Source organism: Eublepharis macularius, chromosome 3 (assembly GCF_028583425.1).
Source record: "Eublepharis macularius isolate TG4126 chromosome 3, MPM_Emac_v1.0, whole genome shotgun sequence".
Lineage (NCBI taxonomy): Eukaryota > Metazoa > Chordata > Lepidosauria > Squamata > Eublepharidae > Eublepharis > Eublepharis macularius.
The window spans coordinates 58,538,542-58,610,630 of record NC_072792.1 but is presented as its reverse complement, the minus strand read 5'-3'; the positions used below and the strand labels follow the sequence as shown (position 1 = coordinate 58,610,630).

At 41.3% G+C, this 72,089-nt stretch overlaps 2 protein-coding genes across 2 annotated transcripts; both read right to left on the bottom strand.

Moving 5' to 3' along the window:
• Nucleotides 1-18,195: 18,195 nt before the first annotated feature.
• Nucleotides 18,196-33,139, bottom strand: ASMT (acetylserotonin O-methyltransferase). The gene is made up of 8 exons (XM_054974766.1): nucleotides 33,026-33,139; nucleotides 31,814-31,988; nucleotides 30,098-30,227; nucleotides 26,921-26,989; nucleotides 24,825-24,943; nucleotides 23,578-23,718; nucleotides 21,974-22,096; nucleotides 18,196-18,407 (listed from the first exon to the last, which is right to left on the bottom strand). Exons 1-8 carry the CDS (start codon nucleotides 33,137-33,139, stop codon nucleotides 18,196-18,198), a joined length of 1,083 nt encoding a protein of 360 aa, XP_054830741.1.
• A 6,556-nt stretch (nucleotides 33,140-39,695) lies between these two features.
• Nucleotides 39,696-58,025, bottom strand: AKAP17A (A-kinase anchoring protein 17A). The gene is made up of 5 exons (XM_054975130.1): nucleotides 57,842-58,025; nucleotides 54,327-55,518; nucleotides 51,322-51,470; nucleotides 43,016-43,256; nucleotides 39,696-41,879 (listed from the first exon to the last, which is right to left on the bottom strand). The coding sequence occupies exons 2-5, from the start codon at nucleotides 55,086-55,088 to the stop codon at nucleotides 41,004-41,006; spliced, it is 2,028 nt and encodes a 675-aa protein (XP_054831105.1). The 5' UTR covers nucleotides 55,089-55,518; nucleotides 57,842-58,025; the 3' UTR covers nucleotides 39,696-41,003.
• Nucleotides 58,026-72,089: the final 14,064 nt, after the last annotated feature.

The following is a 72,089-nucleotide window of genomic DNA, read 5'->3' as shown; positions in this document are numbered from 1 at the left end:
AAGGCGTATGTTATTCCAAGAGTTAATGGGAAAAGAAAGGGGGGGGGGGAGAAGCAAATTAGCCAGCAGGGAAGTCATTGGGAGCATAGCTTTACAAACAGCACGTTAGGTCCAGTGAATTATTAAGTCCAAATGGAGATAGTGTGTTAAGCTTATGAATCCACCGTGATTCTAATTGTAGTAGTCTCTGGTGTGCGTTACTAGAGTTATCACCATCTAACGCCTCCAGAACTGTGACCTGAAATTCTCTTTGACCCCCATGCTTCTGCCAGAAATGTTCAACTAGTGGAGCCTCTATGGTTTTGTGTTTAATTCTTGATAGATGTTCCTGAATCCGCACCTTTAAGGGGCGGATGGTGCTGCCCACATACAGCAAACGGCAGCTACACCTAATCAGATAAACTACCATTGAAGTATTACAGTTGGAAAACTTATGTGATAGCAGAGGTGTTCCTGTTCTAGGATAGGTGATCTCTATCAATTCCATCATTAGAGGACAAGTGTTACAATTCCCGCAAGGAAAATGTCCTTTTGGGAACGGCCTCTCTTCCTTCTCTGTATTAAAGGAGGAATGCACCAAGATGTCTCGCAAGTTTCTTGTCCTTCTGTAACCAATAGATGGCGCTTGGTCACAACCCATGATGTTGGCTACCAAATGCCAATGCTTTTTAACCACTCTACTAATTTCAGGTGCTAGGTGTGTAAAGTCCAAGGCCCACTTTATACGTTGAATGGGACTCCTACATTTTTGTACTAGTAATTCCGCTCTGGGGGTATGTTTTGCTCTCAAATTTGCCTCCTGCACGACCTTTATGGGGTATCCCCTATTTATAAATGCTCTATTTAGTACCTTACTCCCAAAGTTGTAATCTGACCCCCTGGACGAGTTACGTTTGATCCTGAGAAACTGCGAAATGGGAATATTTCTCTTAAGATGTTGCGGATGGAAGGATGAGTAATGTAGATATGAAGATCTATCAGTGATTTTTCTATAAGGACGGACTCCCAGAGAGGAAGATGTAATTTTAAAGATAGTCACGTCTAAATAGTTAACAGCAGTGGTACTCCCCTGCCAAGTGAATTTTATATTAGGATCGATGTTATTCATCCATATGGCCAGGGGTTCTGAATGCATGGCTTCATCCACTAGGGCTATGATGTCATCAACGAATCTTTTGTACCAAATGATGTGTTTAAAGAATGGATTAATACTATCATTTAGTATAAATTTAGCCTCGAGGTCAGCCATGTAGAGGTTGGCAATACTGGGGGCGGCAGCGCACCCCATTGCCACCCCTTTTATCTGATAGTAGAACTGTGTCCTAAATTTGAAATAATTGTATTCTAGCAATATACCCAGAATATTCAGGAGAAAGGGCATGCTAGGATGTTGGTCCCTCCTTGAGTATAAAGCACTTTCCACCACCTCTCGTGCCCCCTCATGCGGGATCGATGTGTATAAGGACGTGACATCTAATGTCATAAGAAAAGTGCTTTGAGTGATGGTAAGAGATTCCATTATATTTATTAGAGATAAGGTGTCTTTAAGAAAAGCTGGCGTTTTTACCACCAGGGGTTGCAGAAAGCTGTCCAAAAATTTGGCCAGCGGTTCCAGCACAGAGTTTGACCCAGACACGATCGGGCGTCCCGGTGGGGGATGCCCCTCCTTGTGAACCTTGGGAAGTGTATAGAACACGGGAGTACGAGGCTGGGGGTTAATCAGCGCCCTGTGCAACTGATCATTAATCTCACAGTTCACTAATCCCTCATCGATAACTATTTTGATGACCCGTTGAATCCGTGAAAGAGGATTGCTGTTAATAGGTTTATAATCTGTCCTGTTTGAAAGTTGTCTATTGACTTCAAACAGGTAATCTCGGGTGTTCTGCACAACGATACTCCCCCCTTTGTCAGCTGGTTTTATAATGATGTTCTTATCATTGTTTAACTTTTCTAATGACTCCCGTTCTAGTTTTGACAAATTATCCCATGGACATCTTGCTCTGGCTTCCAATGTTTGTATGTCTCTGAGCAAAACGCTCTCAAAAGCATCTATTAAAGGGTCCCTTACGTCAGGGGTGAAGGTGGACCTAGGTTTTAAGGGAGTCATTATTGACTCAGTGGACTGTTTCCCAAAGTACTTTTTTAATTTTATAAGTCTTATCAGTTTAAAGATGTCAATTCTGGTTTTAAAGGAGTCATATATGGGGGTGGGAACAAAGCCCAACCCCTTATTAAGCACCTCTCTCTCCAAGTGTTGCTGCCTGTAGGTTATATAATTCTTAGGAGGTGCCTGCGTGCGCCCCCTCTTTCACTGTTTGTATATTTGTAATTGAGTATTGCTGCCTTTAGGTTGTATAATTCTTAGGAGGTGCCTGCGTGCACCACCCCTTTACTGTTTTGTGTCAGTGAGCACTTTTGTGATGTATTTACTGGGATGGTTGTTGTAATACTCACATCTTGATTACTTCAGTATTTGGATTATTTTGTAAGTACACATTATAACTATATTTTTGATAATTTGAGTGTTCTTAATTTGTATTCATTGAGTTTTCACTTCACAGCCCTGGTTTTGTCTGTAATTCTGTTGGCCAAATTAAATTAAATTGTTGCTTCTCAGTCACCAATAAATATATGCCAACAAAAAGTAATATCACCTTGAAAAGTCGATACATAGGAAACCTAAAAATTAAAAAGGACAGTAATAACTAGTGTGCAGCTTCACAACTCTACAAACTACTTCTGTTTGCCTTACCCCCTTTCTATCTTGAGACCTTGTCATAGAGACAAATTGCAGGCTCGTCTAAGATCTTGTTAATTAAACTATCGTCAAGACACACACAGATACTCCAGCTGAAGACATGATTTATGAGTTAGATGTTAAAATATTTCCAGTGCATTGACAGGAGTAAATAAACTGTGTCTCATTGGAAGAGTGATTTACTTGAGGTTTTTAGCTGCTCCCTGCGTCTACCTGCCATGAGCCATTAAGAAACCTCAAAACAGTTCACAACTGACATTTCAGGAAGCATATAGTATACTTGTGGCAAATGAGAAAATCCCAGAGGATAAGATAAATCCATATTTTCTTCCCATACCAAATGCTCAGAGATCTCTTCTAATAAATCTTCAGTTACCTTACATGGACTCCATAATCACTGTATGATAACACTAAGCAGTAAGAAACTAAACACCTAAACATTTAATGGTAACTTATCAAGTCTTTATCTTGACATAAACAGTATAATTGTCCTCTAATCATTTGCCACTGTCTCAGATGTTTACTGTTGGATTTCATCTAATTCTTTCACTTCCTTACTGTAGTCCTGCTCACAAGTTACAGAGAATGCACATAAAACACATGAAGAGTGTACACTTGATTTTTGTTTATACAAGCATTAAGTAATTTTCACATTACATTCATGTGCAGAATGTGTAATTTAAACTGCACATTCATCCAGGTACTGGTCCCTGATTTCATTTGTAAAATGACAACATGTTGGTTCTTTCTTTCAAACAGATGTATGCACATGTTCATAGAAAGTGCAAATTAATAAGACCAATATGTGAGAAGTTCTCCTCATATCTGCAGGACCGCCAGTCTCCCTATGTTCTGCCAAGGCAGCTTCGCTCATCTGAACAGGGCCTTCTGCAGAATGCAGATACCGCCCTGCTTATTAGCAAAATCATCCGAAAATGGACATATATGTGCATTCTCTGTGGTGGCCCCCACCTTATGGAATGGCCTTCCTGAAGAGGTCAAGAAAGCTCCCAATCTCCGGGCTTTCCATAAACTGTGCAAAACTGAAGTATTCAGGAGGGCTTTTTACTGCAGGACACCTAAACATTTAATGGTAAATGTAATAGACCTGTACTCAGGTAATAGAGCTGTACTCAGGTAATAGAGCTGTACTCAGAGAGCTGCTTTGATAAAGAGAGACAGGGTCTGTAGACTATACTACTGGGTACTGTCTGTATGCTCCTACTGGGAGTTTTTGTGTCATTTAATATATTATGGCAAATTATATACTCTATTATATTGTTCATTGTATGTTCTGGCTGTTGATCATTTTGGCTTACACTGTGTAATCTGCCTTGAGTATCAGTAAGAAAGGTAGACAGACAGACAGATTCATTCTAACAGGGTCACAGTATTCATAGAAGTGAAAAAGTCCAATTTTCAAATATCAAATCCCAAATTTTGCAAATTAGTGATTAAAAGCTGCATTAGAAATCATCCTCCCTGCACTGCTAAACATGTTTGTTTTCTTGAGCACTTCAAATAACTCGCAGGATTTCTAGCATCCCTGGAAGGGACTGTGAAGTGCTCTTTAAAGTGTTTAACAAATAACCATTTTGACATTGGCCCTTTTCACACTGCTTACCTTCACTTGCAACGACACGGAACATTGCGCGAAAAACACGGAAAATCATGTTTTCTCACACGAGATTTGCATGACATCGTGCAAATCTCGCGCGAGAAAATGCGATCTTCCGTGGGTTTTGCACGATGTTCCGTGTCATTGCGAGTGAAGGTAAGCTGTGTGAAAAGGGCCATTGCCCCCCCAGTCGGAATAAGAGGCAGACACAAGGCTTGGGTAATAAAGGGCCACTTTTATTTAGGCAACAACATGAACTGCAACAACTAAAAAACCCTGGCAAGGGCCTAACCAGTGGTACAGGGCAAGCCTTGGGGTCACTCCCCTGGACCCCGCCTTGACCTGTCTGGGCAAGACCTGCTGCCCCGGTTGCGAGCCATTCACATGCATGGTTGGGATCCGGCCGGCCTGGCAGATGGTTTCCCCCTTAAAGCTCCAAGCACCTCCGCCGCGGAGCATGAGGGAAGGACTTGTCCAGGAAATCCCACCAGGCAGCCTGCCCTCTCAACTGGCCGCCGCCAAGCACGCCAGCCGATCCTGGCAGGCCCCTAATATCCCCACCAATGGGGCTGTGCCAAGGGTACTCACCGTCCCGCTAACAAGGCAGCAAGTGCTGATGCAGAGGCAGGGCTGTCTTGTTAAGGCACTTAGCCCCACCCCCTTCCCATGTGACCCCGAGAGGCCAGGGAAACGCTGCTGCTTATCCTCCGCAGTGGCAAATGCACCCCCCGGCCTCAAGCCCTTGGCTGCCAGCCGGGTGGGGGCCGAATTGTCATACAAAGTTTATAAAAGCAAGAGCTTCACCCAATTGTCAAATGTGATAATTGCTTTCTCAGTACAAAACCCAACAACATTGTCCTGCTAACATCACAATAATCAATGTCAAATCATACATTTTCCAAGGTCTTTTGTTACAACTGCTTTTTTTCCCCTTCCAAAAATTACTTTTTTCTTTTTCGCAAGACATCCTCTTTTGGTACAATCCATTATGAAAGCTGGGAGGGCAACAGCATTTTCCTTTAAATATGTTTCAAGAGTTGAAACTCTCTGGATGACTAAAATAATATGATAATGCTCTGCTATCTGCTTATAAAAGCCTGAAACACACTGATTGATTCTGGACATGGAAACCCATCATTGGCTTATATTAATAATTACTAGAATTTAAATATTTTAGCTAGGATCTAAGCAGGCCCATGGGTACATACAAAACATTGCATGCATGTACGAATGGGGTAGAAAGCCAATTTTTGCAAGTGGCTAAATTCACCTCATATATTCTTTAAGGGCTTGCAGTAGAAGGGGAGGGGCAGTGGCTAAAGGACCTTGGTGCATACGTGGCCCTTTGGACCTCATCCCTTGCCTCTTGCTTTATTCTCAGTTGTAGTGTTAATGGCATATATCCAGCTTTTAGCATGGAGGAAGTTCCAGCCTGAGGAACCTTCCTCCAATTTAAATTGCCCTTCCGTGAGAGGAAAAGCTATTTACATAGGAAGAAGGCCTCAGACTTTGCTCAGTGGAGTGGTAGGATACATCCCAAAAATTCTTATCGCAGAATTGCCAACAGATTGGAAAATTGGTTGTTGTGGGTTTTCTGGGCTGTATTGCCGTGGTCTTGGCATTGTAGTTCCTGACGTTTCGCCAGCAGCTGTGGCTGGAATCTTCAGAGGTGTAGCACCAAAAGACAGAGAGCTGTCTTTTCTCTGTCTTTTGGTGCTACACCTCTGAAGATGCCAGCCACAGCTGCTGGCGAAACGTCAGGAACTACAATGCCAAGACCACGGCAATACAGCCCGGAAAACCCACAACAACCATCGTTCTCCGGCCGTGAAAGCCTTCGACAATAGATTGGAAAATTCCTGCAGATTTGGCGGTGGAGCCTGGGGAAGGCAAGGTTGGAGTGAGGAAGGACCTCAGCATGGTATAGTACTATAGATTTCACCCTCCAAAGTAGCCATTTTCTCCAGGGGAACTGATTTCTGTCATCTGGAGATCAACTGTAATTCCAGGAAGAGGCTTGAGATTGTCTCATGAGTTACTATGTTAGGGAATAGTGAGGAATATGAATTTGAAGAAAGGGATTTTATATACCACTTCTGTGCCTTTCAGTATTCTGTGCCTTTTAGTATTCAGTGCCTTTCAGTATTACATGCCTTGCACTTTTTCTATGTTCAGGAGCCAATGTAGTATTTGTAACGCAACCTGTAAGAATATGAGACTTGATCAAATGGAATAGACTGAATTTGTCATGGTTGGGCAGGATTGCAGCAGTTAAGATGAATGTGTTACCAAGAGTAATGTTTTTGCTACAGACAATACCAATCATCAGAGACTCTAAACAATTTGAAAAATGGCAGAGGAAAATATCAGATTTTGTTTGGGCAGGCAAGAAGCCTCGAGTGAAAGTAAAAGTTCTACAAGATGCAAAGGAAAGAGGCGGAATGCAACTGCCCAACCTGAGACTTTACCATGATGCAATCTGCCTAGTTTGGTTAAAAGAGTGGATGACATTAAAGAATAAGAAACTATTAGCCCTAGAGGGATATAAAAAAATTTTTGGATGGCACGCATACCTATGGCATGACAAAGTAAAGGTCAACTCAATGTTCCTGCATCATTTTGTAAGGAGAAGTTTATATACAATCTGGAAGAAGTACAGAATTTACCTACAAGAAGGAACCCCTTTGTGGGTGGTTCCATACGAGGTGATAGATCCGAGAGCTGTTGATAATGAACAACAATGTTTAACGTACAAAGAAATAACTAAAACTGAAGTGTCTAAACTTAGAATAAAGACGCAAGAGGAACTATCACCGAACTACGATTGGTTCCAGTATAGACAGATCAGAGATTTGTATAACTCGGACTCTGTAAAGGGAGGTATACGAACAGAGAATTCGGAACTAGAGCAGACCCTTTTTAAAGAGGACAAGAAAAGAATATCCAAGGTATACCAAGTACTGTTGAAATGGTATACCGAGGATGAGACAGTTAAAACACAAATGGTGAAATGGGCTATAAATTTTAATAAAGAAATAACAATGGAGGCATGGGAATACTTGTGGAAAACTACAATGAAGACAACGACGTATTAATATTAAAGAGAACATTTTCAAAATGATCTATCGTTGGTACATGACACCAAAGAAGATTGCGCTAGGAAACTTGAACACTTCTAATAAATGCTGGAAATGTAGAAAGCATGAGGGCTCCCTCTATCATATGTGGTGGTCGTGTGAGGTAGCTAGGCAGTTCTGGGGGGAAATAATAAGAGAAATGAGTGAAATTTTACAGTTTCAAATAAATAAGAACCCAGAACTCCTGCTGCTAAACTTGGGAATGGAGGGAATCCCAGCCCACCATAGGACGTTGATATTTTATATGACTGCAGCAGCTAGACTTTTGTATGCGCAGAAATGGAAAGTACAAGAAGTGCCAACTATTGAAGATTGGATCTACAAATTGCTGTATATGGCTGAAATGGACAAGATGACAAGAAAACTGAGAGATCTGGACTCAGGGCAGTTTAACACAGACTGGGAGAAGCTGAAACAATATCTGGAGAAGAAGTGGGAGGTGGGAGGAAAACTGTGGCAGTTTGAGAACTACTGAAGTACAATAAAAGTATAAAAGAGAGGGGTGACTTTACCGGGGGAGGAAGAGAAATGTGAATTTATAAGCAGTTAGATTAATTAATTGATTGAGATATATATAGATATGTAAAGGTTAATTGATAGAATATTGATAGAGAATAATTAACGGTTTAAACATGAGGATTGAGTAATTAACAATATTTTTTTTTTTACTTGATAAGACTTATATGCACCAAACTGAATGTATAGAAGAGTTAAAATGACTGACTATGTGATGAGTTATATAGAAATACTATAAAAAGAAGAAATGATTAATATAGAGAGAACAAATCAAATTGTTTGATTTAAATGTGGGAAATTTTTATGGTTTATGACATACAGAAATATTCAAAACTGGAAAATGGGATAAATTGTTTATCTAAAGAAGTATAGTTTGGATGTTTAGTAAGTAAAAGAGTTAAAGATGTACTGCTTAATATAATGGAGAATATATATTTGTTTTAGATAGAGGAAATTAATAGAAGTAAGGGAAAAGGGACAGAGGGTGGGAAAGCTGTTGGAAGTCAACAAAAGGGGGGGAAAGGGAGGGGGTTAGAAACGAAAAATTAGGGGATAATTGAATGCAATGTAATGTAAAAATATTAATGTTCTAACCCAATAAAAATTTTACAAAAAAAAAAAAAAAAGAATATGAAACTTGAAACAAGAAGACCAAAGAAGAATGTACGCTGAAACTCTGTAAGAACTGAGGACTAAACAATATACTGCTTGTAGAGATGCACCTATAGAAATATTACACAAATGTTATATTATCCTATATTCCAATAGGATTCCAATAGGAATCAATACAAGAGACCCTTTTGTAGAAACAGGTCAGCCACCTGGGGCATTATCTCTCTCAAGGCTGCAGAAGGGAGAGAGTGCAGAAGTGGGGGAACATTCCTTCCTGCCCACAGAGCTCAGTTATCTGAAGGCCCCAAGGCTGCCAAGATGAGACTTCATGGCGCCGGCGAAGGTAACATTGGCACAAAAGGGGAGGTGGGCAAAGTGGAGGCAGAAGCTGTCCTTCCTAGGAGAACAGACGCAAGGACAAGATAGGGAACTGCAAATTTTGGAATTCCCTCAAGGAGGTAGCTGACCTAGATTTGCATCTTCCAATCAAACTAACCCTAGACACCTGTGTTAAAGACTGCGAGCCAATAAGATAACAAATATTAGAATATTGTAATATTATTATAATTAACCTGAGGGTATTAATTGCTTTGCACTTCTATTGTAGCTTTGATGAGCTTTGGACACAAGGAGACCACCTACTCCGGTGTAAATTGCTCCTCCATTGTTTAAATTAAACAATCTAATTTGCTTCAATTCAACAGGACTCCGGGAGTATTTAATTTTATTGTGATTGGCTAAGAGAGAGAAAGATACCACAAAGGCACAAAGTTTGTGCATAACAATAGTGTGCCTCCCCCTCTCTCCAATAGGTTCATTTCAGAAATTAGGATATACTTCTCCCTTTTTTGCAGGTTTTCACCAGTGAGGGTCTTTGGTGAAAGCTGTTGTCTCCCCCACCCCACCCATGCTTTATTTATTTTGCTTTCTAAATAGTCTCCCTCTGAACTCCCCTCTCTCTTTTAAACTCTTCAGAGTTGCAAGATGAGAACAATAAAAAGTCCAGTAGCACCTTTAAGACTAACCAACTTCATTGTAGCATAAGCTTTTGAGAACCAGTTTTCTTCGTCACATGCATCTGATGAAGAGAACTGTGGTTCTCAAAAGCTTATGCTACAATAAAATTGGTTAGTCTTAAAGGTGCTACTGGGCTCTACTATTTTGCGACTACAGACTAACATGGCTAATTCCTCTGGATCTAAGATGAGAACAGGAAGATTCTAAATGAAACTTCTTTTTTCTCCCTTGAGTTTTGAGTTTTGATCGAAAATACTGAGAACTTCAAACATAGGGCCAAGCTACACATGACGAATGACACTTGAACGGCAAGTGGATTGAGTGGAGGGCAAGTGAACAGGGAGAAATACACTTGCTGTTCAAGTGTCATTCGTCATGTGTAGCTTGGCCCATAGTCATCAGTCAGTAAGGACAGAGAGTGATGACCAGATAAGATCCCAAAGATTTGTAAGCCTCACCAGGTTGTCCATCAGGGCCTCTGAAAATAAAAAGTCCTGATGCTGCTGAGGTATTCTTGCCATCTCTTCAGACAGATGCAGCCACAGATCTTCTAGCCTCTCCTTAGGCTGTCCGTGCTCTTTCTCTTGCCTTCTCTTTGATGGCAAACCAGCCTTGCCTTCAGCATCTCACTCTTGGAAGGCCTTGGCTGGTAGCTTTCTTTATTTCTTCTCTTTGAAGATCCTTACTTCCAGCTACCTTCCTGTCACTTCTCTCTCTGTGTTGCCTCTCCCAGCTATGTACTGTTTAAGACAGGTTCCATGCAATCAACTGCATTCTCTTGGCCAGACCTTGTTCTCATTCGTTCTGGAAGCCAGATTTTAGGAGCCACCTCAAAGCATTCTCCTTACTGAAAACCTATCCTGGGCTTGAAAGATCTAATTGACCTTTTAACCTCACTTTAGAAACAATTAATTGCTCCATCAACTAAAAATACATTTCAGCACTTTGAAACTGTCCTGCTACCCCTTTAAAAAAACCTCTATACATACATAAAACAAAGATAACAATAACACATATTCTGAAATTGTTGCAAACAGTGTTTGCCACCGAGGGTGTCAGATGGGGGCAGGGCGGGGAACCATACTCTGTAAGCAGAAGTGCTTGCACCTGCAGAGTTGCTAGTTATGACATAAGTCAAATGTATGATAATTAAATTACCCTCATTTACATAGGAGTCAGGCCACCATTGGATCATATCAAAGTATTTGCTGTACATTTGATTCAGATGTCATGCTGACCAGCTTTGCACCTGCACTGTTGGCTGCTTTTGTTCCAAGATCATTTCTGGGTTGTGTCTTGGTAAATAAACTACTTGGTTGTGTCTTGGTAAATAAACTACATTGGTAACATGTGCTGCCACTGAAAGGGTGGGTGATTAAGGATCTCTGGTTTTAATTATCTTAAATACTTACATTTTATTTTTTCATCAAATAGGATATGACTTATGAATCACTGAGGATCCTACCAGTGAGAAAATGTGGGATTTGGAAGTTCCATGTTTAAATTTCTGTTGTGCTATGAAGCTCAGAGACGAACCACACAAGATTTAATGAGCTGGGACCAGAGAAGTCCAAGTTATGCAAGTAACTCTCCACTGGGGCCTTGGACTTCAGAAAATGGCATGGGGGAGAAAGCAGAAGCCCTTCCTCCTCTCACGCCATGGTCCCAAGCTAAACTGGGCCCTCACAGATTTTAAATAAGACGTTCCCCACAGATGCTATGTTGCTGTGGAGAAAATAAATTGTGTCTAGAGAACCTGGACCCAACTTATTAAAAAAAAATCTTGTGTAATTTGGCCCTCAGTGGTTGGTATGCAGTAAATAATAAGTCTTGGTGTTTTAAAGAGTATATTTTATTATCCTTAGATTCAACCCACTGCTAAACAAGATGAAGACATATCCATAAATGAATGTCTGCCATATATCTCAAATGTTAATAGGAGACCCATTGTGGTGTGTGTGTGGGGGGGGAGGTTTAACTCTGTCCTCCCTCACTGTTTTCCTGACCTCAAATACCCCACCCCATACTATTTGTTCTGTTGGGGTACACATAAAAGTTGCCTGTATGTTTCATCCAAACATACAGGGGTAAATAGTGGTCATGTGAAGTCAGGAAAGTACTGAGTAGGAGAAGTATTAAGCCCTCTGATTGACTCAGCTTCAGATGCTGAGATTTCCAGACAGTAAGTATATGATGATTGACATGTTTCTTCCTCCCCCTCCCTGCCCCATGTGGCTAGCCTGAAATGGCAGCTGGGGATAGAATGTTGAGGGGGCTGTCAGTTGGAGTGAGAGAGTAAACAAGAGAGTGAAAGAGAGTTGGAGCCTGTTTTGACCAGAGAGGGTCAGCCAGAGAATCTTCTGTGAGAGGAAATAATGTTTATAAAGCACTTTTAGTCTTTGGAATAAAGTGGGAAAAACCAGCACTAACTCCTGCTTAGACTTGAGAGATTTGGGAATTATAGTGGGCCCAGGAAGTGGGTAGAAAGGAGTCTCCCCTTCAGCACCAGGAAAAGGGTTACAGCTCATAACTATAATGCCTGCCCAGAATCTAGTAATAATCTAGTAAGGGTTTGACTCAATGGAGCACCCTAAGGTCTGGAGAGGAGGGAAAGTCATGCTGTGATTGTGTGTAAAAAGTGAAACATTTGTGAAGCAGTGCCAACCTCTAAAAGAAACCAAGTGTTTTGTGCCTCACACCAGTGAAGTTGCTGTACAAAAACCTTTCTGTTACTTCAGTTCAAACACCTGCCTACCTGCCTTCTGACTACTACTGTAAATAAACCTTCTGTTACATTTTGAACCTCCCCAAGCCTTGTGTGCCAGTTTCTGCTAAAAGGAAGAGCAAACCCCTGATCTGTCCCCTACTAAGACTTGGCTGGGTAACCATTTTTAATATTCCATAAGGGTGGGACAAGAAAGAAAGTTGAAGCTACACATCAACCATGCTACCAGAGGCTTCCCAGCCCAATATACAGCTTCATAGGCTTAGAGAGAAGTTTTACCTCAGGGTAGGGGAAGATCATCCCAAGCCTGAGTTGAACGTGGGTTTAAATGTTTAAAAGATCCACATAAATCTTTCCACATCTCATATGGTTTGGCCTATGTGTGTGTAGGTGTGTATAAGAACCAAGTATGACTCAATTCATCAAATGTGTTTTTTAGTTCTGCTACATCTCAAACACACCCATATTTTCTCCCTGAGTATAAATGGTCTTTCGACATGTGATAAATGACTTCTGTCAGGTGCCTTTGAGGAAAAGCACTTGGTCAGCTCCACTTTTGTCTGCCACACTGTTCCATCTGTTCTATTTCTTTTGTACTGGTACTTATATTTCCCCATTATTGCTAGAAGAGACTGCTCTACTGTTTATGGCTATTACAGCATGCAACCTTAGAATAAAAAACTCACACACACTCAAAAGCAGTGGCTGATAAAGTTGCCTTTATGGATTATAATTAGAGATGGGCACAATCAGCATTACAATAGAAAAATACCCACGATAATGGCATTCACGCGATCGGGACCCAGCGGATCGGTGCCGTCCACAGTGACCGATCCAGCGTTCGGGGGGGGGGCTTCATCGGGGCTTGATTCGGGCCATCGGGATCTGATCAGGGATACAGACAATCAGGTGCCAGTAATCTATTCCCGGGGCAACGGAGCCAGGGGAATGCCTGAGCTGTGTTTGCCCTCCTTCTGTCACCCTGGAAACCCGAATGGAAGCCCAGCTTTCCTTGATCAGCAGGGCTTCCTTCCAACCATGGAGCAGCAACACACTCACCACCAGTTGGGAGAAGAGACCCAGGGGAGGGAGGGGGAAGGGGGTGTTCTGTAGCCATGGGCACTCCAAACGTTTTTTGCTTTTTTAAAAAACGGGGCTTTGTAGGAGGAATGGCTGTTTTTTTGTCTGTCACTCTCTGTTTTTAACCTGCTTTTAAAAGACTGTGGGAAAATCTCATTCACGGCTCTGTGTGTGTGTTTAAAATATGCTTTTGGAAGACTGGCTGCTTGCTTTTAAAATTGGGTGGGGAGGAATGGAAGATTCTGTCCCTGCTTTTTTAAAAAAGCTGGCTGAAATATGTTAACGGGGTGTCTCTCTCTCTCTATTTGGAGAAGCAGGGACGGGTTAAAAACTCCCCCCTATGCTCTAAGTGTGTGTGTGTGTGTGTGTGTGTGTGTGTGTGAACGTCCCCTCCCTGAGGGGAGGCGGCTCGTCACCGGGTTAAAAACTTCCCCCCCCCCTCTGCTCTAAGTGTGTGTGAACGTCCCCTCCCTGTGCCCGCCGGGCCTGGCGGTCGCCACCACCACCCACCTTCCCACATAGCTGGGAACAGCGGGGCACCCCTCTGCTTTGGCCTCCCCGATCCAATCCACAGATCGAAAATGGGAGATGATCGGTGTGGATTGGTGATTTGGGGTCGTCGCCGGTGCGGATCCATGATCAGCTTGATCGGTAATTTTTTTTGGATCATACCCACCTCTATTTATAATGTTCAGCTACAGTAGCTGACTTTCAGAAACAAAAGTGGCATGTAAGGGCAGAAATTCTATTCTTCCCACTTCTATTGTTTAGTATAGATTTGTAGAGATTTATAAGATAATATTATATAGAGTTATTGTAAGCAAGCACATTATGTGGTCTTCATAGGTCACTACACTCGTGCACTCTTGCAAAAGTAATTTTTTTCCACCTCACAAAGAGAACACAACTAGAAGAATATACAGAAGGGGGATCTTTTAGAACTTGTGATGGGGTGGGGAACGTGCAGGTCTCAGACTTCATTTCCCAGATTAAGCAAATATAGCTACTGCAGCTGGAAACTGAAGAATGCCTTATATCGGCCTGCCTTCCTTATTTTATCCTGACAACAATCTTGCGAGGTAGATTGGCCTGACAGCATATGTCTGGCCCAAAGTCACCCAGTGAACATTCATGAACCCAAGTCTCGAAAAACCTACTCTGATACAATAACCACAACACATACACCATACCAGCTTGCCCTAAAGGTGAGGGAATATAAACATCTACATGGTTGTTTGCCATTGCTTAAATGTTAATGCTGCTGTATTTGAATAAACATTTTTCACTTGAGAATCATGTTGTGCCAGGCTTGGCTCTAACTAATTGCGATTTCTAAAGAACCTAGTGATATTGTAGTTTACTCTTAGAAGTGGTTATGCATCCATAATTTAAATTATAAGCACTCATAACACAACATGTATAGTAACACCATGATAACTGTAGCTAAAATGTTAGAATGGTAAAGTAAATGCCAGAAGAGAGCTGATAGATGAAATCCATGAAGAAGATGTGGAGTTGATAAAGTATGGCCTGCAAGCAGGGCCGGCGCGCCCATTGAGGCCAGGTAGGCGGTGGCCTCAGGCGCGGGGTGCTGGAGGGAGCGCCGGAAGAGGCGCGGGGGGCGGGAGTGTGCGCCACAAAGCAGCAGCCTCCTATCCCTCCCGCCCCGCGCTGCCGCCAGCACAAGCCCCTGGCCGGGTGCAGCTGCCACCGGCAGGCATCTGCGGCAGCACAGGCAACCGAGCGGGACAGCTCGGAGGCCGCCTGCTGCAATGATTGGGCTGGTGGCAGTGCACGCATGCACGTGCGCTCCCCTGCTGATGTCACGCGTGACATCATCACGCAGGCCAGTGTGCGCACGCTTGCGCACGCGTGGGGGGGTGCCTGGCCAGCTGGCCGCAAGCGCTGCAAACCCTTGCGCCACCCCTGCCTGCAAGTTGCATTTAGACCACCAAAGGTTCAGTAAGTGTCCTTTCTTTCAAAAAGAGCTGCAAGGCCATGGAAGAAGCTAGAGTTGCCAGCCTCCAGTTGATAGCTGGAGATCTCCTGGAATTACAGCTGATCCCCAGGCAACAGAACCCAGTTCCCCTGGAGAAAATGGCTGCTCTGAAGAATGAACTCTATGGAATTATACCCCACTGAAGCCGCTCCCCTCCCCAAACCACATCCTCTCCAGGGTCCACTCCCAAAATCTCCAGGAATTTCCCAACCTGTGACATGGTAACAATGTGGGGCTACACAGGCTAACAGAAAATAGTGTGCAAGATCCATCCTGCCAGTCATATGCTATCCATTCCCAATCAGGATACTATTCCTGTAAATAAAGAAAGCTATAAGAAAATATTTGTCAAGTATTAGTTAATTCTGATTTGATCAAGGCTCTTGATTTCTCTTTAGCTAGTTTCTTCTGAGTTTAGCATTCTATCAGTAAACAACATTATAAATGAAATTCCACAAGCATACAGTCGTTGCATAAATAACTAAATGTATAACATGGAGAAATCACATGCCATTTACATTTACCCTTCCCCCATTCATCTCAAATGAGATGAAATTCAATGCATAATATGAGTGAGTATAGAATTAAAGGGGCCGTGATTTACCCTCAATATGAATGCTGAAATTGCCTTAGGTTTTAATAGCTTGACCTTAGTTTGCTGAATTCCTAGAACACTAATGGAAGAAAACTAGTATGTCAGAATTGGTTATCTACCAACAGAACACTGGCACCACCTAATGGTAAACATGATAATTGTTCCGTAAAAGAACCCTAGCTGTATTTACAGTCTCATTACAAATCACTAATTCTTGACTTATACACATTAGTTTTCTGAAAATGTTTTTGGTTTATATTAATCATATTCACTGTGTGTTTCTATAAATGTATCCAAAGGAGGTATGTTTATCAACGTCTTACTTTTATTACCAAACAGGCATTTGAAAAGGATTTCACAAAATTTCACTACAGGAAAGAGTGTCCCTAATGTAAGAGATCATCCCAAAAGTTTTTTTTCTTGTGTCCCACCTCCTTTTAGAATGCACTCCTTCTATTTCAAAACACTGGGATGCTTTTTAAGAGTGAATCATACTTCAGAAGTAGATGAAATCCCATCTTTAAACATGAACAAGATTCAGAACCATCGTGGAGAAGATAATACAGTGCATACCTAAAAGGAGTAACTGCTTAGGATTTCATTGATAGTAACTTTTGTTTGAGGCACTTCAACTACTTTCACCAAACATTACAGACAACTACTTTAACTTGTCTTCTTGATCCAACCTATCTATAGAAGGACATATTAAACATGTACAACAATATATTCTATCATAATAAGACATCATATAATTTTATTCACAACAAATGGGTGATATTTGCCCCACAAAAACACTAATTCCTGCCTAACCCTGGTCGAATCCACATTCATCCATTACCCGCATGTTTATCGGATACCTTCCGTTTGCCTCCAATCTGCGATTTTTTCCTCTTCGTTCACATTCCTGCTTCCAATCCGTCTTTCTCGCACGTCCCTCCGGTCACACGGCCGCTCGAAAATCACTTTTTGGGGCGGGACTTTTTTTCCCCCGCTCATTTTTTAAAAAAATTTTGAGCGCACTTTTCCGTTATTTCGATCTTGCATTATAAAGAAACATCATTGAAGATAATGATGCCTCTCTTTCCCCCACTGACAGCACTGATGGCTCTCTCCCGTTTCTTTTTTGGAAATTTGGAAGCATGTGGGAAGCTTTCGTGGGCATTTCCTATGCAGGACAGTTCAGTGCCTGAATTTTACTGAAGTTTCACTTCCTTGGAGTGTCATTATTTCAATATTTCGTAATTTCGATATTACAGTAATATAAAATAAAAAAAATAAAAAACAGTTAAAAAGGAAGTTTCACGAGTCCGTTCTGAGGATGGATTCACCCCAAAATGATTTTTCAAACTACCAGATTTGATTCAGAAACAGCATAATCAATAAATCCAATGCTATGAAGTCAAAAACAGTCTTTTGCAGGCTACGGAGCACTTGCAAGTTGAATCAGCCAATAGGAACTCTCGGAACAGCCAGAGAGACAGGAAGGGGGGTGGTTTTTAAAAAAATCGCGTAAATTGCGCATTGGCCCGTTCACGGCCACCATGAAACTCCCGTTGAAAACCTGTGACCACATATTCGGGAGAAATGCGAATGAAATGTGTCTGTTTAATGAGGTAATGTGACCGGCACTCGGGATTGCGTGGGGAATGCGGGGAACATGTGACTTAGAATGAGTAATGTGGATTCGACCCCTGTCTTGCCTCGTCAGCTGTCTGGCCCAGTCTCCCCACCCCCTGATCCTGCCATTTCAGGCTTGTGTGAGGGATTTTTTCCTGCCAAGTAGAAATTGGTCTTTCATTTCTTTCATTTCAACTGAACTGTTTTCCATCATTCTGTGACTGATCTTTTACCCTTGGCATTTACAATGTTTAATAATTGTCTAACACAATACAACTAACTATCCAAGCCTACAAGAAATATCGTTTCCTATAAGCACATGGATTTGTAAGACATGCTTAGGGGGATAATTTAAATAGAAAAGGCCAAATAGGTTTTACTGTAGACTATAACTAAATCATCATCATCTAACATTATATTGCTCTCCTGAATGGTGAGTAGGTAGATTACCTCAGCTAAATCAACTGCTATTATTCTTACTTCATTCGCACATATTCATACTACATCAACAAAGACTATCATTTTCTTCCTAAAATGGCATCATAGAGTTTTCCAGTTTTCTTAATTTCAATCTTCTTGAAACCAGCTGCTGCAAGGAGCATGCTGTATTCTGTTGAGGTCCGTTCTTTTCCTTCAGTCTGAACAAGCATATTGATGGAATAGAGCTGACTTTCAAGGGGCCCACTTTTATCTTCATTCAGAAGTGTTTCAACCAGTAACACTCCACCACCTAGTTGGGACACACAATTCATAAAGCCAGAATTTTAAAATCCAGACCAGTGTTGCAGTTGTTGAAGTGCTAGACAAATTATGGAGAGCCAGGTTCAAATCCCCATATATCTATGAAGTGCAACCCCCAGTCGCAGCTTAGCCTTTTTCACAGAGTTGTTGTGAGGATAAAATAGAGGTGGAAATCACTATGTATGCTACCTTGGGCTCCATGAAAGAAAAGTGTGACAAAAATGTGGTAGAAAAATAGGGATGAGTTATTTATTTAAGAGGCCTAACATTAGATAATTGAACAGCTTAATAAATACAGAACACTATTTACTAACAAATCCATGGGGATATATAGTGAATCAGAACTTTAAAAGGATCTGGATCAGTGATGGGTGGGTGGGGGTTCCCTACCGTTCCGGGTGGGGGTTCCCTACCGTTCCTATAAAAATAATTGCTTGCTCAATTGTTAGCACAATAGAAAAGTCAAGGCTGAATCAGTTGTAGACTTTTAAATATTTTATGTATAATAAATGGGCTACCTGGGTAAGCTCAAGGATTTATGCATGTCCAGAAGAATTTTAAAATATCTGTTCCCTTGAAAACAGACCAACTTCCATGACATGCATTTTCTGTGGCTCTGTGGCACAGCACATATTTCACATGCAAAAGGCCTGAGGTTCAGGATCTCAGGTAGGTGTTGGAAAGAGCCTTTCTATGCTTGAGACAGCGGAAAGCCTCTTTCAGTCAGAACAAACAGTACTGTGCTGGATGGCTATAATGGTCTGCCTGGCTATAATGCAGCTTCATATCCTCCCAGTCTTCAGGTTTTTAAAAATTGGCATGGGAACCATGTGTGTGGCAAACAGGAGCCAAAGTCCCCTTGGGCACTCAGAACTAGTTTCAAGGCACTTTGGATGCTGACCATTTTTAGTTAGTTCCTACGATTCCAGGAAAGCCAGGTAATACTTGAACATTCCAATTACAGGACAGAAGTTTACATGTTAAAACAGTGTCAGAGAGTATACGCTCGACCCGGCCTCCATCATTTTAATAGTAATTTTTAATATGGCTGCTTGTGATATTAAAATATCACCAGGCCTCTGGATTTAAAATGGCTGCTGTATTGCCACCAGAGAGCCTCCAACAGTTGCTGAGTCCCACCTGGGAGAACACAGAATGCATGGAATGCCGCACAAGAATGCAGAGTGATTAAGAGGTGATTGGATTTGCAGTCCCACCAGCCCCATAGGAGTCCAGTGCAACAAAGGTCTCGCAGAGTCATCCCCACTTAACATATTCCTTTCCCTTCTTCTGTGATGAGATCTCCTGTCCTTGATTGAGGAGCTAATCAAATGACATTCATAAATTTATACAGTTGTTCCTGGGAAAGTACAGTCCCCACCTAAAATCCATCAATTTAGCTCTGGTGGAATTCACTAACAAACTATCCCTTTTGTGCAGTGCTAGAACATGTTTTGCATTTGCTTTCACCCCGACAGCCACCAATCAAGGTAATTAAACCTTTTGTCAAACTGAGGAACTGACCATTGGAGCCTTTGTTCGAATGGCTACATGGGCTCTCCCACCACAGGGCACATTTTACCTATAAAGGTACAGCCCTGGCCTCATTCAAATCATGCATGCTTCCTGGCTGCTCCCTTAGGGTCACTTCCCTAAGCCTCTCTCTTTTCGTACATAGTTCCGGATCCACAGGCACTTTTCCCTTGAGGTTTACCCTAAGCTTCTCACTCTCTTGGCTGAGGATGCTGGACCTTTGAAGCAACTCTCTTCTCCCGCTGACTGGACCCCCCTCTTCAGGATAGGTAGATATATTTGCTCCATCTCTTTCTATTCCCAATTTCTGACTAAACTTCCTAGGACTCTGTGTGTATGTGTAATTATTTTTACCCCGTAATTGCGAGTGTATGTGCATGCCATTTTGTTCTTAATAAAAGTTATTGTTGGACTTTAAGAACCAGCCTCGTTTGCTATTTTGGGAAGGGACGTGGTAGAAATTGGTGATAGATCCCTACGGTTACCGGCCCCTTGCATAGCCATTCTCCTTGCTTGCTAATTCCCCCACAAATCATTTTATTGCAAGGAGACCAATTCCGGTAACAAGAAGAATGGTGAAAAAACAAGAAATCTGATTCATAGCGGAAGTCTTCAGCAAAAGATCTGAGCTTGGAGGGCTGTATGGTGGGAAGGGGGTCTCAGATGCTTCACTAATGAGAGACCTTAGATTTCACCACTATGTTGCCTTCACATTATTTGTTGCTCCTATGTACTACCTGTGCTTCATGTTGTCTAATGTCAGTCCTAGAATTGATTATGTTCTGTTTCAGCATTTCTTCAACTCTGTGTTGGATCCTTGCTTTGTAAAATCCTATGGCATTGTTTATGGAAATGTCCTTGATACTGATTATACTAATCTCACACTATGTAATCCTCCCTGAGTCTCAGTGAGAAAGCTGGACAATAAATAACATATATACACACATACATAACACATATCCATACATAAAAATCCTCAACAAAAGGCAAATCAAAACAAACCAGTTTAGGGAGAGTGGGGTTAGTTGATTCTCCCTCCACTCCCTCACACACACCATTCTAAAAGACCAGGGGTTGAATACAATCAGCTTTTCTTCTAGCAAAAAGGGAGGGAAGATTTACTCTGACCACCAAAGATGCTATGCTGGGGTTCATGGGACTGCTGCAATAAGGAGGGGAATTAGATAAGATTATGTGAAAATGCTAGCTGGAGCCAACCCAATGACCCTATAGTCTCTTGCATGATCTCAGCTGCACATAGGACAAGACGCAAAGCCTCCAGTGCTGATAGTTTACAAGAACCCTAGGAAAGTAGCACCACCACATGCATGGTACAGGTGCTCATCACTGCTGTCTTAGTATTTCAGTACTCTGCACAATAAAGGAAAAGTCCATAGGGGCATTCTGTGTGGGCAGAAGGCCAGGATTTGCTTTAGTTGCCAGTGCCACTGAACTGCTAGAAATAAGCTGTATAGTGATAAAAAAGTGATTTTATCAGTGCTTGAGTTGTTTTCTTTAACAAGTATAGTTTTCAATCTTTTAAAACATATATCCTTGCATACTACAAACATACAGATTAGAAATCACTTATATAAATAACTCTCTACATTAACTCTCATCACTACCAAACAGGTTTGGGGTATAGATGAGAAATCTTTACTTTTCCTATCTAGTTATACATTACCTTCAAGGGCAAGGCAGGACCTGACTTTGAGAATTCTGATGCCCTCCTGGAAACCAGTGAATGCTTGAAAGGATCATGGGAAAACAGGAACATATTGGAATTCAGAAAAATAGCAGCCACTTTATCTACCTGTTGCTTGTCTCCTCTAATTATCTTGCTTCTTCTTCAGTGGTTTATCCCTGCTGTAATTCATCTCAAGCCCTTGAAATGATTGATCAGTGAAGCAGAGATAAGGAAGGAGAACCCCTCCCCACCAAGCTCCTACCTCCTTATGTCTTTCCCTACTTTTCAATAAGATGAATTAGTCAAATTTTTACCCATCACATAGAAACACCTACCTGTTTTGCAAGCCTTCTGCACTTTTGTGAGAAGCTGAACACATTTCTCATCTGCCCAGTCATGGAGGATCCTTGCTAAAATATACAGGTCAGCCTCAGGAATTGGGTCTTTAAAGAAATCCCCTGTTCCAAAAAAAGGAAGAGGACTTTTGATTAAGGAAGGGGAACAAGAAATTACAAACTAGCAAAGAACAAAAGAGATTCACTGGTTTCTGCTTTCATGCTTATACAACCATTGACACGGTTGGTTTTTTTCCCTGACTGCTGGAGGTTGAAGAGAAGCATGACCTAAGCCTCAATTATTTCATTTGGGGTCTTCCACATGGGTCATCTGCCTCAAGTTCAATGCTTTGTGGAAATGAACTTTTTTCCTATTTCCTTTCACCATGGTGTTGTATTCATGCACCTCCAGGGGTTTCCTTGGCTTTTCTCCAATCTTTTTCAAACCTGCTCAGCTCTGAAAGCTGGAAAAGATTGCTATATGCCTGGATGGCTGCTGTGAAGGTGGGTAAACTGAGACTTCCCAACCTAAATGGCAGCCATCCCCCCCCTCCCACATGCATCATTGGGGGAGGGCTTTCATTAAAAAAATCATCACTAGAATATCATTATATCAATATACCATTGTAACAGTAGGTGTAGCATGTTCTCTGAGTTCCCAGCTTTTATGATTTTCTAGCCCCTTTCTTGTGGAGAAATAAAGATAAAGACTTCTTCACAATGGGAAAGGCTAGAGACTTACATTTTTAAGACCTCAGAATTCAGAGAAACCTCCTACACCTATCATTACAATGGTGTATTGATATAACAATATTCTTGTGCTGATTTTTAAATAGAAAAAACACACAAAAGCCCTCATGGCCCAGGGGAAATGGGTGGCCATTTCTGGGGGATTTGGGACAATTACAGGGGAACATGCCATGTGGAGGCCCCATTGCTGCTGTGCCTGTGTTTTATCTGCAGTTGCACCAGCCATGGGGAAACCGCAAGATCCTGTCCTTATGTGGAAGACACCTTTGTCAGGCACTAGAATGTGTGAAAGAAACAACTGCTTTTCACAAAAAGACACTGTATCCTTTCAGTTTTGGGGTCTACATGGGCAAACTTCCTTCTGATTAATTTTTAGCAGAAAGATTCAAACGTCATGCATTTCTTCGTGTCCCCCCCCCCACCTCCTTTTGATGCAGGCCACAGTCTATATTCAGGCGATAATGATGAACATGACATAGCATCTGCAGTTGCTGTCAGAAGTGAATGTATCTTTTCTACTGTCCTGACTTTAACAAATATTTAAGTCTTCAAAGATGTGTATTAAATATTTCCAATTGACTGAGGAAAAAATTCTGAGTGAGAAATTACAGGGCATAATATGAAACTACTTTCTACAAAAGAGGAAAGAAAAGCACAGGGGGAGCAAAGCTCTCTTATATCCCTCTTCTATCCCAACTACAGGCCTGTCCCTGAAACAAAGTGTCTGTGAGTATGACTAGAGGAAACCAAGAAAGCAATGCATTCCTAAGCATGTCTACTGAAATGTAACACCCATTTTATTCACAGGCGCTTACTCCCAGGAAAATGTTTTTAAGATTGTTCCCCAAGTTTACCTTCATGAAAATTGATCCGGCTGTCCTCTGAAGACACAAAATGCTTCTTTGCTGTTTGTACTACTTTGGGTAGGTCAAAAATAGTGACTGTACAATTTGGATACAATGAAACACACTCCTGAGCCAAGGCACCAGCCCCACCTTTTCAGACAAAAGTAAAAATTAAATCCAGACATTCAAAAACCATGCAGCAGGGCATTATGTTCATTGTAAAGCTCCTTCGGGATCTGGATAAACCAACTAATATCAGCAGAGAATGCATGAAGAATTTGTACTTTTCTTTTTATGTTACTGATATAATTTCTAGAGGGGAATGAACGAACAAATGAACACACACACACACCCCATTACATTTCTTTGAATAGTTCACCAGAAAATTAGGAAAACGTACTCTTGCATGGATCCATGGACACTCTGAATGTCCCAGTCTTCCAAGGTGGTGCCAAATGCGCCCTTTACTCATTACAGCAGGAATACCCAATCTTGTTGAAACTTTGGGTACTTTTTAGGTTTTAAGAATGTGTATGAAGTGTGTACAGCAAACCACAACATGAATGCCATGACAGTTGGGGACGGTCACAAAACACTGGGAGGTTCCAACCCCAGAATCCTCCTGTGATAGAAATAGCACTCCTTCAAATCTCCATTTGAAGAAAAGATCTTCAAATGAAGATATAAGATGATTACCTCTGAGGTCTTCTGAGGCTCCAATGAGGAAGGGAAAAGCCATAATAAGCTTTTTGCTTTGGGGAAGAGTTCATTTGGGAAGAGAGAAATAGGCACCAGAAACTAATCAGGTGCTCATGATTAAATGGGGATCACAGCTATAGAGTGAGTGGTCAGGGATCATTAAAATATGTTTCTACTTCATGAGAGTATCACATCCCGAAGTTTTCGTAGGTGAGATACTAAATGACTTGCCTAAAGGTTACAATCAATAGGTACACTTCTAGAACACAACCCAGCCCCAAACTCTGCTCTTTTTATTGTGTTTATAATTTAACTACCTTTATTCAGTATGTTACATTAATCATAAAATTGATAAAATTTTGTCTAAAGATATAGCACATTTTTGCAGTTTCATTCTATGATTCATGATGAAGGCTGGGAAAATCCTTAAAGAGCATTCTTAACAGGGGCATGGGGGGAAGCTTGCATCTTAGAACCCAGTTGTGTAAAGTTGAATACATGGCAAATCTCTTCGTATCTAAGGAATAAAGATAACTGAAAATTCTGAAGGAACTTACCTCCAAGATCATAAATCATAGTGAATGGTGCAAGGTCAAATGCAGCTATCACATCTTTGCCACAAATACTCCAAATTGCATTCAAGCCAGACATGAATTTTATCATTTCTTCCTCTGATCTATACATTTCAAGTTATATTTGCAGTAAGTTTATAGCATACACTTACAAGTTCTAACATTAGGTAAAGACTCACACAGTTAATCCTAGTCCTAAATGCTGGGTGACTAGATATTTTTATGGTTTGTTTATACGCATTTGCTGTAGGTCTACCAGCTACCGAGTAGTGCATGCTGTTCTCCTAGAATTACAACTGATCTCTCAAGTAGAGAGACCAGCTCTGGAGGAAATGGCAGCTTCCAAGGATAGACTTTATAGCATCCCCTCTCCACTGAACTCTCTCCAAATGACACTCTCGCCAGGCACCACCCCCTAATCTTTCAAGAATTTTCCAAGCTGGAGTTGGCAACCCTAATTTGACATGTACTATTTATTTGTTGAATGGAGGTATCTGCAGTGTTAGATCTCATTTTCTCCTTGTGACAGATTTGAATCTGGCTTGTATAGGTCCTTCCATTGCCTGAGGGGACTGTAGTCACTTCCACCTTCATCTCCAGTTTCTTGAATCTTTTCTGAGTTGGCCTTGGTCTCTCCCTCCCCTCATTGCTGGTTGCAATGATGTTATAATGTTATATCATTATGCTTGTTTTTTAAAGAAAAATCCCAACTACACGACAGCCATGCTCTCAACAGAAATTTTTGTTCAGGATTTATGACCCCTCCCTCCCCTCGTGGTCCAAATAGGATACCCAGAGGTGAGGGGCAGAGGCTGACACCAGGGGGGGCGGGAAACCAATACAATGCAATAACAATGACATTATGACATCATTGTTTTTTTCACAAAAAAGGGTGTGTCATAACAATATAGAAGCTAAAATGACAAGATTAAGGCTATCATACTTGGTCACATCATGAGAAGACAAGATTCTCTGGAAAAGTCAATAATGCTAGGAAAAGTGGAAGGCAGCAGGAAAAGAGGAAGACTTAAAACAAGATGGCTTGACTCAATAAAAGAAGCTACGTCCTCCAGTTTGCAGGATCTGAGCCAGTCTGTTAATGATAGGACATTTTGGAGGTCTTTCCTTCATAGGGTCACCATAGGTCGGAGGCGACTTGATGAAACATAATGTAATGACAGGCTTAATTTATGTTGTGATACATGGATCTCTTTTAGGTTTTCGAAGGTTCTCTATGCTTTGTGAGTAAAAATTTCTGTGTTTGGGATTACTCTGCACCAACAGTGCACAAAAGCCACATTGGGTTTCCTTTCACTTTTGTTTCTCTCTCCCCCCCCCCACTGCTAACTCCTTAGTGCTGGGTGCCTTTGGTCATCATAATGTCGTAAAGTAATAACAAGATTGGGCATACACGAAATTTTTTTAAAAGGAGGGGTGGTGAATGTGACAGCGCTGATGGTGCTGACAGTGATGCCAAGGATGATGGCTGCACCTCACCACATAACTCTCTTTATTTCATGGTGGAGCGGACGCAGAGAAGACAGCACCACACCAGGATTAAAAGTGGCATGCGGAAAGACAAAACCAATCTCATCCTTGAGGAGAGAACACACAAGAAGAGAGGACCACCCATGCGGAAAAGGCCTATCACCCTATCACAACCTCACTAAGTGTCAGCTCTGTCATAGGTAAGAGAATGCCCTCTAAACTGTTAGAGGAATGCCAATCTCAAAGCAGAAAAGTATCATGTTGAAAAAAACTAAATCCAGTTTTTCAGAAAGAAGGGAGGAAAGAAGGAAGGTGGCAAGGCCCAAAACAAATATAAGCTTCAGCTTATGCTATTTGTGCAATGTTGTTTTCCTATGTCATGTTTTGCTATTGGTTTCTTAATTTTAAAATTCTTTTAAAGGTTAACACTTGTATAGGAGACAGAACACAGACTTAAGCCCTGCAAAGCATTTTTGAGGGCTTCAGAGAGGTTCTATGGAAAGTTGAATGTGGGAAAGATCCACCAACATAAACACTTTCCTATTGCACAACTATAGAATCCAACCTACCATCTTGTTACACAGCAGCCTTACCTGTAAAGTGCTTCAAAGATATCATGTGATGAAACACCAAATGCTCTCTCAGATTGGTTTTTTCCTTCCCTTAAATTAAACACAAAGGTATTTTGACAAGTTATCTGGCAGCCTAACCTCTCTTTTTTTTAAAGTTAATTTTATTACATTTTTACATTAATAATATTACATTACTACATTTTCCTAAAATTAATCCCACCATTACATTCTTAAATAATGATATAAATAGTCTTGTCGAAGGCTTTCACGGCCGGAGAACAATGGTTGTTGTGGGTTTTCCGGGCTGTATTGCCGTGGTCTTGGCATTGTGCCAAGACCACGGCAATACAGCCCGGAAAACCCACAACAACCAATGATATAAATAACTAAAGAAAAATGTGTATAACAAAATTTCATTTAAATAGCACAAACTGTATTAATCTTTTTAGACCTTTTGCTTCCTTTTACGTTCTCTAATAGTACAGTTATAAATATCATAATTTAACTTCAATTCAGTAAATATGAATTATAAAAAGGTTTCCAACATTCATCAAAACATGAGTTTCTGCATTCTCTCATCTCTCAGCATCTCTCTGCTAACTTAGACAATTTGCCATGACTTATTAATTGCTTTAAAATTTAAATACTTTTTTATTTTCCATGTTCTTGTTAGAATAATTTTCACTGCAGTGAATATCAGAATTGGTCTCTGTGTTAGCGAAACACCATTTGGGAAGAGCCCTAACAACAGAACTTCTGGATATTTTGAAAGCTCAGTTTTTGTTAGTGATACGTTTTATCACTATGCCTTTCCCAAATTCTCCTAAATTACATTATAATATCAGCCTAACTTTTCAAACGCTGATATTTATATTTCCAACTTTGGATCCTTTGAAAGCTCAGTTTTAGTTATGTTTTATCTTTCTTACTGCATCTCCCCAAAATTCTCCTATTATATTATGATACCAGGACTGACAGTGCTCCCGAAGAGGCACCACAGGTGTAATGCAGGTAAAGCCTTTTCTGGATCTGCTGCAAGATTTTTGTGGTAACTTCTGTATATATGTGAAATGAAGTGATTTTCATTATTGAACTGATAGTACTTTTAAATGCTCTGACCCGGAGAGCCGAGGCAAGCCCGATCTCATCAGATCTTGGAAGCTAGGCAGGATCAGCTTAGTAATTGGATGGAAGACCTCCAATGAAGACCAGGGTTGCAGAGGCAGGCAATGGCAAACCACCTCTGTTAGTTTCATGCCACTAAAAACCCACTAGGGGTCACCATAAGTCAGCTATGACTTGACAGCTCTCTCCACTTCCACGAGTGCTTTTAAATATAAAGGAAGTGGCTTTCAAATATAAATACATATAAATACATATGTATTCTTTATAATTTTAGCAGTAAATATGTCAATCCAATCAATTTAAAAGGGAACAGTGGGATTGCTCTTGCTGTTTAAGTCTCTCTTCTATCCATAGTTCCATACCCATCAAACAGCTATTATACAGATTGCCTTCTAAATCTCTGATTTGCTGTATTAATGACCAATAGCAAGATTCACACACACACACACATCCTCCACTCTTACTGTAGGAAAAATATGTGCCCTCTGATGAAAATGCCTCTGATATATACCTAGGTTACTGATCGACATTTATATGATGCGATAGCATTGTTTGTGCATAGCCAAAGGTCATTTCAAACAGAGAATATGAAATCTAAATCATAAATAACATCACTAAATAAAATAATTGAATTTAAAATAATCATGCTAAAAACATTTCACCCTTCAGATACATGGTCATATTTTCTTGGCTGCCCTTCAGATACATGGTCATATTTTCTTGGCTGCCAAAGCAGACAGTCACACTTTGTAAATCAGGATCCAAGAGAAGGAAAATCAACTTCTTTACATCTAAGAAGAGTTTAGGCCCTCATGGATGCTGCAAGAAATTTAGGCTGTATATAATGAGAACAGGATAAAATGGGGTAAATCCTCTGGAACCGGAGCTCCACATACAGAGAAGCACAATGCAAATGGTTTCTTGGGAGTAGCAACTGTCAAGCAAAGATGTTGGCATAGTCTGAAACTAGATAGATATAAAGGCTATCCTGAGATTATGAAGGTTGATGCTGTACAAAAAGGAGGTTCTGATGTGGTTCTTTTTAATCGATTTAAACCAGGGGGAAATTTGGAGCTGGAGATAGATTGTTGAATAATTACCACGCTTGTGCTATTCCTAGCATGAAGGTTGTTCTAGACTTTGAGGGGATACCAACCAATCTATTTTCTTTGTTTTAAAGAAGATCCTCAAAATCAAACAGGGGGAAATGTTACATGTGTATACATCTCTATAGGTATATAGACTTGGGAAGTGTTCTTGCACAACAACAATGGTATTATACTTAAGGTGCCTGAAAAGGATCTGGGAGACCCACATTTCAATCCATTTTCTGTCATGGAAGGTCATTGGATACCCTTGAGCCAGTCACTCACACTCAACATAACTGACCTCACAGGGTGGTTTTTGAGAATAAAATAGTGGGAGGGGAGAGAATGATGTTGCAAGCCACTTTGGGTCCCCGAGTGTGGTATAACTAACTAATAAAATACATACATTCTAATTAGGCTTCTTCTAAAGAACTTCCAAGAAGCATTATGCCTGGTTGTCTTTTCACCCTTGTTGATACTTATCTACGCAGTAAATAAAGCAATCACACTGCAAAAGGGAACAGAACAGTATTGTTTTTCACATTAGCTGAACACTTTAGCCTGATTTTCTTTCTTCCATCCCAAGAAACAGAACCAATGGATGTCATCCAGCATCCCTCCTGAGATCCTGCTCTGCAAATAGCGTTGTTATGACTACACGGCTCCTTCGGGACCACCAAACAGGCATAACATAATAAAGTGGTTCTCTTATGCCTCCAATTAGTTTGTCCTTTGAAATACTGGAAAATGACAACTCAGGATGTGTAACATTAAACAGGCAGAAGCATTAGGATACCAATACCATTGTGATCATACACAACGCATAAGCATATCATAATTAACAGTCAACATCTTCATTTTTCCTAATTTCCTTCACACAACGCAGCTCATTAGAAATGGAGTGAAGCATTTTATTACAAGAAGCACTGAAGCTTCATGATTTTTCTGTGGGTGACACTAACACCCTTCTTTCCCTCCTCCTTACCTCACAGCATCTGTTAAATAGTGCCAGCACAGATAGATGGTTTTGGAGTAGTACATCAAATTATGATACTGAGACTTTGGACTTGATTTTGTGAGATAGAGACTGGATATTTTTGTGTTTCCATAAAATGCTAAAAAAAGAAACAAGTAGGATCAATATACTATAGTAATAAGGTCTGTTAGTTACTGTTATCTTAACAGCACGAAGAATGAATGTCTGTGACTCCTTTGTCCATTTTTTATGCTTTCTGGTTGTGAGGGAAAGGAAATCCATATTGAAACTATTTGAAAATGGGGGTTATACTTCAACCCATGAAGAACCCACTCTGCCTGATGAAACCATGACTAAAGAACAAGGAGTGTGAAGAAAGCACACCCTTCACAAAGAGTATTGCATGATGAAAGGAAGATGTATTGTACTCACTTGAATATACGTCTATACATCATTTTTATATATTGTAAATTCTAAGATAGATTATTGTAGAATATTTAAGAAGCCTTCTGAAAAGATAAAATCTTCCATTGTACATGTTACACAGAGTATGATGGAAAATTTGTTACCTAAAACCATGACTAAGATCATAGCTTATTTTTTGAAGTTGCAAATGCTCAAAATAAATTTAATATAATATCTGTTATAAATTGGTCTTGCTCACTTTTCAGACAAGGAATGACTTAAAAACACGTGTGTAAATGTACAATATATGGAATTTCCAACCAAAGCCACTGTGAATTGCTCAAGTTCCTTGAGAGAAATTCCCTCCCACCTCGCTTCACACAGTCATGTTCTTAAAGGCTCTCATGGTCATTTTCTCCTAAGGGTTTTTTCATTATCCTTGCCTACCCCAGCATCCTTTGGGCATCCATATGGTTGTCATTGTGTGCATGTATGTGCATGCACACACTCACCACACAGTGACCTTACCTTGGGGAGATTGGCTGGAACCAACTTTCTGAAAATTCTGAATCTTAAAAGTCCTTTGTACAAACTTTGGAGTGGCAATGTTCCAGAATTAGAATCAGCTAATTCCCTGAATAACTCATTTGAGCAGAACATTTTGCCCATTTATCCAGACATGGGATTTGCTTACAGGTGTCAGTCTGTACTTGAAAATCTAATCAGGCCTAGATCTTCATGACAGGCTGAAATATTCTCATCTTTAAAAACGGTCAGAACAACATAGTCAAATAGTACTAAAAAGCCTAAAAGAGTGTCTTCCTTGGTGATCCCAGAGGGACATATATCATGTTCCATACAGACAGTGAGGCATCTACCCCACTCCACAATTTAGCTCCCTTTGCATTCAAACTATTTTTTAAAGTTAGCATAAAGAAATTCTGCTTGGAAAAAAAATAGAACACTAAATGCATGCACACACAAACACCTTGAATGCACTGAAAGGGCCTTTTTGTACCCAGGATGGAAATGGATGCACTTTTTTTGAGAACTAGAAGTGGGTTGGAAGAGGCATCATTTCCCACTGTATACATACACATTTAAACTTGTAAACATGTTGTACAGGTATGAGAAACAATATAGACACCTGTAAAACTTGTTTAACAAATGACAGCAGGATGAGTGCATGCACCAAGGGCAGCAAACCACCTTCAATGTTCTGGAAGAAAAAAAACTAGCAGACATCTCCAACTGCAGTCTATGTGCAGCAACCAAGACAGAATGTGGTTGGTCGTGTTGATTTCATCCAGATATTGTTACCTCCTTCCTTTTTGACCTCTACTGCCAGGATCTTCAAACCCACACATGCATCAAGCAGTCTCTCCATCCCTTGGAGACTTGTACCCAGCTCTTCAGCAATAGTCCTTAAGGACAAAGTCTCTTCTGACTTGCTCAACAGGTCAAAAACTCCCAACTCACAGGCTGCAAATATAACCTAAAAACCAAGAAATAAATAAAAGGTACACTTGGGGGAACAGGCAGCATTTAAGTAAGAAAGGGCAGGAAGGGAAAGATTACTAAGGTTAACTTTGTCTCTGGCTAAATCCACACTTACTGGCATAGCGTGAAATAGTCAGAATGATAGCGCCTTCCTGGCGTGATTTCTGTGACGCGATGACATCAGAAAGCCAGTTTGGTGTAGTGGTTAAGAGCGCGGGACTCTAATCTGGAGAGCCGGGTTTGATTCCCCACTTCTCCACTTGAAGCCAGCTGGGTGACTTTGAGCTAGTCACAGTTCTCTGGAGCTCTTTCAGCCCCATCCACCTCACAGGGTGTTTGTTGTGGGGATAATAATAACATACTTTGTAAACCGCTCTGATGGGCATTAAGTTGTCCTGAAGGGCAGTATATAAATCAAATGTTGTTGTTGTTATAAATCACGCCAGGAAGCCGTATCATTCCGATTGTTTTGCGCTATGCCGGTAAGTGTGGATTCAGCCTCACTGAGACATTTTGAACAATTTCTCTAGCAGGTTTTATGATTTTCCTGTCACTTTATGGCTTACAAACTCTATTCCAAGCATTGTGAAGATGAGAGCTACTGATTTTTAAAAAAAGTTCTTATACACCCACATGCTCCTTATTTTGTACCACTGAACAGTTCTTTAGAATGTAAAAATTGAAACAAAAATATATATTGCCACCTGCTTTCTTTCCACACTGTATGCCAGTGTAAGGAAACACATTAATGAAGACCAGATTTCTTTCCTGGAGAGCAGAAGCTGGTAAATGCCAACCAGCTGTATGTTCTCTGTAAAAAAAAGAAATATAGACAGTGGGAAAACTACTGCTTTTAATAGTTTCTTTGGTTGACGCTGATTTAAAAAAAATCAGGAAATTTAAAGCATGTTTTCTTTCCAATTTAAGCATTAAAGGACTTCAGATAAATGATGTTATCAAGAAAGATGAACACAATTGCAAACACAACAAATTATAACATTTGCCAACATTTTAATCATCTGTAAGACTTACCTTTGATATTAAAAATCCATTTTGGTATTGAATTAAGGTATGAGGATATTCGAGGTCTTCTGCCAAGCTCATGTTTCTACTCTGCTCTGATAGAAAGCCTCTTTCTTTCTTCATTTAAATAAGCCTCTTCCCTGTTGACACAGATCATTTGGCAGCCTAGTTAACCATATTAATGCCACTCAGATGGGATGCTCTGACCTCTATGGGTGTCATTTTCATTTGCTCCAGTTAAATCGAGCCCTTGGAACAGCTGTAGGCCTCACGTTAGAAGAACAGTTTTTAAATTATATTGCTTTGGGGATTACTGAAAGCTTACAGTTTGCAAGATCAGTCAACTACGTAACAGGAGCTCTTCATATTCCGACATCTTTTATTTCTAACATTTTATCAAGCTCTTGGGATGGATTACAGCAATTCTCCCACATACATACAGGAACTGCTTTCTTATAGCACCAATGTGCAAGGCAGTTGCAGCATTTATCAAGGTTTTTTTACAAAGCACAGGATACCCCATGAGACTTATCACAGATAACCAAGTCACTTGGTTCATCATGTTATCATGGCTATCGTTAAAATATGAAGTGAGCTGTGTTGCATTGAGCTAAAGGGATAAGGCAGTGGGTGAATGGAGAGACCTATTTCCCCCTTTTTCTCCATGCATGGAGATTTCTGGTTGGCTCAGATTGATCCTGCCAAATAGACTCTTGCGCCAACCACATGGTAGCAGAGATTATTAGTATGGCAATAAGAAGTATTTATCATTTCAAAAAAGTTAGTAATTCCCACTTCTCAAATAAGAAGAAAATAAAGATGACAGTGATTTTTAAATATTAATCTATACTGCTATCTTGTTGATTAAAACCAAATGCAATACATCTCTTTCTACCACAATCAATGAACAGCTGTCTCTCTTGAGGATATTCAAGATAATCAGCTAAAAAGATTTACTAAAGTAGAGAGCCTTGTGTAGAGAAAAGGATTGTTGGTCCTAGTAACTAAAATGATGGAATATATTGTGCACTGTTTGCAGTTTCCATGGACAGTGATTGATGATTACTGTCTAAGCTTTTATTAGAATATAAAGAGGGTAAATTAGGATTGCTTTGTTTTCACTCCCCAAGAATACTTTAAGGTACTTGAACCTAATATCCCAAAGTGCTTGTTGTGAAAGCTGTTACTCTACAAGCTTCTTTAAACATGAGAAGAGCATAATCCTGTCATGCAAAATATTTGAAGTCATCAGTTAACATCAGGCTTGGTAATAAGAAAGCCTGAAAATGACATTTTAGCTACAGTTTCTGCAAGCTCCCTTCTAATTCAGCTAGGTAAAATGGCCCACTGTCCTGTGCACTAGGGTGCGCTAGGGCTTCTTGATGGCCATCTGCCATCCTGCTCATCTGACACTGCCCCCCCCCGGGCTTCTCCCAGGCATCATGTGTGGAAGACCTGGGTTATGTCACCCACTGCCCAGGTAACACTTTCCTGGAGGGCTGTATCTTGACAAACAGGGACCAGCTCTTCCCCAGCCTGTGCTTTTGGAGATCTTTTTATCCTCCTCCTGCCCAACTCCACCCCTCTGTGCCCGCCCCCATTGTGTTTGCCCACACCTGGGCCAGGGGCTGAAGCACCACCTGGGGGAACTTCTGCCTCCATCTCTTTCAGCCTCTCATTCTATCCGTGGGAACCAAGAATATTGCTAGTGGCTGTTGCAGCCATTGATGGAAGTCTTTGGGGGCATGCAAGGGAATCTCTGGTGGTGAGTGACAAGTCTGGATTGGGTGTCAGTGGCAGTCCTGGACACCCACTCATGGAAACTTTCACAGTAAAAATACAAACCTGTAGCATGATTTAAGAGGATTTGTTTTGTTTTCTTTAAAACCTCACACATTACAAAAAGGACATTTGGATTCAAAGACAATGCATAGCTATAACCAGGGCTTTTCCTCAGCCGGAATGCAGTGGAATGGAGTTCCGGCACCTCTTGAAAATGGTCACATGGCCGGTGGCCCCGCCCCCTGATCTCCAGACAGAGGGGAGTTTAGATTGCCCTCCCTGCTGCTTGGTGCAGAGGGCGATCTAAACTCCCCTCTGTCTGGAGATCAGGGGGCGGAACCACCGGCCATGTAACTATTTTTGCTGAGGGCAATTTAAACTTTAAAAAACTCTTCCTCTTGTTCCAGCTGACCCAAAGTGACGTGATTGCATGGTCCCAGGAACATGCACGCACTTTGCGTGTGCGCATGTGGTACCAGGGGCACCACTGCCCGCCAGGAGTTGCCCCCTGTGCAGGCAACCCACTGAGTTCCACTACCTCTTTTCCCAGAAAAAAAGCCCTGGCTATAACTAAAAAAAAACAATTCAAGCCAAGTTGGGGGAACTGGAATGCTTGGTGCTAATAAAGAACATACCAGTTATAGTGGGCAGCATATTAGAAACAGTGAGCAACACTGGGGTCCCTTGAAGCACCAGGATTCTGGAGCAGGGAGGGAACACCAGGGAGAACATGGCTGCTGACTTAAGATCTGAGCAGTGTTTTTGTTTTCCCTTCCTATTTCCAAATATGAAACTTGGTCACAACTGGAGGTGCAAACTGATGATAAAAGGCTCTTGCCTCTTAGCTGTGGTCTGTGACCCTGACAAGCTGACCTATTGGACACAGTTCCCTAAAGGGTAGCCCAAGACATAACTGATTTTCATTTTTTTCTGTTGATGTAGGTAACACAAGTTGCCTCTCGGGAAGAAAAATAAATATTTAAATAATAAGTAAGGCATAGAACAGCTAGAATAAACAGGGAAATACTTATGGAGAATGTTCTCTAATCTTTTTAAATACATGATGGTTCACATGGATGGCTCTGGTCTCCAACTCCAAGCAGCTATAATTATCAAACAATATTAGTGCAACAGCCTCCTGTCTTTGTTATGCAAATTATCCACTCTCAGCCATGTTCCTTTGTTCTAAAACAACACTCAGTGCAGAAAATCAGGGTTGCTATTACCTGTAACTGTCGTTCATTGAGTCTCTTCTGTGCAGGCACACATAGGACTGTGCATGCGCAGACCAGCTGTGGTGAAGAGATTTCTAGCTTTAAGACCCTGTAAAAAGGATGCCTTCCCTCCTGGTACCTTCATGTTCCTCTTCTGCCAAAATGCTACGCGAGCAAAGGGAAGGTGCCTGCTCATCCCCTCAATTTCCATACGCCACTGGCGTCCATCAAGAAATTGGTGTCATCACTTTTTGAGCATTCCCACATTACTAGATTGCCAACGCCCTTTTGGGGGGCCTCAGTAGCAAACAAAAAGTCCATTAGGCTTTCAAAAGCTCTTAGTCTTGTTTAAGTAGAACAGTAAAGCTCTGTGGACATCCAACGTTTGTAGGGTTCTTTCAGAATCCAGAGATGGGGTTGGGGAAAAACACTGACAAAGTAATTGCCTCTGGCAAATGGAAGCTAAATACCACTTTAGGGAGAAATTTTATACTAGTACGTAGCACTACTTTTTCTGGAAACAATTGGGGAAATGGGGGAGGTCTTCCTGTAAGGCTGTCAGCTCCTCAACCCTCCTGGTGGAAGTAATTACCACAAGGAAACTCACTTTCCATTCTAGTAATACTAGGGGGCAGGATGTGATGTGTTTGAAAGGAAGAAATGTAAGTCTTGCTAGCACAAAGGATAGGCTCCATTGTGGAATGAGTAAGATGTGTAGCAATGCTTTACTTTCAACGTATAGTGGGAGAAAACTGTTGTGTTTTCTACAGGTTTGTGGAATGCCAAGATGGCTTCCCTTGAGACTGATTCAGAAGTTACAGCTAGTCCAGAATACAGCAGCATGTCTCCTTACTGGGACTCTGGTTAGGATGCATATTCGATCTGTTTTGTGTCAGCTGCACTGGCTCCCAGTTGAGTTCCGTTACAAGTTTAAGGCACTGACTAGAACGTTTAAAGTCCTTAATGAACTGGGACCAATGTACCTGTGGGACTGCCTCTCGCTATATGTTCCCCAGAGGGCACTTACTTCTGCCGACAACCACCTTCTGGTGATCCCTGGCCCCAAGGACATTCGCCTAGCCTTGATCAGGTCGAGGGCCCTTTTGGCCCTGGCTCCAGCCTGGTGAAACTCTCTCTCTGTTGAGACTAGGGCCCTGCGGGACTCGCCACACTTCCACCAGGCCTGTAAGACGGAGATGTTCTGCCAGGCTTATGGTGGTGATTGAGGCATGGGCCAGCTGCCCAGTTGGCCTCTCTGCTGTGGCCTTTGATCTGCTTGTTTTACATTCTGATGACCTGCGTGCCTTACCTCCATGATACTGTTGTGTGGTGTGTATTATGGTGAACCATCACATGCTGCATTAAAACCATCCGATTGTGGTTTTAACTTTTGTATTGGAATTATGAAACTGTGTATACAATGTTGTAACCTGCCCTGAGCCCAGTTGCGGGGAGGGTGGACAAGAAATCTAATAAATTAAATTAAAATAATTAAGTGGACTTTAACAGAAGAAACAGAGACTCTTTTTGGCAAGAGAAAAAAGGTTATCTAGGACCACCGCCAGTAGACAGGAAGAGGGCAATTCTCCTTTTCTTCTTACCCAAGATTAAGTTTTTCCCCATTTATGGCCATAGGAGATACGCATGGAGACTGTGCACACATTGTATATTACTTGCTGCACCTCAGTGTAGAAATATGGACTGTGGGGATTGACCTAGCCATGAGTCTTACTTTGCCATGTTGTAGTGAAGAATCTTGTCCCTGTGAAGGAGGTCTGGCTCTCTACAGATCCCCTGCAATCTCTAAGAGGGTCAGGAACCATTCCTGGTGGGGCCAGAAGGGTATGACTATTATGCAGTGTGTTCCACAGTGCCAAATCCTGCCTAACACCCTGGGAATGAGTGGAATGGGGGGAAGACATTGCCAAGGGAAATGAGGTTGCTCCCTATCAGGGAGCAAAAGGCTTTGGCATTTGCTGAAGTGGCAAAAAGGTTCACATTGGAGAATCCCCCAATTCTGAAAAACAGTACCATGTACTTTTCTGACCCAAGTCCACTCATGGTGCGGTAAGAGGGTTCTGCTGAGTGTATCTGCTCTTGGGTTCTCTATGCCTGTTATGTGGACCGCATGGAGGCCCATGGCCACCTGGAGGGCTTTGCCTGCTATGTAGAGTGCCTGGAAGGCCATGGCTTTGGAACAGTGTGTGTGAGGCTGTTCCTATTTGTTTAGATAGTGGACAGTTGTGTTGTTTGTATCTGAACCTTCTTATTGCTCATGAGACCTGTAAAAGTAAGGGAGTGATGAATTGCTATCGATTCCAGCACATTTATATACAGCTGGGACTCACATGGAGCCCATACACCCTGCACTGAAAGGCCTTCACAATGGGTCCCTCCACACTTGCAGGGAAGCATCGGTCATAACCAAGATGTTAGGTAACTGTATTCCAAAAGGACTACTTCTGGCTAAGTTATCAGTGTTGATCCACCAGGTTAGAGATCTGATAATTGTTCTGGGTATAAAGAACTTAAGAGTGCTGTGAGTGAACTGTGGGGCTATATTTTCGGACTGACCACTTCTGCAATCGTCTCATATGGAGACGTGCAAAGGGGACTACTGTGGTTGTGAAGGCCATTAGTGCTAAGAACTTTTGTATCATGAATACAGATTGATAGCACCCTGGAGAAGCGGTGCACCATGGAATGTAGGGAATTCATCTTCTTTGGGAGAAAACTCCTACCTGCTACAGAATCCAATCTGGCCTCAATAAAGGGATTCAATGAGTACAAGGTTAGTCTTTTTCCAGTTAACAGAGCCCTAATTTGAAAATCATATCCATGATGAGGTCCAAGTGTGCAAGCAGTTGGGCCTGGTCTTGAGCTACTAAAAACCAATAATCCAAATAATGATACGTGGCCTATCATTGGGTCTTCAAGTGAGCAATTACCACAGCAATGCATTTGGTGAAAGTCCTTGGGGCTGATGGGTAGAGCTGTGTACTGGTAATGGGCTTCTCTAAATTTAAAGTGTAAATATTTTCTTTGATCAGGGTGGACTGAGATGTGAAAGTAATCATCCTTACACTCTTAGACAACAAACCAAACATTTAATTCTAACAGTTGCAAAACTTTGAATAATGTTAACATCTTAAACTTCTCAGCTTTTAAACATCTATTCAAGTGTCTGAGGTCCAGAATCAGTTGGACCTCACCATCCTCTTTTGGGACTAGGAAATATCTGGAGTAAAACCTCTTTAGGGAGCCATTCTCAGGTACTCTCTTGATGACACCCTTGTAAGAAGATCATCATTAGCTTGCTGTAGTTCTGTAGGGCATGCTGTAGCTGTGGATCTGAGCCAGGCCTGGCATCATAGCACCATGGCAGATGCCATTGACCTGGCTGAACAATCTGCCGTGTTTCCCCGCAGACATCTGTTGTTTCACCAGGCAGAAGGCTTCACCTTGAAGAACCTTAGCCAAGGTTCAATAGTCTTCTGGGAGGTGGAGATAGACAGAAAAACGCTCCCAGAGAAAAAAGGTTGTATGAACCCAGGGTTGCCTGGTAGTCGGCAATCCGAAAATTAAGGATTGCTGATGAGCAGACTTTCCTCTCTATGATGTTAAGCCTTCTTCATCTGCTGTTGAAGGAAATGCTATATTGCACGTAAGGGATGTACCAAGAAGGTAGGCTTAGCTGAATTCTCCTCCTCACTCTTGTAAAAAAAAATGGATTTTCAGGGGGGCACAAGGGATTCTAGAGGAAGAAGCAGCCAGTAAACAAACAGCTCGCACAAATTCACTCCCATCTGCAGACGGCTTTAGATCTACCCATTCATTATCTATCACACTTGCTGGCACTTTGGAGTCTCTCCTCAAAGAACTTTGCAAATGCAATCTATAACTGAGGACAAAGAACCAAGAGACGGCTTCCTCAAAACATTTTCAAGCTTCCTTGATCTTCTTATGAAGATTATTTTAATATGAAGTGGAAGTTATCAGTACAACCCAGCAATGATCAAAAACACACACAAATGAAAACTGATTTAATGCAGTAAATGTACAGATCTTTAATGTACCAAAATATGAAACAGCAGTAAGGGTTCACTGGCAATGGCTTTTGCATTTTACCACAAGATGGTAAAAAAAGCTGGTTTTTGCACTGCAATGTTAACTTTTTTTTTTTTAAGTCCTGAACTTCATTTCCAGAAGCAAAGATATTATAAACATACTCAGGAGAAATAGCAACTTTGAACCTGAACATTACAAGTAAAAATAATTTAGCAGGAAGGCCCCTCTTTCAAAAGATTGATGTCTATGCAATTGCATGAAGACAGGTATTTCAACCAAGAATATGAACAAAATAGTCAACATTAAATACTACAACCCCTATGTGTACTTTCACCAAAGCTCTAAAATCCTAGTGTGTTTTTAAATGGAACAGAACTCTGAAACATGGTATAATAGCATCAAACACCATGACGGTTTGGGCCCTAGATCACATTATCAAATACACATTCCTTAAGAGCCAGGAAGGCATCGCAGCACTTTAGAAAAATTTGTTTGCCTTTATGGTTGCATCTAACACCAACTCAGGTAGCAAAACATCCTGCACTGAACTGTTGCGTTCTTATGAGTCAAGCATGTAGTTCCTTAACAAGTTCACGTTTCCTTCTCAAAGCATACCCATGCCAGTTTCTGAAAAGGTTGCTGTGATTATATCTCAAAAAGAGACTCAGTGGAAGAAATAAGTGAAGACCATGAAAGCCAGTGAAAGTGTGAACAAGAATATTCAGAATGTATGGTACTGTAGTGAGCCAGCAGAGAGTTGAAAATGAGAAGTCACACACAAAAATTTCAAAATGCGTGGTTATATGCATCTTGGCTCCATAGACTATATTCAAGTAAAATAACTGTTCAGTTTTTTCCCTCTCCCAAAAAGATCCATTCCAGTTCTGCCTGAGATAGCCCTTACAAAAAGGCCGTCGTTTTAATTACCTACTCCAAGAGTTTCTTTGATTGCTCAAAGATCTCTTCCGGTGTTTTTGTTTCTTGCTTGTGCTCTTGTGACCATGACTGCATCCTCTTTTATCTGGCTCCCTATCACTGCTAAAGGATCGCCTCTCTCGTGCATGTTCTCGACTTAAGCTCCTCTGACAAGGACTGTTACTTTTTGCAGCATATTTTTTATGGAGGTGCCTATCTTTTCTGGATTTTTCATCCTCGCTGCTCAAGTCTCTTCTGTGTTTGTTCTTTTCATTTTTTTCCTTGCTATGATGGTTATGCACATCTCTGTATGAATGACTTTTCCCCTTACTTGGTTCTCTGTTACACTTGCCTTGTTCAGTCAACAGGTCCTTCTTGTATCTGTCCTGTTCAGGTTCTGATGCAGCCTTGTATTGCTGATTTACGGGGATGCACGAAAGGACACCTGAGCTACTTTCATCAGAAACAGTCTCTCTGTTGTTATTAACTTTCTGTTCATTGGTGTGAACTGGCTCATGAAAGCTTCCATTTAGGTAATTCAGCTGAGGACGGATGCTTTCATTAGCTGGTACGCTGCTTTGACATAGCTGAATGGGTCTGGCCAAGAGGGAATGGGCTGAGGTAGATGTGATGCAGTGGGAAATCACTTTCAGAGGAGGAGAATTAAGTTCTATCTTTTTCAAATGGGTTGTTTCTGTTTTCTTGCTCATGAGGTTGCTCAACAATTTTTCTCTCAGTTCCCTCTCTTTCCTCTGCAGTCCAAGAGCTCTTTCCTTTTCCTCCTCTACACGACGGAGTTCAGCTTCTTGCAGCTTCCTCTTCTCTTCCAGCTGCCGAAGACGGACTTGTTCCTCATTGTGTTCTTGTTCCAGAAGCTTTATTGCCTAAGAACATTGAGAAAAGAGGAGAGTGACACTATCACCTGTAGGAAAACAGGCTCGCAAGAGGATAAAGCCAACCCTCCACAGATTCAGGGAAGGGAAACCATGTCAAGAAAGGACCTGCACAGACAAATACTCAACTTCAGACAATGGGCTGGACCGAACCACCTTTTCTGCAGGTGAAAACAGAAGGGAGATCTTCTCTGGCCAAACACAAAAGCTATGTTGGGAACCATGAGATCAAGCCACATGGACAAAAGTTATGTAAGGTCTGGGGCTGTAGTAAAGAGAAGTATCCAGTGAGCTTGAGCAAATATTAGGCAGGTTCCATCTCATTATTTCCTTAAAAGGAGAGAAATACTGGATTATAAGAATTTTTGACTTTCAATCCTAATGACTAAGAATCCCACAAACAAAGGCTTTTGCAAAAAAGGCTCAGCTTAAACAGTTCCTACAAGGCAAACAGAAATACCACAACGAACAGCCTCAGAAAGATCAATCAGAATGGATTATTTCAACTAAATTCTATTCTACATTGATCAACTGATGCAACAAAGACTTGGGTATGCAGACAATTGTCAAAACAAACAGCTTAGATGCTAGCTTCATGAAGCCTCAAATACTTCTTGATAATAAAGACATTGAGGGTCTAGTATTTATTCTCCTCAATTTAACTTCTAGATTTTGTTTGGATTACAGCTGCTTGATAAATATTGTTCAAGTTTTAGCAATCCAACAGGCTTTGGGATGCTGCAGGCAGGCCCCCAGACTGCTCCCCGCCCGTATCAATAGCAAGCCACTATCCCTCATTGGAGAAACTGATACAGTAGACACTAATGAGAGTGGAATGATCTTAGATGCCCATCTGCAGACTTACTGTGAGTCCTCCCAGCCACACATCTGTACAAACAGCAGCACACATGAGAGTATTTAGTTCAGCTTTATAAACGCTGGAAGATAAAGGGCTCTTTGCTCTCCATACACGAAAAGGTGTGAAGACAGGATAGGTTTGCTTCCTAACTAACAGCAAACTTGATGCCAGGAGCAAAGGACCACTGGCACTAACAATCGATACACATGGCTTTTAAAGATGGCGTGTACATGGAAACTTGCTCAAACTAGTTTTGAAAGAAAGTTACCTTGGCTCTACTGAGCAGTTCAGCAATTAGTCGAATGGAATGAAGATTTCTTTGAGCTAAAAGAAGCTTCCTCTCTTCTAGTTTTATTTTTTCTTGCAGTTTTTTCTGCTCTTCAGCTTGCAGTTTTTCAAGCCTTTTCTTGCTTCTACGAATTTCACGATCCTTCTGTTTCTGTTCTCTCTTGCGCAACTTCTCCTCTCTTTTTCTTTCTCTCTCCAGTTCCTCAAGTTCCTTCTGCTTCCTAAAGATGCATGTTATGTAAGTCACAACAGGTATGCAATTTCAGGCTTCAATTGATGCTTCGACCAAAAGAAACTACTTACATATTAATATTTAAACATTCTGCACACTCCCACCAATCTCAACGCAACTTTGCTTCATATAAAAGTGCCTAAGACTGCAATCTCTATAAATTACCAGAGTGAAGAATGGAAGTAAATAATCAACTAAGATGACAAAGCAGAATTTCTAAACATTTCTTCTGCCTTAAAAACATTTAAAAGACAAATCTAAACCTCCCCAATTCTTAACTTAAAGGCAATACCATGAAATATGGGCAGCATGCATTGTGTATGTTTTGATAGGCTTTGGACAGAAGACCACATGCCTTCAATGTGGCACAAGACATTTAAAAGAAGTTACCCTATATTTTGTGAAAACCAAAGAATGCCATCAGTCTGCATAGCAGATCGCGTGCAAACGGTGAAAAGTTAAGGTTTCAGTACTGGAAAGGATAAAGAAGAAGATATTGAAAACAATGGTCTACAATAGGGGTGTGCAATTCCAGTTTCCAATTCGGGTAAAATACCCGAATCAGACCCAATTTGCAAAGATTCGGGATTTCCGGAAACCCTGAATCTAAGCTTCCCAAAGCGATTTGTATCACTTCAAGAAGTTTCAGGTCAAGAGGTTTAAATGCCCCCTTCCATGCAGCTGCAAAACATCATGGAAAGGGACATTTAAATCCCTGGATCAGCTGCTTGGCAGGGAAATCCCCACGAAACAGCTGATCCAAGCTGGCGGGGGGGGGGTGTGTTAAATGTCCCTTTCCGTGTTGCATCACAGCATTTAAACCCCTGGATCAGCTGCTGGGTGGGGAAATCCCCGACGAGCAGCTGATCCAAGCCAGCGGAGGCCACACTTCCAGGCCCTCCCCGCCACCCAGTTGGCCCCAGAGGCAGCGGCGTGGCGGCAGCTCCTGGCCCTCTCATTGTCCTGCCCGCTGGCACCAGGCCTTCTTGCCTCCCAGCTGGCCGGCGCGGTGGCAGTGCGCCCTCTCCTGACCCAGCTGGGCTTCCCTCCCATTGGAGAGGTAAGTGGGGTTGGGGGTGGGCTAAGTGAGGTGGGGGGCTCGGACAATGCTTTCCCCCTCACTTCGGTATGTTCCGAATCTTTACGGAGCATACCAAAGCGATTTTGGAACAGTTTTCTGCTTTGAGTAAACCTGAAGCGGGAAACCCAAAATTTTCCCCAGTGCACACCCTTAATTTAGAACCTTGTAGTCACTCCGCTGATGGTGTATTACGTTTAATCCTTTTACACCATTTCCCCAGAATTATTTAAAACTTCTAACTCATAACACAATAGCAAGCATCCTGAGCAATTAAAAAATTAGAGAATGGACAAAACTACAATCTTCATCTCACTTACAAAAGCACAATACCTGTGGTACCACTCTGAAGTAAATTTGCAGAAAACTGAGGCCTTTTCTCACCTCAGTAGTCTGAGATGTATTTACTAGACCACCAAGAGCTTTCCAATATTTTCGTCAACAATACTACAATTTTATTTCATTTTTTTTTTTTTGAAAAATTTTTATTGGGTTAGAACATTTTTATTTTATTTTTACATTACAATCAATTTTCCCCTAATTTTTCGTTTCTAACCCCCTCCCTTTCCCCCCCTTTTGTTGACTTCCAACAGCTTTCCCACCCTCTGTCCCTTTTCCCTTACTTCTATTAAATTCCTCTGTCTAAAACAGATATACATTCTCCATTATATTAAGCAGTACATCATTAACTCCTTTAATTATTATACACCCAAACTATACGTCTTTAGATAAACAATTTATCCCATTTTCCAGTTTTGAATAATTCTATATAAACCTATATATCATAAACCATAAAAATTTCCCACATTTAAATCAAACAATTTGATTTGTTCTCTATATATTACTCATTTCAACTTTTTATGGTAATTCTATATAACTCCTCAGATACTCAATCAATTTAACTCTTCTATACATTCAGTTTGGTGCATATAAATCTTGTCAAAGAAAGAAAATATTGTTAGTTAGTCAATCCTCATGTTTAAACCTTATCATTAATTATTCTCTATCAGTTGACCTATACATATCTATATATATCTCAATCAATTAATCTAACTGCTTATAAATTCACATTTCTCTTCCTCCCCCGGTAAAGTCACCCCTCTCTTTTATACTTTTATTATATTTCAGTAGTTCTCAAACTGCCACAGTTTTCCTCCCACCTCCCATTTCTTCTCCAGGTATTGTTTCAGCTTCTCCCAGTCTGTGTTGAACTGCCCTGAGTCCAGATCTCTCAGTTTTCTTGTCATCTTGTCCATTTCAGCCATATACAGCAATTTGTAGATCCAATCTTCAATAGTTGGTACTTCTTGTACTTTCCATTTCTGCGCATACAAAAGTCTAGCTGCTGCAGTCATATAAAAAATCAACGTCCTATGATGGGCTGGAATTCCCTCCATTCCCAAGTTTAGCAGCAGGAGTTCTGGGTTCTTATTTATTTGAAACTGTAAAATTTCACTCATTTCTCTTATTATTTCCCCCCAGAACTGCCTAGCTACCTCACACGACCACCACATATGATAGAGGGAGCCCTCATGTTTCTTACATTTCCAGCATTTATTAGAAGTATTCAAATTCCCTAGCGCAATCTTCTTTGGTGTCATGTACCAACGATAGATCATTTTGAAAATGTTCTCTTTAATATTGATACATATCGTTGTCTTCATTGTAGTTTTCCACAAGTATTCCCATGCCTCCATTGTTATTTCTTTATTGAAATTTATAGCCCATTTCACCATCTGTGTTTTAACTATCTCATCCTCAGTATACCATTTCAGCAATACTTGGTATACCTTGGATATTCTTTTCTTGTCTTCTTTAAGAAGGGTCTGCTCTAGTTCCGAGTTCTCTGTTCGTATGCCCCCTTTTGCAAAGTCTGAGTTGTATAAGTCTCTAATCTGTCTATACTGAAACCAATCATAGTTAGGTGATAGTTCCTCTTGCGTCTTTATTCTAAGTTTAGATACTTCAATCTTAGTTATTTCTTTGTACGTTAAACATTGTTGTTCATTATCCACAGCTCTCGGATCTATCACCTCATATGGAACCACCCACAAGGGGGTTCCTTCTTGTAGGTAAGTTCTATACTTCTTCCAGATTGTAAATAGACTTCTCCTTACAAAATGATGCAGGAACATCGAGTTGACCTTTACTTTGTCATGCCATAGGTATGCGTGCCATCCAAAAAATTTTTTATATCCCTCTAGGGCTAATAGTTTCTTATTCTTTAATGTCATCCACTCTTTTAGCCAAACTAGGCAGATTGCATCATGGTAAAGTCTCAGATTGGGCAGTTGCATTCCGCCTCTCTCCTTTGCATCTTGTAAAACTTTTACTTTCACTCGAGGCTTCTTGCCTGCCCAAACAAAATCTGATATTTTCCTCTGCCATTTTTCAAATTGTTTAGAGTCTCTGATGATTGGTATTGTCTGTAACAAAAACATTACTCTTGGTAACACATTCATCTTAACTGCTGCAATCCTACCCAACCATGACAGGTTCAATCTATTCCATTTGATCAAGTCTCTCTCTATCTGAGTCCATAATTTTTCATAATTATTCTTGAACAAATCTATATTTTTTGCAGTCAGCTCAACTCCCAAATATTTCACCTTACTAGTTACTTCACAATCCGTTGTTTCCATTAACAATTGTTGTTTCTGCTTAGTCATGTTTTTGCATAATATCTTTGACTTCTTTTTGTTAATGAAGAAACCTGCCAAATCTCCAAACTCCTTGATCTTGTCTATCACTTTTGGCATGTTCTCCAGTGGGTCTTCTACAATTAACATTATGTCGTCTGCAAATGCTCTGACCTTATATGTATAGTCCTTTATTTTTATTCCTCGTATTTCCTCATCTTGTCGAATTTGTATCATCAGAATCTCCAATACTAAAATGAACAACAATGGAGATAACGGGCAACCTTGTCTTGTTCCTTTACTAATCGTCAATTTCTTGGTCAATTCATCATTCACTACAATTGCTGCAGTCTGGTCTCTATAGATTTCCTTGATTGCTCTGACGAATCTTTCTCCCAGTTGTAGCTTTTCCATAGTGGCAAACATAAAGTCCCAGTTTAAATTGTCAAACGCTTTTTCAGCGTCTACAAAGAAGAAACCAACCTCTTTGTCACAACGCTTGTCGTAGTATTCAATAGCATTGATCACTGTCCTTAAGTTGTCTCTTATTTGTCTGTCTGGCAAAAAGCCTGCTTGTTCCTCCTCTATGACTTCCGAGAGCCACCCCTTCAATCTCTCCGCCAATATCTTCGCAAAAATTTTATAGTCATTATTGAGTAGTGATATAGGCCTATAATTTTTCACGCTAGTCAGATCTTGGCCCTCTTTTGGGATCAATGATATATTCGCTTCGCTCCAAGTGTCTGGAATTCTTTGATCCCTAAAAACTCCGTTCATCACCTCTTTTAGGAATGGTGCCAGTTCATTGGCCATTGTCTTATAAAATTTAGCCGTAAGTCCATCTGGCCCTGGCGCCTTTCCTAGATTTGCGGATTGTATTGCCATATTTATTTCCTCATCAGTTACTTCACTGTTCAGCTTATTTCTCCAAGCTTCCGAGATCTCTGGAAGTTTGGTTTTCTCCAAATATGATGCTATTGATTCTTTGTTTACTTCTTTTTTATTATACAGCTTAGCGTAAAATTTATAAAAGGCTCTGCTAATGGTAGTCTGCTCCAAATACGTTTTGTTTTCTTCACAAATTTTATTTATTATTTTCTTTTCCCTTTTCTTCTTTAATTGCCATGCCAAATATTTCCCAGGTTTATTAGCACCCTCAAAAGCTTTTTGATTCAGTCTTTTAAGGTTCCACTCCAATTCTTTATTACTCATTGCTGTTAACTGTTCTTGAAGAATTTTGATTTCCTGATGTATTTTCTTTTTCCCTGGTCTCTTTTTTAACTGTACTTCTTTGGCCTTTATTTTCTCCTCAATCTCTTGTCTTTTCTCCTCTTTCTTTTTCCTTGCTCTACCATTTAAGTCCATTAGTATGCCCCTTACAACCGCCTTATACGCGTCCCAAACTTTACTGGTTGGTACTTCTTTATTCACGTTGTATTGTATAAAAAACTTAGTCTCTCTTCTCAGTGTTTCCATATTCTCACTTTCCTGTAACAAGTCCTCATTTATTCTCCAGGCTTTCCTTTTTCTCCTTTTTCCAAATTTCCACATAATTGGGTTGTGATCTGAGCCTACCATCGGCATTATTTCTACCTCCTTAGTCCATAGCGCTAAGTCCTTTGAGGCCCAGATCATATCAATTCTTGATAATGTAAGATGCCTTGCAGAATAAAAAGTAAACTGTTTGGTTTTAGGATATTCTCTCCTCCATACGTCTTCGAGAGTCTCTTGTTGAATCAACTCAAAAAAAAGCTTTGGCAATAGTCCTCTTTTCTTTTGTGCTTTTGTAGTCTTTTTGTCTAATTCCAAATCTGTCACTCCATTGAAATCTCCAGCAAGAATTATCTGGTCATATACAAGATCGTCTAGGTGCTTCCTTAAGTCCTCAAAGAAGCTTTCCTTTGCACCGTTAGGTGCATAAAGTCCGACTACCAACACTCTCTTTAAGTTCCAATTACATTCCACTGCTACAAATCTAGCTTCCACATCACTCATAACAAATTTTGGCTGCAGCTCCTCTTTTATATACAACACCACTCCTCTTTTTTTCTTGTTGGAAGCCGCTACAAATTCTTTGCCCAATTTTCCAGATTTTAAATATTTTACATCCTGTTTTCTAATATGGGTCTCCTGCAAACAAACAATATCACATTTTTGTTTTAGTAGCCAATGAAAAATATTTTTTCTCTTATTCGGTGAGTTTAGTCCATTTACATTCCAAGATAATACTTTACACTCCATATTCATGGTTTTGTTGGTAAGTCTTTTTCATTGTCCTTGATAAATCTCTCCATCTCCCGCTCAGATCTGATGCGTTTTTTTGCCCCTCCAAACTCAAAGGACACTCTTTCCGGTAACTCCCATCTGTATCTGATATTCATGTCCTTCAAAGTCTGAATTAGCACTCTATATTTTTTCCTGTCCAATAACACTGATCTGGGCAATTCCTTCATTATAATAATCGTCTTGCCATCAATCTCCAATGGATCTTGAAATTGTTTGGTCACAATCCTCTCTTTCATATTTCTAGTTGTAAACTGCACAATCACATCCCTTGGTAGTTTCCTCTGGGTTGCAATTCTCGAGTTCACACGATACGCCACATCTAGGATAGCCACAATTTCCTCCTCCTCCTTCCCCAGGTAATCAGCCAACACCTCAGTCATCTGTTCTTGCGCTGACTTCCCTTCCACTTCTGGCAGACCACGAAAACGAAGCTGCTTCTCCATGTGTTTAGTTTCTGCAACTGACATCCTCCCCTTCACCAGCCTCATCTCTGTTTGTTGCGTGTCTATTAAATTCTCCATCGCGTCTTCTACTGTTTTAACTCTCTGCTGCGTTCCTTGTAATTCACTGCTAATCGTTTCCACACCTTTTTTCACTTCTGACAGCTCCGACTTTACTGTCTGTGTAACTTCCTTGACCTCTTTAATAAGCTCCAATTTCGTGTCCTTAAGTTCTTTCATCATGTCTATAAGTTTTTTGTCCAAGTTTTCTATTGCCGATTGCCACTCTTTTTTCGACATCGTGGGGCTTGCTTTAGCTCGCTCCCACGAATCTGCTCTCTTCCTCAGCTCCGTGGCGTATAATTAAACGTTTTCCTTTTTTTTAAATGTCCCAATCTTTGCCAAAATTAATTTTTTATATCCAAAATGTCGGGCGTCTTTTCTCTATGGTTTCTCTATGTTATTATAATCCAAGATGGCCTACTTCCTCTTCCGCTGAAGCCACGACCCTTCCACTTTCAAAGATGGCGATTCCCCACTTCCTGTCCTTTGGCAAGGGCCGCTTCCCTCCAGCCACTCTATTGTTGTTACGCACTTCCTGTCTCCCGTCTTCCCACAGCAGGTCTCGCGATGGTGTCTTTTTCCCACAGCTCCAAAACCACAGGTATTCAAAACAATAGTCCGATTTTTGTAATAACTTCTTTAAACTTAGTCTCTTTTAAAATACAACTCCTGCCGAGTCTTCACCTCCTTTTCACTAGTCTGTTGCAGTTTAAAAATCTACTTTCTTTCCTCTCTGTTTTTGTCAATCTGTCCCGTTTCAAGAGATAGCGATATTTACCTTCTCTCCAGCTTTCTCGGGTTGTAATCGCTGTTTCGATCTTAAATTCTCCTCTCGACTTCCCTCCCCGATCGAAGCTTGGGTATGTAGGTCTTATGCCAGCCGAATTGGCCCCAAAATTGCCGCAGAGATTATAGCCGACCCGTCGCAAGGTGGGACCTCAAGGATCGGGGGGGAGACTCCTTGTGTAGAGCCCCCCCTCGTCCGAGATCTAGCTCACCCTAGGGTCTTGAGCGTTCTTTGCCTGCTCCCCGCCTGAGAGCAGTCGGCCGCGGGTTATTTTCACCCCTCCGGCCGGTTAAAACGGCAATCCGGTCAGCTCCACAAATGGAGCTGCGTTAGACCTCCATGAATCCCAAACCGGAAGTCCAATTTTATTTCATTTTAATAGGGGAGAAGTTTAGGTTTTATTAGCCATGTATGTGAAGAAACGTCCTGCTTTTAAGATATTTTAAATCATTATTATCCAATGTATTTCAGCACTAGAAACAAGGCCCAAAGACCTACGACTGTGCTTTTCAGCAAATGAAAGTAGAATTTCTAAAAGAATATATGGTAAGATGGTTTCCCTTTTTCATCAGCCTGTCTGGAATCCTTGAAGTAAGCCTGCATTAATAAGGTCAAGAATATATAAATTTATCATTCAAACTATCCAAAAGATTTTGAATTCACACTAGAAATCAACCCTCTAAAAATACGCCCAAGTGTATGAAATATTTTACAAACATAGAAATGCTTAGAGATTTGCTATGAATAGATAAAAAGTCTACCTTTCCTCTTCTTTTTGTCTTTCCTCTGCTTCTTTTTCTTTACGTTTTTGTTCTTCTCTTTGTTTTTCCAGCTCTTGAAGCTTCTGCCTTTCAAGCTGACGTTTCTTAATGGAAGCATCACTCAAGTGTTTTGTTGAATCAAATGAAACCTTTACAAACACAGAGAAAAGTATTCATATAAATGTTTTGAAGTCTGCTAAGTTTATAATTTTTTTTTATTTAACATACACTTTATGATGCAATATTAATAGCCTAGTGAAATTAGTACATATTATTTAACAATAACAATTTTCGTTCTTATCTTTTAGAGATACTGTGTGCCAGTTGTTCTTTAACAACAGCAAAAGCCAGCAAAGTAAGTTTTTAAGGTCCTTCCATACACGACTGACAAAGCAAAACCTAACAAGTAAGCTTCACAGAATTCTCTTGGTCGTTGGTTCAGTGGCAAGAATAACAAAAGAACACAAGGGGGAAAAGGACCTATAACACATCCAATGTCTCAGAGCGCATGGGACAGGGCAGCCTAGAAAAGTAAAATGCTAAGAAAATGGAGCATTGACTAGCAACACAAGAGACATATCTTGTATTTCTGAAAACAGTTCTTCTGACGCTGAGCAGTTCCAAATGTGCACAGAGACATGTGGGAATACAAGGATTTCTCTTCTGTTACTGCTTTAATTCCTTTTACCCTCTCCCCCCAAAAGAAAAAAACTAGGTAATATTAACCTTGCTAATCTTTGTTTTTCTTTCTTGGAAACTGTGGTTACTCTTGGACACCGCAAACATATTATACTCTATGCCATTCCAGAAAAAACAGCAGAACATCTGCATTATTCATGCTCTGTTTTTTGTTTTTTTTAAAGAAACACATTAAATTAGCTTGCAGTATTGTTGACAGAAGCCTAATGTAATCTGCTGAGGAACCCAGACTGCTTTTAAGAGAATCTCTCTTTTCACCCTACTACATTTCTAAGGGGTGCTTGAAAGAATCACTTCTAACAAGGAGGAATGGGTACCCCTATATGGATAGGGTGCTTATAAGGTTATCTGATTCCCCATGTTGCTTCAAAATCGAGCAAGAAAATACAACTGGACAGAATGTAAGGAAATTGCATCTTAAAAGGGTAACTCAATGGTATGCTATAAGAGATGCTCAATCAACAGCAGGAAGCATGATATTTTAGTCATTCATAGGACTTCTCTAATCCAAATTGCTCGTGTCTCCTTGTTTCTATGTAACCTGTGAAGAGAATGCATGCTTCAAGAGAAGGCCCATAAGGCTTGGAAAGGAATATAGCAATACACACAAAAAGCAGGTGTTCAAATTAATGCCATTTTCAGGATCAGAAAGAAACTGGTTAATTTGTAGTGTTTATGAAATCACATGAGCCTGCAAATAAGTGTATTAATTCCTCCAGACATCTAATACATTATAACAATCTAAAGAGCAGACCAGTATCTTCGTATGAATTAGGTAACGAAACTTGCTCATCCTCATTTGTCCTTCTGTGGTTTTTCTTTTTTGTGCCTTTATAATCAAGGCACACTGTTATTTTTAAGAGCGTTTAATTTAGATCTTTATATAAAAAATGAAAGCCAGCAAACTAAACACACAAGCACACACAAGAACAGCTGTCATAAAGCTCCATGTTGTTGTTCTTCTACAAACTCCCAAATGACTTTCTAAGAAGTTCAGTAATATAGCCTCTACTGAAAGCAACCAATGTGTGGGCCTGTCTCATATACTCAAGGAAGCATACAGTTTCTTTCTGTTCTGCTCTCTGTGTCCCCGCTTTCAGATATGAGGCAGTTGGCAACTACACATGGGGATAACATAAACATTTTATAAATAATTACTTAATGTTAGAAGTAGTTTTCTTTATAACATCTTGTAACGGAAGTCTAGATTTGTAAATTTATTTACCTGGGATTTGTGGATCACCTTTCCATAAATACTGCTCACAGCAGTACATATAAAACAGTGAGAAACTCTTGAAGACAACTCAGAAGCTACAATTACTATAGTTCCAAATTCTGTAGCCTGTTTGCTGTTGCAAATAACCTACAGAACTCATTACCCTGATCTTGTGTTCTCTGTGCTGGTGGTGCCTGTTTCCGGTTCACTTCCAGGTGCTGGTGCTTTTTAAAGCCAGTCTTAACCTGGGTCTCAAGAACTGCCTCTTCCTGTATGAACCGATGTCACATCACAGCATCCATCATTGCAGCAGCTGTTCCTTATTGTCTTCTCCTGTATGAGGGTGTGAGCTGTTGCGGCCTATTAGTGGGCCTTTTCTGTTATATGTTTATGCCTCCTTTCTAGAAAGTTGCCTGAGGCTGTTTACAAATTAGAAAATAATTAAAATATTAATATTTGAGTACGAATTTAAGTTAATATTTGAGTGTTAATAAAAATTCCACATTAAAAATCCAGCCCAGCATAAATCAGATCATAAAAGACCACGAAAAACGTTAAACAACACTTTCTAGACTAAAGCAGTGCTAAAAGATCACCCTCTTAATTAAAAGCCTGGGTGAATAGAAACATTTTGGCCTGGCTCCCAAAAGAAAGCAACATAGGTGCCAGATGAGCCTCAAGGGGAAGAGGACTCTATAAGACTTGAACCATGACATGAAAAGCCCCATGTGTAGTTGCCAACTGCCTCATATCTGAAAGCGGGGACACAGAGAGCAGAGCTTGAGAGGCAGGTCATAACTGGCAGGATGGATTAGACCATCCTTCAAGTACCCTGGTACCAAGCCATTTAGGGTTTTAAAAATAAGAACCAGCACTTTGAACTGTGCCTGGAAATTAGTGGGAAGCCAGTACAGATCTCTCAGCACTAATACAATCCCTGTATCCTGGCCCTGACAATCAGTCCATGAATAAACATCAGCTTTCCAAAAGTAGAAATCAGAAAACATGCATCGGATCCCCAAAATACACACGAGCGCATGCAACAGTTCTACCAAAGGGATCAACTATAGACAGCTCAACACATCCTCACCTTTACGTTACAAGCCACTGCTTTGCCATCTTCCCCTTTGAACATCAGTTTCATTCCACGTAAAGCGTTCATAGCCTTGATGAAGCCTGCATATTCCTGGTACTGAACATAAGCCTCAAAATTCAAGTGGCCTCCAAAGCTGAATGTATGAAAGTTTCTGCCTGTCATTTCTTCCCTATAAGGGTCCAACATGGGTATATCCACATTGCGTATATCTCCAAACTTACTAAACACCTTGATAAGAACTTCTTCACTTGGTTTTTCTGAGCCAGAGTCTTTCTGTGCAAACCATTTACAAGGTAAACCTTCCAAATGTATAGTATCAGGTCTTTCTCCTGGAAGAGTCTCATTCATATCTTTTGCATCACGAAAAAAGGAGTCCCAGTCATGTCGCGTAGGAAAATCAATTTTGTATTCTGCAGCACGAACTTTTAAAATGTCTGAGAAGCCACTGAGTTTGATAGTCTTCCCATCCAGGCATGCTAAGAAAGATTTAACCAAACTTTTATTTTCTACTTCTCCTTCAAAGCGGATGAAATCCATGGTGCTTTTTGAAATCCGTAAAGTTGAGAACTGGTGAGTTTGCACCATTCCTTTTAGCCGTTCCATCACTTCCCAGTTAGAAATGGACTTCCCGGGCTGCTTTAACTGAGGAAGTGCTACACTGATGGTCATTTTTGTAATGGGCTTAAGGTAAAGCCCATAAGGAGCACAGAGCTCCACTGCTTCGGAAGTGTCATGAACTATTGTAGCAGCTGCCATACCTGCAACTAATAAGAGAACTGGCAAGGAAAAACAGGTTTATCTATCTTGAAAAAAACTGGGTGAGAGTGGTCCCTTTCTTTGAATAAATAACCATTTTAACAGTTAAGACTTCTAAGGATACAGTTTAAGGTCTGTTAAATATGGTTTATGGTCTGTTAAAGTTTCTCAGAACATTTTATATGAAGACCATGAATGAACTGATTCTTTCCTAGCCATGCTATATTTGTGTGCATCAAATGCTGCAGTACAAATCCAGTTTGTGTAGGCACAGCTAGAGAAACAAAAGTTAATTGTGTCTGAGAAGACACTGAAAATGCAGAAACAGCAATAGACTTTTTGAGACTCTTTGCTTTCAGACAGCTTGAAAGGTTCCGTTATGAATCACAGCCATGAGAGGAATTCCAGTCTTTGCAGCAATGCTTTTACTCTGTATGAAATTGAAAAAGAAGAATTAGCATCTTGCCTAGTCTCATGAAATTATATGAAGTCATTATTTAAAGTTTATTCACTTGAATGACACCTCATGTCTCTCTCCAATGGGGACTCAAGGTGGCTTACATAATTCTGCTCTCCTCTATTTTATCTTCATAACAACCCTGTGAGGTAGGTTAGGCCGAGTGTGTGACTGACTCAAGGTCAGACAGTGAGCTTCCATGGCAGAGTGAGGATTCAAACTTGGAGTCTCTCAGATCCTAGTCTGGCCCTCTAGTCTAACCACTACACTACAATGGCTCTGAAGTTACTAAAACATTCAAAGAAATAAACATCAAGATACCAAAAGATCTGTAAAGTTAAGCTGTATGAAACAGAAATATTTCAAGCTTGATTCTCTACATATTTATTCAGAAACTAGTTCTGCAGAACTCACTAGGGCTTATTTTTCAGTAAGTGCACAAAGAATTGCAGCCCTGGAATTTAACAAAATTTACATGTTTATCATCTGTATAAACTCACTGCTGATTGTGTATGCCTCCCACAGACTATCTTCACTTTTGTGAGGACTGCTGTGCAAAACATGGCATCCTCAACAAAATCATCACATTCATTAAAGTATAACATTATGCCGTGTTTAAAGTGTGACCAACAGTATCTACTTTAAATAGCTACAGTGAGAGCACAATACACTATTAAGTCAGACATGAATTTTTGAAAATGCTATAAATTATGTTGTATACCACACTGAGACACAATCCATTTCCCGTGAACTGTAGATCTCTCAGGATGCTGAAATTTATACAGACTATCTTCATGTACAAATCAGAGAGGCACTATTGCATAAGTGCATCCATCTCACACATTTACGGTACAGAGCACACACAGCACATGTGAATTTAGGGTTACCAGTCTTTCCACAGGGTTTATAGCTTGTATTTTGTACAGTTTATTTGTATTTATTAGGAATCCTATTATTAAAAGAAGCACCACCACTTTTTTGCAACAGCAGAGTTTTGTTTTAAATCTTAAGAAGAATAAGTGTAGTATAATGGTTGGATGGTCAGATAGGATCCTGAAGACCTAGTTTTAAACCCCCACTTTGCCAAGGAAGATTGCTGGATGACCCACAAAACTTACCATTGCTCAACTTTATGGATTTCAAAAATGCCAGCCTAACCTACCTAGCAGTATTGTTGTAAAGATAAAATGGAGAAGAGAATGATATAAACTGCTTTAAGTGCTCAGCGGGGAGAAAGGCTGGGTATAAATGAAGCAAATAGAAAACATGGTGCTTCTGGAAGCAGCTAAGAGAAACTGGAAGTAACACTTACGTGTAATCCTAAGAACACTTTCCTGGGAGTAAGCACCACTGACTAAATGGTACTGGTTTCTGAGTAAGCCTGCTCAGGATTGGTTTCTAAAAGTACAATACAATGTTGCATTTTTTTTTACAACTCCAAATTTGAAAAGCGCTGCACAAGTTCATAATGGCCTCACAGCAGCCTTGTCTTATAACTCCAAATTTCAAAGAGAAATAATGCATCAATATGTGTACATTGTGCCAAGTTAATTACAAATTGCCCTTAACTTCCTAGGCAATTTGGCATGGCACAAAGGTGTGGAGAATAGTTACAGTCGAAACTTAACAGCAAAAAAGTTGGCATCTCTAAATGTATTCACTGCACCACTGGGGTTCCAACATTTCCTTTCTTCTGGATAGACTAGAACTCAAGAGCATTTCAGCTGGACCAGATCAAGCCCTCCGTTTTCAAAATGGCCACTCACAACCAACATTCAACAGGCCATAAAAGCAATGGCCCCTTGCTGTTGTCTGCCCCAGCAACTTGTATTTTCTGCCACACTATCTCTGAACATATTACAAATGAGAGACAGAAACAGACAAAGAGAGAAGGAAAAGCAGAACAAAAGTATAGATGTGGTAGAGTTTGAAAAAAGGTCTCACATCACAGCCTGAAGCTAAAGATGCTCTGAGAAAGTAGAAAAATACTGCATTGGCCTGCATCGCGAGCACGGTTATCCTTAAAAAATGCACAGAAGGAAACTTAGTAAAAAGAGAAACAATGCTGGGGAGGGGTGGGGGAAGTATCAGAAGCGTCCCTTTGCAGGTGGAGCAAGAAGGCTGCATGTTTATACAGGGCTTCTGAAGATGCAGAATACAGGCCCCATGTAAGACAGGCCAGTATCATTAAGCCCAGACTGAGCAACAGCATGGGGTGGGGAGGGGGGGCAAAGAGAGACCTCCAAAGGGGCAGCAACGCACAGGGCCGTGGGGAACGCGCCGGGCGGTGGAATACCTCGCGAGCAGAGGGCGGACGGCGGCAGGCGCCCCGTGGGATGTTATGCAGATCGGCAGCCTCGCCTCTGGACGGCCACTGGATCCAGCCACGGACGCCCCCGACCGGAGTCCAGCCGCCGTTGTGGCCACCCTTCCTCTCCCCGCACCGGCCTTCCCACACTGCCTAGCGCCACCAAAACAAAAACACTTCCGCTTCCTTGAATGCTGAAGCAAAGACAGCGAGAGGAAGAGCTTGACTAACTGCCCGGAAGTAGGTGGGCGAGGAAGGTTGAGGGTTTGCCGATGACTGGAAGTTACGTCACTTCCAGGAGTGAAGTGGAGGCGCTGTGGGGGATCCCCCCCCCCCGCTCATTGTGCTATCTTGTGCCTATGGACTTCAGTGGAATTTGGATCATAGGAGGGCACTGTGAGTGTGGTACAAAAAGGTGCATTGGAGGTTCCTAACTATGTGGACAACCTTGTGGGGTTGTCTTAAATCACGCTCCCTCAGCCAATCCCCCCTTTCTCCTGTACCCTCTGGAAAAATGGGGAACACAACGATGAAAAGTGTTTGTACGGGCACGCAGGACAAAGTTTCTAAAATGTCCCATCTTTCCCCAGTAATTTTCACCCACGTGTACAAGAGCATACAATAAGCTCTTAATACTTCCCATCTGGAAGTATTACTGCCCAGGATTTTGTTACTGTTTCTTATGAGGGGCTGCCGCTTTTACCTACAATTTTCATTCTTATTACACATCTGAAGAAGTAAAGGCTGACTCACAAAAGCTTATGCTGAAATAAACTTTGTGCCACACTTGATTTCTGTTTTACTTTGCTGCAACAGTCTTCTTTTGAAAGTATTTGATATTGTAAATGTAATAAGTATTTTCAGAAGCTGTTGTAAACCCATTAACCTGGAAAAATCACATGACAATATGTGTTTATTTTTATTTTAATATATTTACATTATATTGATAGACTACAACACAGGCTATGCTAACATAAAATAGAAACATTTTGAATGTAAACATTTCATTAGAACAATAGTTTGAATAGCAGCCTTAAAATTAGGCTTCATTAAAAAAAAACACCAGCAAAACACATTGAAAGAAGGTCTGGTGCGCCTCTCTAGGGAGATCTATAAAGCAGGTGTCACCACCGAAACAGACCTATTTTTGCTTACAGATATGCAAACAAATGGTAACATCCTGGTAGCATCTCTCTCTCCCTTTTTTTACGTGCCCTTCCTCTGGGGAACTCTCAGTGGAACTAAATGGCAGCAAACTAATTTCAACATAGGCCTCCCAGATCTCAGTCCACTTGAACCATTACACCACACTGGCTTTCTGATTAACTCATAATGATGATGTTTGGCATAAGGCACTCTCTCAGTATCCTGGATCCTAGTAATATAGGGCTTTAAAAATCAAAACAAGCACCTAGAATTGAACTGCTAGAAACAAACTGGTAACTCATGGAGTTTATGGAGGATTGATGCAACGTAGAATCTGACGGAGGTTGCTCATGGTGGGTGGTTCTTGACCAGAGAGGTGGTGAATATGTTTTTCCTGCAAGGGGTCACATTCTCCATAAATTCAGAGTCTTGGAGTGCTGCTTAATCCAGGCCTCCTTTTGAATTTCAAGGTAGAAGTTGTGATGAGAAGTCTTTCTAGTCTTGTCAGACCACATGTCCCTGTTCATGGAAAAGAAAGACCAAACTACTGTTGTTTCCTGGTTACTTTGCAACTAGACAACTGTAAAGCACCTTCCGCAGGGATGCTGCTGAAGACAGTTTGGAAACTTCAGCTGTGCCAGGACAGGATATTGGGTGGAGACTGGTGAAGCTTATAACTTCATTCATCATGGCTACCATTTTGTGTTTTACAGTAAATTCAGTGGGCTATTTTTCTTCAATATGGCTTTGGTATTGGATGTCTGAGTTAGTGTCTTCTCCTGTATAACCTTAACAGACTGAAATCTAGTATCACAAATGAAATCTAGTGACTTTCTGCAAGATTCTCCACCATCTGAACTAAAATTGACCACTGAGAAAAGAGCCTTTTTTTGTAGCAGCTCCTTGCCCGTGAAATTCTCTTTACTGAACCACATCTATCTGTTTGGACCTTTCAGAAGAGCTTTAAACACATATCTTATTAGACAACTGTAACCAATGCATTGGGAGCTGTCAATTGTTCCATTTTGATTTCCAACTTTTTCACAGAGCATTCTGCATGGCTCATGTGCCACAGCTTTCAGTTTCTTCTGCTTATTTGAATCTCCTTCTTCCCGCATTACCAACATGCACATGTGCTTTAACAACCTATCACAAACAAGTGACCTTAATGTGATTTTGTGTACAGTTATAACAAAATTATTTTGGTGTATGTTTTAAAAGTGTACATATATCTTTAAGTGAAATACCATACAACAACAATCTTGATCTAACCAGACTGTTATGCACCCCACTTTCCAAAGCAGTAAGAAGTTTCATAGGTACCATTTCCTGACTTTTATTTCCTTTACATTAGAGAACACTGGAAATTTATAGTGTCCTGTAATAGTTGCCTTACTTACCTGTATTTATGTAGAGCATAGGTAAATCCTACAAGGCAGTGGATGCACTGTTCCAGAGCAAATTCCAGAGGATGCACACTGCCCTCCAAGATGCAGGATCACCTTAAGCCAACCCACAACTCTATGTCCAGGCCTCCCTCTTCCCAATACCAAATCTGTTCTTTTTCTTTACATACCCACAAATATGCCCCTCTGCTCAGCTGGGAAAATGTCACATTCTCCAGTATAGCCTCTCCTAATAACTAGCTCCCATTAAGGAAATGTCTTCAGCTATTAAATAATATTTACATTCTTTTGTTAAGTTACTGACTCATGTACTCCTTTAGACAAGTTCATAACGACAGACCTATTCATAGTAATCAGGATAATAATATGTATGATTGTAATGAGTGCTTTCATTGTGTGCGTTATCAATGCATATGTGCACATCTGTAATGTAGGGGAAGAATGAATGGAAAGAACTGAAATCTGTGGCATACATTAATTCCAGAATTATTATTAGAAATTCTCCTAGTTACTTTGGAATTAAAGTGGAGTCAATGGAATAAAGAAATGAACAGGAGAGATCTGCATATCCCTACTTGCATGCCATTGTGTGCAGGTCAATAAAGCCCTGTATCAATTGAGTTCATTCTGTCATACTGATTTCCCAAGAAGAATATATTCTAGATGCCCAGTTTAACAGCTTATCATTATTAATAGATGCAGAGGAGTTAGCCGTGTTAGTCTGTGGTAGCAAAATCGAAAACAGTCCAGTAGCACCTTTAAGACTAACCAATTTTATTGTAGCATAAGCTTTCGAGAATCAAGTTCTCTTCGTCAGATGCATGGTACAGAAACTGGTCAAATATAGAAGAGGAGGGGGGAGGAGGAGGGGAGGAGAGAGAAGATGCAGTTGGGGGGGAGGGGGATGTAACCAAAACATTCCTTTGCTAGTAAATGTAAACATCTTCTCTTGGTATGGAGATTAATTGGCTTGTGTGAGGCTTCAAAGGAGTTTGCTGTGTCAAAACAACCAGACCATCCAATTCCAATGTAGTGTAAGCCTTCGATAACCACAGCTCTCCCCGCCAGATGCATCTGACAAAGAGAACTGTGGTCCCGGAAGCCCAGGCCAGGTGCCACTGGGCTCCCCCAGACCCCGCCTCTGTAAAGGAAATCTGTTACCTGTGATAATGTGATAACCATTCATAGTCTCTATTCAGTCCCAGCTTGACAGAGTCAAATTTGCATATGATTTCCAATTCAGCAGCCTCCCGTTGGATTTTGTTTTTGAAAGGTTTCTGTTGAACTACAGCAACCTTTAAGTCTTTGATGGAATGTCCTGGTAGATTGAAGTGTTCTCCCACTGGTTTCTGGATGTTTCCATTTCTAATGTCAGATTTGTGTCCATTTATTCTTTTGCGTAGAGGTTGGCTGGTTTGTCTAATGTACAGAGCAGAAGGACATTGTTGGCACATGAGGGCATATATCATATTGGAGGATGAGCAGCTGTAAGAGCCAGAGACAGTGTAGTTGACGCCATTGGGTCCTGTAATTGTATTCCCTGGGTAGATATAGGGGTAGAGCTGGCATCTGGGTCTGTTGCAGGGCCTGGTACCTGTGCTGGTGACCACAGTTCTCTTTGTCAGATGCATCTGGCGGGGAGAGCTGTGGTTATCGAAGGCTTACGCTACATTGGAATTGGATGGTCTGGTTGTTTTGACACAGCAAACTCCTTTGAAGCCTCACACAAGCCAATTAATCTCCATACCAAGAGGATATGTTTACATTTACTAGCAAAGGAATGTTTTGGTTACATCCCCCTCCCCCCCTAACTGCATCTTCTCTCTCCTCCCCTCTTCCTCCCCCCTCCTCGTCATTATTAATAAGCATCTTTTATATATTTCTTACGTAGGAACATACAGCCATAGACATCAGTTGTTTTCTTATACAGCTCAACTTTAGCAGCAATACATAAATAATATTTTAAAATGTGTTGTTATTCTGCAGATAACATAGTTTCCTAAATACATCTTCTGTAAGTGTTCCAGCCATTTAAAGTTCCATTAGATGTGACACTAAAATTATTTTATACAGAAACTTGAGGTTATGTTCCTGCTTGACTAACAGTGCCATCCTAATTAACACTATTCTAAGTTTATTGAACTCTGAGTATGTAACTCCGTTTAGCATTGTACTGTTACTGTCCACATCTAGTTGAGAACTGTTTAGAGCTTGTTTGTAAATGTACCCTTGATGCTTGTTTTCCTCTTGTAATAACTAATGTCTAACCCTTTCAAATGAGTACTACTGTAGAACTCCACTAGAGGAAGCTGTTGCCTTAAGCAAGAATATTAACTTCCTGACATGATTTTATAATTCTAGGCCCACTTTGCCCTTTGTTGTGATTTAATAGCTTTGCACGAGTCTACTTAATACAGGAAACTTGTTCAAAGAGGAAGAAAGGTCTATTGATGATGATATGCTATGACAGCTAAATGCAATATTCAAAGGTATTGCACCACTGAGAACCAAATGCTGGAAGCAAGCTGCAAAAGAGTGACTATTAGCATCTTGCTCTGCTTTGGGCTTTTTTCAGAGGCATCTGGTTGTCTTCTGCCGGAGACAAAGTACTGGACTAGATTGACCTCGACATCTTCCGGACATACTTACTGCTGTAGGTTGAATTCCTTTTGCTGTTATTTTTAGTGCTTCCTCACAGGTTCTGTTCGTTGTCCCAGATGTTTCTGCACTGTTTCTAAAACCTGTTTTACTCTGATGTTTTCCTTTGATTGCATTTTTTGCCTGTCTGTAAGGTCTACCCAGTTTTTCATGGCTCTGACCCTCACCTCATGGTGGATTGCACCCACTTCTGTGATGGTAGCTGTAGCTGTACGCTGTGCCCCAAAATGACCTTGCTCTTGTGCCACCTCTTCCAGCTGTTCACCCACACATTCTTCTGTATCTGAGGTTCTCTTTACATGTTACACAAATTCAACTTTGGCTGACCTACCTCGTGTTTCACGTGTGATTATAAGCATACCTTTAAAGCAGTGGAGGAGGGTGGAAATCACCTGTGCATGCACAGTTCCATACCTCTGCCAAGGATCTTCCTGTATCATCTAATCACACCTGGACAAAGGCATAAAATCAGGACATAAGGCAAATAGCTCTCCCCACAAGGCCTTTCTTGGCTAGTTAAAACACAGGTACGGGAGGGGATAAAGACTCTCCCTCTGCCTCGTATGCACGGGTGATGAATTGTACACACCCTGCACTGTCTTAACTGTAAGCATACAATCACATCTTAAGCATGAGGTGAGTTGAGGTTTCCTTCAAACCTACCTTGAGTTTGTGTAAAGAGGCCCTGAGAAACTCTGGTCACATAGCAGCCAATTAATAAAGTATAGTTAGCAACTGCTACAATTCTCCAATTTCTTCCAATGAATATTAAGGGGCATTCACAATCCTTGACCAAAGAGCAAATCTTCTTTGGCAACAGGCATCTCTTCAGCAGATGACCATTGAATCTGCACTGTGTCTTTCTTCTGCTGAGGTTCCTCCTCCTCCACATATGGTTGATTCCTGGACTGCCTCCTGCATCCATGCTGAGCTGTTGCAGGATTTAGAGTTTGAAAACAAGTGTGCACAATCCAGGCAAGAGAGTAAAGGTTGGCGGTGAGGATTTTCCCCAACAATGCCCTTTATTAGGATCCTCTAAGTGCAGGCCGAAAAAGACGCTGTAAACTTGAAAAAAGCAAACAGAGTGGGTTGGTTGAAAGGACTTGAGTGCAATGAGATGGGCAATTCTTCCTTAACTGGAGTAATGTCTGGTCATTAGTGGTCCACTTCAAAGCAGCCCCACTATGGTGGGTAGGCATAGGAGAAGGGGACAATTTCCTGCAGGGAGGGTTCCCTTTGAAAGAAGCTGTCTTATGGTTGGGGGTTGGGGGATGGGGGAGGGACTTTTCTGATGGGGGGTGGGGAAGTGAAGAAAATCTGTCCAACTGTTGGTGAATCAGTGTTGCAAAGGTGGATCTCCAAGGAGGGGAGAATTTACTGGTTCACTGCCAAATGAGGTTTTGGTTACATGTACACTAAACTTGTGGGTTTGGGGGAAAACCCCAACTCAACCCAAGTTTAACGCATGATTTTACTCACCTTCAAAATGGTTTGAGGGAAGAGAAAAGGACTCCTGTGGGTGCACGTAGAGGCCGGAGAGGCTTCCTCCCTGTATTCTACTCAGCATGCTTTCACCATTAGAAAAGAGCAGGGGGGGGGGTGGAGGCTGTTTGTCTTACTGCCTGTTCCATTTGTATCCTGGGTAAACATGAGGAAAAGAGAGGAAGAGAAAAAGTAACTCTCCCTCCCTCCCCATGCCTCTTTTCAATAAACAATGCAGTGACTGGATTTCAAAATTTAAACAGTGCAATAAAAACAGTATAAGAGATATTACAAGCAATGCAAGAAATGGATTTCAGGAATTAGAAAATTACAAGTAGGAGGGCTCCTACAAGAATTGCAGGGATGGGAGTCTCCTCTCCAGTGTGGTCAGTCCCAGCCTCACTGCCTCAATCGTGGGGCAGCATTTCCCCCCCCCCACCGCCACTGCAGCTTTGGTGATGCAATGGCAGCAGTTCCCCCACCATATTTGCTGCCTCCACAGAGGTAGGGGAATTTCCCCTCACCCCAGCTCACCCAAGCTTGAGTTTGGCAGCAGAGACAATTCCCACATCCCTCTTACGTGACTCCACATTTGCTGCCTCCATTGAGGCAGGAATGGTGTTTCTCCTCATCCCAGCCTGGGCAGCCTCTGTGATGGGCATGGGGCCATCTCTGTCAGGAGCTGTTGGGCGGGGGAGGGGGTGACTGTCCTTTGGTGGTTCGCACAGCATGCTGTTTTAGGTCCCAGGGCAAGTGTTGCCTGCTCTTTGGCACCCAGGCAGCTACAGCAGCCTCTCTGGTGCTGGTGGGCATGGTCTGGTCTCTGTCAGAGCTCTTTTTTGCTGCTGGTGGTGGTGGGGAGTCTGTTGGTAGGCACTTTGTGCAGTCTGTCCTCTGTCTTGGCAATTAAGCATTTTGGGTACTGTGTATGGGCATCCACGTGTTTGTGCACAGCTTTCTCAGCAGCGTTGGTGTCGTGCTTTTTCTACCATGGCCTGTAATTAATGCTATTGGTGTTGACTCCTCTTTTCCCCTGAGTTTGGGAGGTTGGTGGGAGGCACAAATTCCCCTTTGTGGTGGAGGAGTGTTTTCCAGGAGTGCACTTTGCATGACTCTTCTGAGGATTTGGTGGACTGCTCTTGGAATGGTGAGATCTTTAAAGCAGCACAGCAAGTAGCGCATGCAACCACAGTAGTGTCTGATCATTGGGGGGGGGGGGGGGATTCTGTGAAGCCCCTGCCACGTTTTCAAAGATTTTTTATTTTTCTGCACACCTGGAGCATGCCCCAAGTTTGCCGAAAATCCTTACTTGCATGGTCCAGATCCATATATTCAAGCATCTATATGCAGGAGCCTCTTGCAAATTATGTATATGATGTAGTAAATACTTTCAATGAACAGTACCATAAATTTTGGTTTTAGTCCCTTTATGTAAGCAGCGAGAACCATTACATTTTACTACAGCCCTATTTCCTTTATTAAAATATCCTGCTGATCATTTGCACATTCTGCAGAAGAAACAGAAATGCAGGTGCCTTCCTGACCTTCTGAGGCAGGCCTTCCCACCAAGTGGGAACCACAACAGAAGGAGCTGGTCAAAAATGGTGAGAGATTTCTTCTGCAGGCAGCCTTCAAACATCTTGAGGATGGGTCATTTAATGAAGATCTAACACTGAAGTGAACAAGACAGTTGGAAGAGGTACAGTAGAGAGGTAACTCCTAGGAAGATACGCAAACTATTCTGAATTCTCTGCACAAGAGATAAAGTAGAAGTGTGAAGAATAATACAACGCATGTGAATTTCAGTTTTTTCTTTGAATTAAACATAATCTTTTTTCATACGTATACATGAACAAAGTATTCAGGGATGTTTAGGCTGTATGTTTTAAAATCCCAGTTTTGTATTAACCCCTCACAGTATACTCATAATAAATTATGCACACAGAAAACAGTCGGCTTTGTTTTTGTAAGCTTGTTCCTTTCACTTGTTTTGTACTGAAAACCACACGCAACATTTTTGCAGAAGTGGGTGGTTTGAGGTAAGGACTTTGTGAGAGGATATCAGGAGGGGCAGTATAAGGCTACATTCCACTTTAGTTTAGCTTTACAAAATTCCACTTCTATTGCACACCAGTGTGAAACTGAAAAAGAGCTAGGCTGAGTCTGCTGTTTGCTTTGGCCCTGGAACAAAATGGGTGTGGTCTTTGGGGACAGCCAGTTTCGGAGTGTCACACCATCTCTTCCTCTGCTTCCTGCCATGTCAGGCTGCTCATGTCAGGCTACTCACCATGTCAGGCAACTGGCAGTATATGAAGCTTCGGCATTAGTTCCAGTCCCTGGTAAATCATTGTGCCCTTGTGGGAAGTTTCTGGGATGTTTTTGGTAGATGCAGCTAGTGTGAATTGCCATCCTTCAGGTTTCATTGCCTTCTGTTGCATGTTGAGAAGTTTAATCTTTGTCTAGGGAAGGCAGATGAATATAATCTCTAGTGTACAGACATTTAAATTTACACACATGCATATTATGGGTAAGGTTCATTTTAAACTGTTGAATATACAGCCGATTATCTTTTTTTAAAACATATTTTTTAACCAAAAGAACATGCATCTATTTTGGCAAGGCTATTGCAGCAGAGTAAATGCTTACAGTATACAACATGTCTAGAAGAGTCTTCAGCCATAAGTTTAAATCAGATTCTCAGGCAGTATCTTGATGGAAGAACAAAGTATTATGAGTTTCAAGAATGTTTGTTTCCATATGAGAAAAATCAGAAGATATGTTTGTGTGGGGAAAAAAAGATTAAAAATGCATGGTAACCCAGCAGTTTGCTATGGACGCATACCTGTAGCTTCACCTGCCAGTCAAGGATGTCCTTCTGACTTTGATGAGGAGGACCACTCCGTGCTTGCAATAGAATGTGCTGACCTCAGTACAATGCATGTCCTCACACAGAAGGCTCTGGACTGGGGGATGATAAGGTTGTAGAAAGTATCTGTATCTTTCCAACCAGGTATCATTCAATAGGTTTTTTAAAAATCTTGGTCTGATGCACAATTTCTCTGTTTTCAGTGCAGCCTGCAAAGCAGAAGTCATTGACTTGCTGAATCAGACTGCTCAATATATAAGGTGTTCATAATATAACATAGAGTACATAACATTAAGTAAGTGATCTGTGATCAGAAATCACCTGATATTTTCTTTAATAAATCTAGAGGGGAAGTAACTTGAACTGAGACTGTTATGTTGGGGCAGGGAGGCATTAACACCTTTCCGCTATGCTGTTTCCCCAGAACTGCAGTTAGTTCTGGGGAAACAGCATTAGAAAAATAATGTTTCACCTTTTGAGATGAGACGTACTGTTTAGATGCTTCTTTGTGCCTTATGGTAGTCTCATTCAGTGTTCTTTAATTGTTGCCAAGCTGTCTGGACTCAGATAAACTCATGCGTGTACATCAGGGATCTCCCCCCCCCCCCCCCCACTTTGAGACTGTGGGCACCTGTGGAATTCTGTCATAGGGTGGTGGGTGCAAATAAAAATTGGCTATTTCAGGAGGTGGAGCAAACTACAAAATGGCTGTTGTAGGAAGCAGATCCAACTACAAAATGTTAGTGAAATTATGCATCACTCTAGTAGTAACTCTTCTGTATTTCAAGTAGAATCTCAGTTTAACAGGATACCTTTTAACATGAAAATATTGTTTAAAATATTTTCTTGTATGCACATTTATTTATTTATTTATTTATTACATTTCTAGATCGCCCTCCCCATCAGACGGGCTCAGGGCAGTGTAACAACATACAATTTATAACATGCAGTTTATAACAATAAACATTATAAATAAACATTTAAAACATTATTCCATGTGCAATAAAATTTCTCAAATGGCGTGTATAAATATTAAAATTCAACATTTTAGGTGCAGGGCTTGGCTCTTACATAATGACCTGTGTCACACTTTATGAGCTCCTGCATTGGTGGTGGATGATCTTCAGCAGTATGGCCAGCAAGAGGACAGCCTAGCCCCCACCAAATGCCTGGCGGAACATCTCCGTCTTGCAGGCCTGGCAGAAAGAAAACAAATCCCGCTGGGCCACAGTCTTCTTAGACAGAAAGTTCCACCAGGTCGGAGCCAGGACTGAAAAGGCCCTGGCTCTGGTAGAGGCCAGGTGGACCTCCCTGGGGCCAGGGACCATCAGCAACTGCTTATTAGCTGATCGAAATGACCTTAAGGGAACATGGGGAGAGGCGGTCCCGAAGGTATGCTGGACCCAGTCCCCATAGGGCTTTATAGGTCAACACCACATATAGTAACACAGTGAATATCTTTGTTCTATGATGGCAGCTGTTGATGAAGCAACTTTTAAAATATCTGCACAGCAAATTGCATCTACGATGGCCAATCAGAAGCCCTGCTGGGCAAAAGCCCAATCTGGCCCCACCCATTTTCTAAGAACATTTGATATGTGCCAGAAGAGGTATTGGTGGGCACCATGGTATTCATGAACATCCCATTGGGGACTCCTGGTGTACATTGTCATATGCTTTCATTTTTCCAGCATCACATCCTACCATTTTAGCTGGTATGTAGCAGTTCTAGTGCATGTGTTAGGGTGTGTAGGCAGAAGAATGCTCATAAGTTGACAGGGGAAAGGCACACTGATGGGTGGCAGGGCAGGCATGTGGGCAAGGACTTGGTGCCAGTGGGTGCTGCCAGAAACCCTGGGCCCCATCTAGGATTGCCACATGCTTGCTGGTGATGGGCAAACTCTTAGCAGTTTCTCTCTTTGCCTGCCAATTGCTGGCAATTGATAGGAAGAGACAGACCTCCCCAAGATCACCCACCACAGGCAGGCAGCCCAGGCAAATGGGCACATAATGAATTGCTTTCGGTGTGACCAGAAGAAGTAGCATCGTGCAAGGGCTGATTCCTTAAGAAATGGCCAAAAACAGCATTTTTGGCCCTGGCGTGGTGATGTTGCTTTTGGTTGCACTGGCAATGATGTCATTGCACCTAAGATTGCCAACCTCCGTGTGGGGCCTGGAGATCTCTTGGAATTACAAATGATTTCAAGATGTCAAAAAGCAGTTCCCTTGGAGAAAACAGCTGCTTTGGAGGGTGGACTCTATGGTACTATAATGTGCTGAGGTGTCTCCCTTCCTCAAACCCTGTGCTCCCAAGGCTCCACCCTCAAATCTCCAGGAATTTCCCGACCTGGCCCTGGCCACCCTAACTGCGCCCTGTGTGGGAGTGTGCACTCACTAGTGTGTGTGAGAGAGCAATGAACGGGGGAGTACTCGTGCCTCCCACACACACACTTGCCCCAGCAGCTGCCCCCCCCCTCAGGTTATATGCTGATGCCAGTCCTGGTGCTGTAGAATTTCACCTTTAAAACAACGGAGCTCAGTGGCAATGAACAGCAGCAAGCCCAGGTGCACTCCACTTGCAGAGGCATCTGTTGTTGCCAACAGGCTCAGCATCATGTCTGCTTCCAGGGGCTCCAGAGGACCGGCTGCCTGCTCCAAGTAAGTGTTAGTTTCAGTACAAGAGCTTCCTGACTGAGTGAGATGCACTTGCTACATTCTGTGATGATCTTGTTCCTTCTGTTGTATGAATTCTCACATGCGCAGCCAGCAGTGAACTGTGAAAGTATCAAGGGATTGACACTAAGCTCATATTTTTATGTTGATACTATTGGGGAGGGGGTTTGCAGTGATAGACCAGCACAAGGAGATCTCTCTTGCCCTGTCAATATGAATAAGATTGTGCCACTTGTTGTCATTATTCTCACACCCACTCTCAGTCTGCACAAAGTGTGTGTGTCAGTACAATTGCCTGAGCCTGAGCTGCAGCATCCATGTAGTACTCTGAGTGTTGTACTGCAATCCCTATGTCGATGCAATAGCCTTTCACCTAATTGTTTGTATTCTCTTTTTGCTTTGGGAGTCCTGAACACATTCTCTCTACTATGTAGTTAGATAGACAGCATCAATCTCTTTCTTCTTTACTATCAGATATGTAGTTCCTAAATAAACTCTTTTAATCTTTAATCAGTACTGTGTAACTATCACTGTGTTATTGAGCACTCCTGCTAACAGTTCTGCACCTTGCACAAGGCTAACATAGGCCAAACTGTCCAATATGTGTTTTAATTAGTTCAGTCTGGGTTCCCCAACCTGTGTTGCAGTACCCATTTAGGATTATGGGTGTTTTTCTGCAATCTCTGTATTTATTAGGCCTTTCATTGAATTATATGTATTTTCTGGGTTTCCCAGACCCAACCTACTTTCAGCTGCAGGGAATTCATTCATTCATTCATTCATTCATTCATTCATTCATTCATTCATTCATTCATTCATTCATTCATTCATTCATTCATTCATTTTTTTATTCCTTTTTTATTTTTATTCTGCCCTCCCCACACAGGCAGGCTCAGGGCAGATTACATTCAATAAAAATGTTACATTAAAATGCACATTTTAAAATAGTTTAAAACAGCAATACAATATAAATATTTAAGAGAATACAAAAATAGCAGCAGTCAACCAGTCAGGGGCAGTCAGTCTACCACCTATAACCATCATTAAAAAAGAGACTAGACGGTGGATGCCTCTAATAGGGAGGGATCCCGATCTCCTCTATTTGGTGGGTGGAGGCCCAGCTCAGCCAGGCTCAGCCTGGCGGAACATCTCTGTCTTACAGGCCTGGCAAAAGGATAGTAAATACTGCTGGGCACTTGTCTAATTTGACAGAGAGTTCCACCAGGTTGGGGCCAGGACTGAAAAGGCCCTGGCCCTGGTTGAGGTCAAGCGGGTCTCCCTGGCCCCAGGGACCACCAATAGTTGTTTATTGCCTGATCAGAGCATCCTCTGGGGCACATATGGGGAGAGGTGGTCCCGTAGATACGCCGGTCCCAGTCCACGTAGGGCTTTGTAGGTTAATACCAGAGCCTTGAATCTGATTTGGTACTCTACTGACAGCCAATGCAGTACCAGTACCAGTGTTATATGTGCACCGCTTGGCACTCTGGTGATGACACGCGCCGCTGCATTTTGAACCAGCTGCAATCGCCAGATCAGACTCAGGGGAAGCCAGGCGTATATCGAATTACAGTAGTCCAACCTAGAGGTGATCATTGCCTGGATCACTGCAGTTAAATTGCAGGTTGAAAGGTAAGTGACAAGCTGCCTGGTCTGTTGAAGACGGAAAAAACAGGACCTGGCAACTGCTGTGACCTGAGCCTCCATTAAAGACTGCAGGAGCTTATTTTACTCAGGACAACAGTGTGGGTGAAGGGGGGGATTCCTGTCTCCCCTTCCACATATTTTTCCTGAGCAGAAATCGTCTCAATGGGGAGCTATTTGTTTAACTTTGGAAATGCATGTGGAGTATTCCAAATAAATGTAGCTCTCGTTCCATACAATCTGTGGTTCGAATGTCCCTCAGCCATTCATAAGAAGAGACAGACGCAGAGTCCTGTGAATGGAGCAAGTCTACTACATTTATTAAATGTGGAGGAACACAGGTTACACAGAGAGTAAAGGG

Coding starts and splice junctions, on each gene's coding strand:
- ASMT (XM_054974766.1), bottom strand. CDS start 33,139: ATGAAGAAAGAAAGAGGCTTTCTATCAGAGCAGAGTAGAAACATGAGC. Junction 26,990..30,097: donor TATTTAACAGATGCTGTGAG/GTAAGGAGGAGG, acceptor GTTTAATTTAAG/GGAAGGAAAAAACCAATCTG. Junction 22,097..23,577: donor CCGGATCAATTTTCATGAAG/GTAAACTTGGGG, acceptor TTTTTGGAACAG/GGGATTTCTTTAAAGACCCA.
- AKAP17A (XM_054975130.1), bottom strand. CDS start 55,088: ATGGCAGCTGCTACAATAGTTCATGACACTTCCGAAGCAGTGGAGCTC. Junction 43,257..51,321: donor AGACAAAAAGAAGAGGAAAG/GTAGACTTTTTA, acceptor ATGCATCTTTAG/GAAGCAGAAGGAACTTGAGG. Junction 41,880..43,015: donor AACTGCTCAGTAGAGCCAAG/GTAACTTTCTTT, acceptor CAATGTTCTTAG/GCAATAAAGCTTCTGGAACA.